Here is a 64,963-nt window from a genome sequence, read left to right as displayed (position 1 = left end):
GCGGTTATTCTGTAATCCACGCTATGGCTTGATTTCATCCATGCTCAATAGATGGCGCCACTACTTTTTCATGATATTTTTTTTTTGCTTTATTTTTAAAAATGTCTTGTACCTTTTGAAGTTTTAACCATGGATAGCTTATCATCCGGCTTTACTTATTCAAATATTAATATTACAAACGATCAAAACGGAAATTTAACTTACAGAGTAAAAGAAATCACTGATGAAAATGCTGCAAATGTAAGTTTAAAAAATTTTTTTTCTTAATTTAATTGCGGATATTCCCGAAAAAAAAAGATATTCTTAAAGGGACAGAACAGCCGATTTAAATTATTGGAATTTAAAAAAAATGTGGAAATTCATGTGCCTAAAGGTTTAACGTTGTAATTAATAATTTAATCAACGGTCTAATTGATACAACTATATCAATTAGATAACATTATATGCAGTATTCGGGGGGGGGGGGGGGGGGAGTACATGTATATAGTGTGAAATGTAAGTCAGAACAGCTCTTTTACAAAAGTACTCCAATAGGCTTTCTAGTTTTTTATTTATTATTATTATTATTATTATTATTATTTGAAAAACACAAAGACACACATATATATTTACATGTATGCCAATGATTTTTTTTTGGTGGTGGCGGGGGGGGGGGGTGTTCGCTTCCTTTTGGGGGGGGGGGACACATTCACCCTTAGTTTTATTTACCCATATTTTGTAGCATTTTTTAAAATTAATTTTCTGTTTAGTTTGTTCTTTAAGTTTTGTTGTTTTTTCCACCAGTACTTACATGTTCTTAACTTAATTGATATGTTGGGCCTTTTTTGGTTAAAGATTTTTTAGATTGTATTTGTGTTTTAATAAAAATTGAATTAACTTCTCTTTTGATTGGCTTATACAGATTTAACCTTAAATATGCTTGTTAATTTTATACACGGAACTGGTTACAGCAACACAGTGAAGATACAAAAAGTACTTGGCGTGTTGCAACAACATATCCGAAATCAGGGGGATTTAATAAATACAAAATCAGCTATCGCTGTGTGCATGACAGACAGAATAGTTTCTGGGGATGGTCCTTCAAAGCATACGGGATGCACTGCTAAATTGACAATCACAATACAAAGGCAAGTTACTTTCTATTAAATGTATATATAACAGGGTTTGAAATAAGGTTCAATTTCTAGAAGGGGAATGTCCCCCGTTACTTCAGATTCCAGGGGGGATTTTTTGAGTTTCGGGGAGAATTTTTATAAGTTCTGAAAATTTGTTTACTATTTTTTTTTATAATTTATTTTTATTTCATTTTTCTATTTATTCATTTTTAAATTATAATTTTTTTGGTGTAATGTCAGTCCCATTTTCAAATAATTATTCCTTAATTTTGCAATTTTATTTTATTATTTCATTTTCAATAAAATATTTTACAACTAAGTAACATCACATACACTCAATTATTTTTTTCAATAGAACATTTTCTGGTTCTAATTATCCGAATGGGGTTCAGTCCCGATTATTTAGAAAAAAATTTCTACTGAACAAAGACTTTTTTTCTGGCGATCAAAAAGTTCAAGTAAAAAATTGCCTATAATTTTCCAAAACGGACTGTCGTTTCCAGCAGTTTTCGGATCGCATTTCGACCGGCGGATCGGAATTAGTTGATATTGGCGGATCGGAATCGGTTGATGTAACCAGTTCTGTGTATAAAATTAACAAGCATATTTAAGTTAAATCTGTATAAGCCATTCAAAAGAGAAATTAATTCAATTTTTATTGAAACACAAATACAATCTAAAAAATCTTTAACCAAAAAAGGCCCAACATAGCAATTAAGTAAAGAACATGTAAGTACTGGTGGAAAAAACAACAAAAGTTAAAGAACAAACTAAACAGAAAATTAATTTTAAAAAATGCTACAAAACATGGGTAAATAAAACTAAGGGTGAATGTGTCCCCCCCCCCCCCGAAAAAAAATTAAGCGATCACACCCCCCCCCCACCAAAAAAAAATCATTGGCATATATTATATATGTGTGTCTTTGTGTTTTTCAAAAATAAATAAATAAATAAAAAACTAGAAAGCCTATTGGAGTACTTTTGTAAAAGAGCTGTTCTGACTTACATTTCACACTATATATATGTACTCCCCCCCCCCCCGAATACTGCATATAATGTTATCTAATTGATATAGTTGTATCAATTAGACCGTTGATTAAATTATTAATTACAACGTTAAACCTTTAGGCACATGTATTTTCACATTTTTTCTTAAATTCCAATAATTTAAATCGGCTGTTCTGTCCCTTTAATAACATTTTTTTTCCGGGATTATCCGCAATTAAATTAAGAAAAAAAATTTTAAAACTTACATTTGCAGCATTTTCATCATTGATTTCTTTTACTCTGTAAGTTAAATTTTCGTTTTGATCGTAATACATTTTTGAAAAGAAAGCAAAAAAAAAAAAAAATTCATGAAAAAGTAGTGGCGCCATCTATCGAGCATAGAAAAAACAAGCCATAGCGTTGATTACAGAATTACCGCTTGGGATCGGTCGATATGCGCCGGCAGCCGAGTCTCGGCCGCTGCACATGGTAAATGCTTTTGTCCGAATATCGGAGATACTTTCCTTAAAATTTTATTGTTGCCTTCATTTCTTAAATGATATTTTATCATTCTCATCAGTGAATTTTTTAACTATGTCTAATCCACTCTAAAATTTCAAAAAGAGAAAGAGAAAAGCGTTATTGGAGCAACTCAATAGAAAGCTTTCCTTTGCAGTGATGAACTTTGTCTTCCAAAATAAAAGTAATGAAATAAGGCAAAAATTTTTTGAAGAAATATTAAATGCTGAATAAAATTCTGGGTAGATATCTAACATTAAAGAAATTGCTGAAACGATGTGAAACAGTGAAAATTTTGGATCGACATTGTGTTGTCCAAACTCGAAATCATAATCGAACAGTGACATTCTAAATTGTGTCGAACATTGAGAATTGTGAACTAACATTTGAAACTGGAGTAAATTCTGGATCGATATTTGACTTTGAAAACACTGGATCAATATATGATGAAGATTCCAGGAGTTTTATTTTCATGATTCTACACATTGTGGATGTGGCAGGAACTCTAAAAAAAAAAATCTGGGAAAAAGTGAGAATGTATCATAAGAAAAACTTTACGTGAAAATTCAAATTTCTACTGGAAAACTGCATTCCTTTTCACAATGCTCTATAACACCTAATTTTATTGACAATAACCAAGTAAACTTTTAGAAGTCTGAATGCAAAATCTGAAAGAAGGTTTTACGGACTAGTTTTATGCTACCAAGTTCATTTATCATCACTGACTTGCGTTTTGATGATCATAAGACTTTTGACTCATTACGGAATGAGAATTAAGTTCCATGGTCTATTTTCAGCTGAGCATGTACGATTAAATGGCAGTAAAGGTAGTGTAAACTATTTAGCGTCAACCATTGTTACGGAAGTAATTGAAGTTCTATCTGATAAAGTACAAGAAATGTATCCAAAGTCGAATAAAACCAAGATGCTTTGATTAACTATGATTTTACACCAGTGTTGAATTTTTTGTGCCAAACCCTTATTTTTGACGTGACATGTCAAGAATCTCTTGAATGTATGTTCAACACCATGACGTTTTTCATATTTCAAGTTAGAACTTTTTTCTAGAAATTTCGTAGGTTTTTTAATTGTTTCTACATGCATAAGTATTGAGCAAATAAAAAAAAAATGGCTCTGTTTATCTAGAAAATCTGAACTTTTATTGATAAATGTTGTGCAAATTCTAGGTCCAACACTGTGGAATTGTCCATTTGCTTTAAAAATAAATCTATTTATACCGTTGCCTGTATCAAACTGTTCTAGTGAATGTTCCTTTTCAACCTTAAAACAAATTATAAATTGTTCCACATCATCTCTTTTGCACAAAAAAGTTAAGTGTTCATACTCTTTCGTCTATTAAAAGTGATATCAAATAGATTAAAATTTAATAATGTTGAAGAATTTGGAAATTTAAAGGTGAGGGAAAAACATGTAAAGTAAGCCATAAGTTCTTTTGCATTATGTTTGGAATATTTATTTGTTTATAAATAAAAATAAATGTTTTTATTTTTTATAAAAACTAAGACAATACAGAGCTAAAAAGTGATGTCAAAAGTTAAGCCAAAATGCAAAGGGTTTAATAATCATTTTCAACTTTTTAAATTTTCCTTTCATTATGGTAAGTGGAAGTATTTTTTATGTGTTTTAGTTTTCAAACATATGTACTAGACAGCTAACTGCTTGTCCATTATTTCATTGCAATAAGTGCAACCTACATTTGCATCAACAATAAATGATTTTCAGATTATTCTTTGTTCATTGTCACCTACATTACATCCATTTTAAAAAAGAAAAACTTAACAACTTTATTTGCAGTACACTCAAACCTGTTTCTGTGGGATCCTTTTTCTTTGTGGTACATGAAAATTTCAATCAAATTGTGACTCAATTGACTAACTTGTCTATAAAACAAGTGCTCGGTAGTATTTTAAGTGATGAATCGTTCTCTGATGTATATTTTAAAAGCGGATTTAAATGGTTGGCAAGATTCAAAGTCGTTGCAAAAGCAGAGCTGTCTTCAGGGTCCCATCTAACTGGTTAATAGGGTGGAGCTTATTTGCACTGAAAAAATAGTTTTAATTTTTGTAGGTCTTACCCTCTTATTTTGTTCCTTTTGATGAAAAGCCACTAAATATGAAGTTTGAATGAAAAATTTTGATATTTAGAGGTAGCTCAATGAACTTGAAGTTTGTTAACTAGAAAAATTTTCGACAAAGTGATAGTTACACATTTATTTATATAGCACTTGCAAATCAATTGAAACATGAAAGAAGGTGGTTTCTGGGTTATAAAATGCACCTGGCATTGTTCTGGAAACAAGTTATTGTTTTGAAACAGTCCCAGATAAATTCACTTTCCTGCTGTCAGGGTATATTCTGCGGTGTTCCTCGATGACTTGCAGCAGAAACTGCAACTGCGTTTCATCATATGTTATCAGTCAACTGAACTCCTGAATGAGAGCCAGTCCACGTTCAGCATGATCATTCACTACATTTAAAGCTTGAATAATTTTTTTGGCTTCTTTGTAGTCATCTCTTGTTTCCCACGATGCTGGATCAACAGAAAGATAATCTACGGGCAGGTCTAATGCCTGAAACAGTGACATAGACTTTGCTGTCACAAATCACCTAAATTTTTGTTCTCAGATGTTTGAAGATCAATCTTCCTCTGTTTAGAATTGTTTTTAGCTGGTTTTTTTCATAGCACTGACCATTTTTATCTTGGTAGATGCACTGACATGACTATCAAAAAAAGCCAACGAAACTAGTTCCTCTGTTAAATACCATAAATGGTTGGAAAACTTATTTGCAGCTGCTTTCGAGATATTTGTATGAATAGCCGAATATTCAATCAAAGACTTCATTAGTAACAGGTCATTATATGGAGCACTTGCAGCTTCTGGTGCTGATATCTATGCTTTCATGTATACACGTGCAATGAAAATGCATACAGCTGTTAATCCCTTCTCTTCTTTAGATGTAAGCTTGAATTGCAATCTAAACATCCAGATTTTGAGACTATAAATACATTTCGACATCCAACGGGCGTGATGCATGGCTCCAGGGGACATAAATTTAATACCTCTAACAGGGGCATTTCTAAGGAAAATGAGCACAAGTTCAACTAATTCTTTATAATCACCTCTTAGTTGGTTATGTGACTCTTTCATGTATTTTTTTGCATAAGCAATTGTATCTTCTTTTATATCCTTTATCAGTTCATCAACTACATCAATTGAAATTCCAGTTGCGTACTGGTTGGTGTCAATGAAGCTCCAAAATTCCTTGAAACGTTTGAATGATGGAATTTCAGGAGAAGATGTGGCTCCCATGCACACTTGAAACACTGAACCTATAATCAGTTCCAACACATGATGCCTGCACGCTAGGGACAAAAGTTCCTTTTCAAGCTTTTGTTCTAAAAGAACACATGCACCCGAGTTACTGCCAATGTTTGAACTGGTTGTGTCAAAACACATAGCACGTATGTTGTTTGATATTCCCCAGCTTTCAATAGCTTTAAATACTGCTGTAGCCTGTGCCTCACCTGTCCCAGAAGGAAGCTTGGTAACTGCAAGTAGCTGGTGAATTCCTTTCCCAGTTACTAGTACAGGCAGGCGATCCACTTTATCTTTTACAACTAAATCAGGAATTAATTTGCTGTCCCAATGAATAACTAGAGGGACGTTAGGTTGAAACTTAGCCTTTATGTCTGCATATTTCTGAGCTCTTTCCTTCCTTCTTTGACGGCGAATTGAGTCCTTATTTAAAGAAAATTCATCGATATTGAATCCTAAGCCTTTCGCAGTTTCTGCTATGACATAGAAAGCCTTTCGGTCTGACATTTTTGTTCTGTCCAAAGCTGCAGCAAGTTGGGGAGTAACTATAATTTTTCTCCCTCGCTTCCTTTTCTGTCTTTTTGATGCTTGTTCTGTGATATCCATTTTCTTATCTTCTTCCGTTGAGCTTAAGTTGAGGCTATCAGTTTCAGTATCAGTCGATGATTCAAGTTCCACTATAGAATCTTTTAATTCTTTAATTTTCTGTTGCTGTATTCGGGCATTTGCTTTTGTTTCTCATTCAAGAGCTTTTTTCTCTTTTATATCAAGCTTTTTATCAACTCCTAACATTGATCCACACCTACCTTTCTTCCTTTGTGCTATTAAAATGTCTTTGTCTTCTTGTAAGACTGCTTTACCGGTTAAAACATCAGCATGAGCAACATCAAAAAGATCTTCTAGTTTAGAGAGAAAAGTTGATTCCTTAGCTTGCTGTGTTGATGAACATAGAGCTTTATTTTTCTTCAAAAGCTGTCACTCTTTATACAACTTTTCAAGCTTCATTTGACAATTTTGGTTGTCTCGCATAGGAATGCTAGCTTTTTGCCAAAACTAGGCAATTTCTGTGATGATCAGAGTTGAAGCTTGTCTTACGGTTTTCTTCAATTCAAGATGATGATGCAAAAAATGTCCCAGAGCCATACGCAAGGATGGCAATTTTCCACCTTTTAATTCTGGAACTGACCCACCAAGAAGATACAAGTCACTTTGAGATCTTGTGGCTTTTGCAGTCATTTTGCTTTCAAAACTGAAGCAAAAGTAAAATACTGAAAACAAACTAAGTGCTAAAATAACCAAATGTGTTTTGTGCAGCTAAAGAGGTTACATCCTAAAACAAAATGGCTAAATCAGAGCTAGCATGGTTTTTAAGTATTTGTGATCTGCCTAGTCGTGCCATCTAGTAAGTTATATGTGAAGTTAAAATAAGTCCAAGGTATATATATATTTATAAAATAATGGAAAAGTAAGCAATCTTTGCTTTTCGAAAAAAAAAATCCCGCAATGTTAAAAATTTCACAGTAGTTGAGCTACCTCTAAATAATCTTTAAATGTGCTAATATTTGGCCTAAATTTTTTTTTCATACAAAGGAACAAAATGAGAGGTTAAGAGGTTAATATTTTCATAGTTTAAAAATAAGCTCCACCCTACTGGTTAAGCCACAAAAAGTGGTAGGTACGGGGAGCTCTGAAGTGAAAAATGTCTTGAATTTGTTTAAAGAAGAAATTCCTACAGTTGTTAGTTTTGGGTTATTTTCAAGTGAGATTGTGTTACGAAAGCATTTTTTTGTAGCTAATAGTGAAGTTTTGAGTGAATTTTTTTATGCGGTCCCTATCCACCACACAAAACTAGGTTTGAGTGTAGTTTGTTTCCACATTTATTATAATGAATGCCAATTTTGTGAAATAGATCTTATTATTTTTCTTTGAAAATAATTGTTAGTTCATTATTGAATACTTTTTGTTTATGTGAAAATATTAGACATATGCTGGAGTATTTGATAAAGAAATTTTAAAGATCTACTTACTTTATTTACATAAACATGGTCAAATATCTTACTGAAGGGTTAATTCTTGCAAAATTAAGTTGCTATTTCTGAACTATCCGGGTCAAAGAAAAAGGTACTTAAAAATGATGTTCATATTTAATTTTTTTAAATAGGAATAAAAATTCCTACCATTAATTGTTCAATATTGCAAAATAACTTTACTAATCAGTTATTTCAAATTTAAAAGTTTATTATTAATTTGAATGACAATGAAAACGATCAAGCAAAGATTTTGAGCAACTTTTGCACTGTACTTCAATTACATTTACTTTCTGTGCAACCGTAGAATTGCAATGAAACCAAATGTGTACAAATTTTCTATTTGTTCGTCGAGGGAGAATTAACTCTAATCTGAATTCTGCTCAGGAACTTTTGTAACTAATATTTAGCAATGTTAGTAAGTTTTTAGCAGAATTCGGAAATATCCGATATTTTCAATTAGCACAAATTAAAGTCTTTAAAATAGTAAATGCTTCCTCAAATCACTCTTCATTTTCTTATGTTATTATTACAATATGTAGAATTAAAATTAAGTTTTCTTTTTATTATATTTCTTTTTACATTTTCATCAATTTTTATGGAGTTAGCATTGACTGTTTCATTTTTCTTCTGTTAGCTACTTTTACGGTTATATGATTCAAAAATAAAATATACATTAATTGGTGCACAGTCATAAGAAATTCTCTTTTTTTCTGACCAACATTTAATAACTAGGCACTTTTAGTATGAATTAAATTGATGATGTTGTGAGATTTTGGGCTGTTCTGCTGTGGTCTGAGTGTTGTTACCACAAACGTTTCAACTTCATCTGCGGCAGTCATCTTCAGTGTTTACGTGGTCGAAGCTTCCAGGAAAGCAACTTTTTATTCCTTCTTCCTTTTCATTGAAATTGTTGGAATCCTAACAATTTTAGTCCTGGTTAAACTGTAGCAGCTACCTACGCTGCTAGCCACACGAAATGCAACACCAAGAAGGATAGTAGTCAGAGTGAAATGAAATTTTATACACGTGATGGCAACCTTACTATCAGAAAGTGATTACAAAATGAGAACAAATTGATCATTTATTACTGGAAAAATCCCAAATGAATGGAGGTTTAAGTCTCCTGTCGAGCTACCTATTGCGTGAATGTACGAGGTAATACAGTCAAACATTGAAGCATATCAGTCTTGTAGGATATCCTACTACACAGGTACTAGAAATGTGCACCTAATTCCATCAAGCTCATAGCCTATGCAATTTACCATCTCAAGTGATCCCAGATATGCTCAATTTGTGACAAAGCAGGGTGATGCACTGGACATAGAAAGTGGAAAAAGAAGTCCCCTCACACCCTTGCTGTGTGTGATCAAGCAGTGTCTTCCTGGGAGCCCCGCCATGAGTGCCAACACATGTGACTGAATAATGATATTAATGCAGTTTGGTGTCATGGGGACCGCAGGGTGACCTGTCGTACTGCTGTGGATCAATATTAGAAGTGACTATGTTTTGTACATGATTGCAACCCATAAAGGCATCCCAGCTGTGGGTGGGGTATGCCGCTGAAAAGCAAAAGCATTATTTGGTAGTTCACAACGTGTTCTCCATAACCTTACAAAAATGTTATTTTTGCGAAATTCGATCTGGATTCATCGCTGTGAGAGCAATCAGGAACCATTCGGTTGCTAGCAAATCGATTTGAACTCGAACCTACTCCAAGTGTATGCGACCCTAATAAAGCCTGCTTTTTAGGAGCACACCACATCAACAGCTGTAGTGATGCTAAGGGGTGCTATATTGTGTGTGGGACAGGATCACCTCTAACATTGACTCGCTGCACTGTCACAACCTAATGGTATATTTTTGTCATGTGTTGAGACTCGTGTTCAATAGGGCAATGCACCGTCACACACAGCAGGGAGGGGGGGTTCCTCTCCCACATTATCACCTTTTCTAACCTGCGTGATGTCATGATTTGTCACAAATTGAGCATATCTGGAATGACTTGGCGGTAAATTGAACAATCTATGAGTTTGATTGAATTAGTAGTGCTTTACATTAACTGATAGGAATTGACCTATTACATCATATGAGACTAGTATACCTCAATGTTCGACTGTATAGTGTTGTACATTCAAGCTAGAGTTGATTCAACAGGGTACTTAAACCTCCATTCATTTGGGATTTTTCCAGTAATAAATGTTCATTTTATTTTCATTTTGTAATCAATGTTGCCATCAAGTGTAAAATTTTGTATCATTCTGACTGCACCTTCTTGATGTCGCATTTTATGTAGACAGCAGTATATATAACAATAACAATAATGGAAGCCACTATTTAACCAATATTGGCTTAAAATCGGCATGCAATAATGGCTCAAGAGCGTGATTGCAATATTGGCCAATATTGTCAAAATGTATCCCCTCCGTGCTTCAGCCAATATTGTGAGCCACTATTTAGCCAACGTAATGCCAATATTGGCCTTAGATCGGCATGCAATAATGGCTCAAGATTGCAATAGCAATATTGGCCGATATTGTCAAAATGTATCCCTTCCGTGCTTCAGCCAATATTGTGAGCCACTATTTAGCCAACGTAATGCCAATATTGGCATTAGATCGTCATGCAATAATGGCTCAAGATTGCAATAGCAATATTGGCCGATATTGTTAAAATGTATCCCCTACGAGCTTCAGCCAATATTGGGTGTAAACCGTACGCCAACATTCAGTCAACCAAGTACAATATTGCGCCAAGATTCAATGCTACTTGGAGTTTTTTCTGATTTCATTCATTAAGAACGGTTGATTCAATTGTCTACTGTTTCAAAATGTTGAAAATTTGGTGCGGCTACTCTTGGTGTGCCGCCCTTCGTCGTGTGAAGTTGAAAGAAGCTTCAGTGCGCTGAGAAAGTTGAAATGGTATCTAAGGTCGACTATGACACAAAAGCGGTTGAATCATGTTGCTTTATGCTACATTCACAAAAACATCTTGAACGAAATTGATCACAAAAAAATAGCACGGATATTCATATCCCATGTGCAGTCTAGAAAAAATGTATTTCTTGGTATTTAATTTTTTCTTATTGTGTAATTATGTGAATCAAGATGTACCCGTTTAAAATATTGTATTAAATGTAAACCCATTATATATATATATATATATATATATATATATATATATATATATATATATATATATATATATATATATATATATATATACATACACGAGTTTTTCTTAATGCAACTTGAAAATGATAGTCAGAATGGTCCCCCCCAATAAATTTCAGCTGACGACGCCAATGATTGTGCATAAAGTAAAATTAGCATATTGGGAGGGAGGACCGGCGACAAAACTTGCACGCCTTGTGTCTCGGCCCGACCTGGTTATAAAAAATCTTGCTTCATGGTTCTTCAGTTAAAAAAAAAATAGATAAATAAATAGGATGGCTTCAAGGGGTCACCGAAACATTCCATATGTAATTTTTTTGATGAAAAATGTTGTCCTGAAAGTCGTTTGTAAGTGGAGAAAAATGCATCGGTCGCCGAAATATATTTGAAACAGAGAGAAGGGGGAAAAAACAGTTTAATGCTAAGAGAGATTCAAAATATTGTGATGACTGATGAATACGCCAGAAGTTCTAAATGTTTGAACGTAAAAATCGTAAATAAATCAAAGCTTGATCAACAGATGCAGGAGACACATTTAAAATAAAATGAAGTGGTATAAATAAGACCTAAGGTATCACAGAAAATTACCACATCCGATCAAAATGTTAAAAGTTCTTTTTCTGGGACCGCAGACGCTTGTATTTCAAGAAAACAAAAATATTAGGCTGAAAATTGAGAATTTTACTATGGGAAATCCAAGCAAATAAACGTGTTTGGCAAAGGAAAGTTGGAAGAAAATATTAGCACAATGTTTATCGATAATTAAAATTTAAAAGGAAGATAGGGACGTAGCCAATCTGAGGGTAGAGTTGAGAACTCCAAATCCTTTTTTTTACGTCCTCAAGTTAGCCTGGAAATGAGTTGTTAAAACTTCGGATTTGAAAAAAAAAAAAAAATCCGAGAAAACGTTTTCAAACCCCATCCCTTGCTTTTTCGTCATTAAAGATGGCCTACACATGAGTATTTAGGACTGCACTTTCGAAAAACCATAAAAGTGCTCCTAACGTAACACCTGAGAAACGCCCTCTCAATTAATCATTCACGGTCGAATAAATTTCGTCTTTAGACTTTGATTTTAAAAAACTCCCTGGGAGGTCTCTCGAACCTGTCCTCCTCCTATAATATTACCGAAGGTCCTCAAAAGTTTAATTGTTAAGGCTTCAATTCAGAAAATTTTTCGCGGGAGATCTCCGAAACCCCCTACCCTTCTAAGAGTATTGAAAATCTCCTACGATTGCGTGAATGGAATTTCAATTTTGAAAATTTACCAGGGGAGGATTCCGCAAAAACTGCGTTTTCTACAAATCGAAAATTTTTCGAGAGAATGCCCCCTCTCTCCCTCTCACTTACCAGGCTGATAAGCATGTTGGCATTTAGAAAGAGGGTTGGCTTTCAGAACACCCTCCCTGATGTACCTATCAACTACTTTCTCCAGGGTTTTGAAGGCCAAAGAAGTTAGATTGATAGGCTTGGAGTCTCATTCATCACCCTAATAGTGCCTTTGCTTTTCAACACTGCACCCACAGAGGTAATGCTGTCACATACAAAACAAGGTAACACAATATTCATTCACAACACTATGACATCTTTGGTACGTTTGTGACATTCAACAATGCATGTGATGATACTCATAGCGGAGAAAACCACTTCCATTTTTTGACACAACATGAGTGTCAAGGGACGTCTTCCATATTATCAACTTCCAACGCCTGTTCAATCCTCTGAATTGTTACATGCAAGTTGAACAGCTTGCGAGAAAGATCGAATTAATGGGGCGTTTACAGCAGTTGTGGTACAAATAATGTAGGACATCATAGGAGACTGTTATGCTTCAATATTCAAGCTAAGAGTGGCTCAACAGTGAACTAAAACCTTCATTCATTTGCGATTTTTTAGTAATAAATGATTATTCTGCTTTCATTTTATAATCACTTTCTCACACGAATGCTGTCCTGGCGTATACAAAATTCCGTTTCATTCTGATAATTCCTTTTTGGAGCTTCGACTTTTTTTGTTATAGTGTGTACAATGCAGCATTTTGTAAAAGAAAATGAAAAAAGAATATACATATTATTTTCAAAGAACCTAGTTCTACTTTTTATTTAATGAAATAACATTAAACATGAATTTAATTAAAAACAAAAATTTTATACCAAATAATTACTTTTTTCTTTTGGCAGATTTTTTTTTTTCTGAAATGTAGGGCGACATATTTATCTAACACTTTATGAGACTGACTCTATTCTGTGGTGAGAATGTAGTTTAAAGTAATACTAATAAAGAGCTCAACTTCATCAAGAGAATATTCTTTATTATTATTATATTATTGTCAATTTTACATAAATGAGACAAAAATGATAAGGACTCCTGGTGTTGAAAGGATGAATGCTGGAAGCTCTTCATATTGCACATTCCCATAGGAGGCCACGTAATTCACTTAAGGTTCCTTTTCTGTGAAAAAAAAAAAGAGCATTTTTAATTTAAACTATAATACATTAGCAGAAGGATAGGTATCAGGATTTGAGATGAATTGGTGGAGCAGAATTGATCAGGAAGTTCATACTGATCCAGATAGGTTAGGGTGTTGGTGAGCAAATGAAAAAGTTTGGGAACTCCTGCTCTAAGTGCTTTTAGACTTTTAATGTTTGTACAATTAATATTTTTCACTATACATAAATGTATGTTTCTATGCATACAGTAGATCTCTCTTAATATGATCATGTTTCATACAAAATCACGGCTAAAACGAACATTTTGTTTGTCAAGTTTGGCTTGCTATCTAATTACATTAGAAATTTCAAGTAGAATACGTACAATAAATTGAAAGTCTAGGCTAAGAAGAACAAAAATTGCTGACCTCTTTACTTGAAATGTTCGTGGTTGAATACTGTAATTTTCTTTTTTGGAAATTATTCATTATTTTGTCAGGTAGTAGAAGTAACATTGTGTATTGGGAAGAAAATATTAAATATTTTGGATAGAAAATAAAGACCGTAACCGTACATTTGTTTACCCGTGGACATTTTAATTTACTCGGAGATAAAACTGTTCATATTCCTTTTTCAATATTTTCCAAAAACATTCATTGAAAGAAATAAGTATTTTTTCCTGAATGTACTAATAGAATACAATATGTGTTTTAGTAGTAATATTTTCTAAATACATAGGGAGGTTTTTACAGTATTACTCATTCACGGCTGTTACGAATAAATTCGTGGATTTTTGACATTTCGTATTAACCAAGTTCAACTGTATATATATATGTATATATATATATATATATATATATATATATATATATGTACGTAATTTTAGAAGTTAAAAAAAAATCCTATTTTCAAAATATGATTGCAATTTAAAACTTTTTTTTCCACCCAATTATTAATGCTGCGCTTTTAATATGTTTTGCTTTGTACATGGTATCTGCTACATTTCAAGTTTTGAAATCCAAGACTATCCCTGACTTCTGCTCATAACTTTCCATGACTCACAGCATGGAATTTTCTCAGAAAAAAAAAATCACAAGAATATCTAAATTACTGTTTAGTGAAAATTTAATTGCAACCACCTGATCTATGCAACAATGATGAGTGATACACATCAATAATTATACAATTTTAACTCGTTTTTTTTTGCTACCAAGGATGTACATTAAATCTAAAAGTTTTGAAAATATTTCTTGGATTCCAATAAAGCACAGAATTATTATACATGTAAACAAATTTATATTTTTTTCTCTGAGAAATACGATATGATACGCAATAATTTCATAATAAAAGAAGCTTCAAACATGCAGCAATAAAATTGAAGCCTCATATGTATTTCTTTTGATTTTTTTAAAAATAAATATTTCATTTTATAAACAAACAAGGAATCTAAAACTTTATTTTTAAGCTAGTAGTTTTCTAAACAATGTATGACTAGCAATAATCTATAAATTATTAAAAATACGTTTACAATAAATAATAAAAAAATTAATAAAATATTAAATTAAAGTACCTAATTAACTTTCCACACATTATATTACTGCCAAAGTATTAAGATAGGTTATAAATACAGTCAGACCTCAATATAAGGTCACTTTTCTAAAGTCCCAGAGCATTGAATAAGACTTCTATGAAATGTATTATTGGTTATTGGATATGTGGTCAAAAGGTTGTAATAGAGTAATCGCTTATAAGGTCACTTTGCCTGATTTTCTCTAAATGATTTCAATGCCTAATAGATTTACTTCCAAAGAATTTTCCGCTATATACAATCCTTAAAAAGTGAAGTCATTTCTCCTACTAACGTAGCACAAAGTGCAGTAGAAAGTGATAAGAATGAAGCAGTAACACAAGCACTTAAGAGTAATGTCATGAGAAGTTTTTTTTTACTAGCCATAAGAGAGCTAAAGGAAATTTACAGAAAATATAGAAACCAATGCGCTTAAAGAAAAATTGCAATAGTTCTATATTAGATATATTTTAAGTAAGGTTAGTTAATCATCAGTAGTTTGCTTGGGCATAATTGTATGCAGCTTTATTCTAAATGAAATTTTTTCGAAGTCGTTTAAAAAAATTATTCCAAAATTGTAATGTATTTAAATTGATTAAATTACTATAACCTAATTAACTGAAATATTTGAATGTATTAAATATGCACAGAATTTATGCATATACATGCTTATTCATTATATGATAATCACGTTATTCAAGTTGTAAGGTCGGTTTCACTAAGTCCTGGGGGGTGACCTCACATCAAAATCAGACTGTATTGAAAAAAATTCCAAATTTGTGAATTTTGCAACATTTCCATACTTTTTAAAAATTTTACCCTTGAAAATTCCATGATTTCTGTATTTATTGATGTCCTAAACGTCCTTAAACAATTCATTAGACTACTTTCATTTTCTAAAATCTTCATTAACTTAAGACACTGCTGGAAACCAATTCTAAGAAAGTTCTTCTGCCTTTATATAGGAGTTTAGTAAGATCTCATTTGGAGTATCCCTACTAGCAAAATTTCTTGCATCAACCTTGACAGATCTTGATATTATACTGACGGCATCAATATTGATGTGTTTCATACTGCATAAAGTTTGCATAAAGATTAAAAAGCAATATTACAATAACAACACGTATGCAACATTGCATTCATCTTAAAATATCAATATTGATATTACCTTACAATAACAACATTGCATACATGTTGTCGCCGTCAAGATGATATTGATTTCATGCTGTCGCCGTCAAGGTAATTAGTACACAATAGAACAGGTGGACCTTCGTTGATACTTGCGCATGCGCACAGTTCTTTCTACCCAACATCCCTCGCATTGCTGGCACATTCTTCCTGCTTCGACCTCAATCGGTTCAGAGGTGCTGCACGTGGCGTTGCATTCTTTTAGGCTTCGTTAAGTTGGTTGCTTAGTTATTAGTCTGGAATAGTATTCTTTTAGGAAAAACTTATGAATGACTGATAACTATATTTGTTTATTAATATAGTACTAAACAAGTCATATCGCAGTCGATGTGCGATCAATGTTAGAAATGGCGAAAATAACTTTTTTCGTCCCTAGACTTTGAAACAAAGGACATGAAGCCCAGAATTTCGTATTATCACTTCAATCTCACGTAAGATTAATTTTATTCAATGGTATTTATGTTATTCTTTAAGATAAATTCATATGTTTTGTTCATGGGATATTTTCAATGCTGACATCCATTTGAAAATGTACTTATTTATTGTATTTATTTATTTATTTATTATTTTGCTACCTTTAGTGCTATAAAAACTTCCGCAATTATTCCTAACTAAGCATTTTATGTCTTTATAATACAATTAGAAGCATGAATTTAAAAAATAAGTCAAGTATTACGCAAAACGAAGAAACTTTCATTTTTTAAATTAAATCGCGAGTACTATTAATATCTTTATATGAATTTCCGATCAGATGTCAGCTTTAAGAAAATATTCGCAGGCTAGAAAACTATCTTGAAGAATAACAGAAATAAATAAAGAATGAAATTTAATTCTCGAGTTTGAAGTGAAAATAATACAAATAAATAAATGGATAAAACACCTTGCAAACATGCTGATTTCATACTGTCATGTCAATGTATCCTGACATTTTCCTGTCATATCAATACGTATGCAATATTACAAAAGCAAGATCATCTTGCCTAGACCTTGATTTCATGCTGTCATGACAACATCTTGATATTATCCTGTCATATCAATACGTATGCAAGATTACAAAAGCAAGATCATCTTGCCTAGACCTTGATTTTATGCTGTCATGACAACATCTTGATATTATCCTGTCATATCAATACGTATGCAATGTTACAAAAGCAGCCTACCTTGATATTTTCCTGATATTATGCTGCATACACCTTGTCAGTCAATATTGTGGCAGCCTGCTGACAGCATAAAGGGAGTAACATAACAACATTGAGGCAGTATTAATGCAAGATGATTTTTCTTGCATGTCAACCTTTATGCAATACTGAGGCAAGATATTTTGCTTACTGGGATGCTGTTCAGTTTTGGTCGCCTTATCTGAAGAAAGATATTTTCGTATTGGAAAGGGTTCAAAGAAGGGTAACTAAATTAGTAAGGGGACTCTCAGATTTAAATTATGATACCAGACTTAATAGGCTTAACATGTATAGCCTGGAGCAAAGGAGAGTCAGAGGGGACATGATTCAGTTATTTAAATTTATCAAAATGAAAGATGTAAATGGATTAAATTTTTGCGGGGAAAGCAGGACAAGGGGTCATTGTTTTAAGCTATTTTAATTTCAGGCTAACTTGGAAATCAGGAAAAACTACTACTTTAGCAGGGTCGTGGGCACTTGGAATAGCTTACCGGAAGAGGCGGTAATGAGCAAGGGAGTGGATAGCTTTAAGAGGGCCATTGATCTTCATTGGGGACTAATTAATTGACTAGGACCAGCCTAGCTGGGCCCAGAGCCTGTTGCTGGTCGTCACATTTGTATTTGTATTGTATATTGTATATAATTTGTATGAGTTACTTGAATCAACATGGATGCAAATGACTTAAAATTTTCGAGTTGAATGAGAGCGGTAAAATTAAAAACCTACAAGCCATCAACTATACATATATGGAAGGCTAAAACTAATTCTAAACACATAATTATAAATGTCCAAACAGTTGAACCACACAGTAAAGAAAAACGAGTGAGTATTATAGAAACAGCTGCAACCGGATTTCGTACTGACATGTAAAAGCGTAAGAACAGGTTAGATGCATAAATTTTGCACCTAATCTGTAACAATACGATGATGCATGTTCTTGAACTCAAAATCCAAAACCAGTTGTCAGTTTCCATGATTTTTGAGCATTTTTTGCTGAAACCATTTTTAAGCACATTCAAAATCCATGAATTTTTCCCACTTTCTAGGTGCATGGACACCCTGTTTGTATATCGTACAAACTATTTGTTTGAAAAGTGGTTAAGCCCATTTAGTAGGCAGTTCATAACAGATTTCGCCGAGATATATCTGATATCTATTCTATGATATTTTGGACATTTATTTTTTCAACTGCAGTATTTTCAATATAAAAATCATATTAGTCACAGTAATATTCTTTATTTATTATTGAAAATAATCAAAAAGTTATATACTATATTTTCATGATGTATTAATACATCATTAATATAAAAAAAAGTAATGTAATTTTAGAAATATAACAAATTTAATTCATACTAAAAGTGCCCAATTAAATATTAACCGTTGGTCGGGAAAAAAATTGTTCTATGATTGTGCACCGACTAATAATTATTTTTAATTTTTGAATCATATAACTGTGTAAAAGTAGCTGACAGAAGAAAAATTAGCAAAATATCTAATGCTAAATTAACTTCATTAAAATAGATAAAAGTATAAAATAGAATATTAGATATAAATAATGAAAGAAACCTTAATTTTAAGTCTACATATTGCAATAATAACATAAGAAAACAAAGAGTGATTTGAGGATGTATTTAGTAGTTTGAAGACTTTAGTTTACGCTGATTGAAAATATCGGAGATATAGCAAAATATCTGATATATATCAAATTATTGGATATTTTCGAAAATATCATGATATTTTCAAACCCTGGTTCATATACATATATATACAGGTCATTCTTATAGAAACGTTGCTAGTAAAAAATATTTCTTAGCAAACAAATAAGTTTCTTTTTTCTCGGTTTTATTTCAAAGTATTGACTAATTTAAGTAAAAAAATTTTTTTTTTAAATTTCATTTTGATTAAAAACACAATGTTTTATAAATCTGTCCCCAGCATTTGGTTACCCTCACAATGGTCAATTTCCTTCACAGAATCGCAATGAAATATTTTTTTTAGCGAAAAGTGTAGTAATTTACAGTTGCAGGACTCATAGTAAGTGGAAAAAAAATATATAGGAATTTAAAAGGAAAAAAATATATAGGAGTTTTTGATAGCAAAACCTATAGGAGTTTGATACAACATATATAGGAGTTAGGTAGAAAATATGTAGGAATTTCGAAAAAGTATAGGATCTAGCAGTTATGTTATCAAAAAAAAAAAAAAAAAAAAAGCACACTATCAATACAATTCTATATCATACATCAGTCACCGATGCGAGAGCAAATGAATTTTTTTACCCACGGCCGCTTATGAATCTTGTTTGTTTCAGACAATTTTAATTCAATTTAGCAAAATTGTTTGTGGGTGATTTTCTATACCCGTCGACTCCATGTCTCTCTCGTCTCACGGGTTTTGTTGGACATATCAGGAGAAAATCATTACAAAAAGTGCACAACACTCTGCCTCCCCTTCCTTTAACTATTTACAGAAGAAAAAAAAAACTAATTTTACTAAACAAAGGCAAAGAAAAAAAGACTGTTCTAATGCATCAAGATTTGTGGGAAATGGTCAGCTTCATATGCTTGATTAAAATATTCAGCAATTTCTTAATGTTAAAACTGGATTTCGTTTCATTTTTGAGGAATTGATTCATTAAAGTGGCTGATTCAATTACCCGGCGCTCACTGTAACGGCATTATCCATAATGTGTGTATTATTATGTTAGTTAATGTGTGTATATATGTACACGCCATGTATAAAGAGCGAATTTGACTTAATCTGCCAAAAGTAAGGCGGCGTTGAAAGAATTGAAGTACTGAAACTTTTATATGTTTAATTGGGGTCATTCGTAATATCAGGGTGTGAAATTTTTTTCACTTATCTTATCTGAAAGCTGAAATAAGCAACTGCATAAAAACAGCCATAATTAGAAAGTGTACACTTTCTATTCAGCATTCCATGACTTATTACACACTAAATAATTTGAAATTTTAAGGAACTGAGTAATAGGTGTTTGACAATTTCCTTGATAATTTACTCGAAATAGTTCCCTTTCAACTCTATGGAGAGATAAAAAATATTGTGTCATTTGTAGCCTGCTGCAGGAGATAATGAATTTACCGTTTTCAGGCCATGTAAAGCATTAGAAAAAGTAAGTATTAATGGGAGTTTCATTTTCTCTTTCTGCATCATAATCACTATTCATCGGTTACCCCCTTGCCCGTCAAAAATTTGAATCCAAAGAGTCTTTTTCTACTTTTGGACAAGATGGATGTATCATTTTGAAAACAATCCAGTAATTCCAAACTGAAATTAACAAGAATTTTTTTTTTTTTTTTGGTGTTAAAATCATTTGTTAATTCGGGGTTTATTATTCGTCAAACAGAGGTTTTTGCCTTCATTTTATTCTGGAGAAAAAATATCGCAAATGTTAAATAGCATTTCGTTAAATTGGTGTCCGACTGTATGTACCTTACCATATGAACCTTTCCTGCACAAAAATGCCTTCTCAATGTATCATTTCAATGCAAAAATGCCTGAGAGAATAGTGAACTGGAGCATTTTATACACAAGATCATCATTCATATGCTTACCTGTAGATGACAGCAAATAAGAGTATTTTTTTCTTTTGTGGCAGAAGGGCAAATTGATATTAGAACCATCAGATTAATAATTTGGTTTCACCTGCTGCTGCTGCTGACAAAGAAGCTGTAGGAAGAGTTCCTAGAAAAAGAAAATAATTACATTTTAAAACTAGTGAAATCTTATTATCTAATTTAGTTAATTCTAAAATTGACTAATTTTATATTTTAAAACATTAGGGATGTGTCCATGAACGAACGGGTCTAAAAGAACCAGGGTTTAAACTGGGTTCTTTAGCATAAACGCAAAAACTAAGGGAAAATGCTGAAATATTATTATCATATATTTATATACATATGCCTCAGTCTGTTTCATCTCCAGTTGAAAATAAAATTCATATTCCACGTGTGACATGTTTGAAGAAATAAGTACAGCAGCTATCATACATTTTTCCCTTTTTATAACATCAGTTTTTTATTTCAGCAAAAAAGGGAAAATACATTGTTGTATTTCCGCAATTGAATGTGCCGTTATGCTAGTGTAAAAAATGCGACCGTAGCGGAAACTCTGAAAGAACGAATCCTAAAAATGAACGAGTCAGAATGAACTCCTAAAAAATTAACGACCATTCTTTTGAAAATTGTATTGATGCACTTGTGATAAAATCTTTTTTTTTTTTAATTACAATCATCTTCAATTTTTTAACTCTCAATTAATTGCAATTTTTTTTTCTACAGGTAGTATAACCATTTAGAACCATTTTTGTTTTCAGCTTAATTCACTATTTTTCTTTAACCATTACAGTTCATTTGCATTCTTTCAATGTGTCGATTAGTCATGTTTGGTGTAACTTGTTTTGGCTGTAGATTAGAAATAGGAAATTGATTTTTCTGAAAAATGGGGTGGATACCCCATTCGGCAGCTGTTCAGAAGGGTTGGGGGGACCTTGAAGGGAACTGTTTTAACATTGTCTATGGGCTAAAAAAATTAAAGCGAAATTTGGCTGTTAAGAGGGGTGGCCGCTCGAAAGGGTTTTACTGTACAGTATAGACCCTCCTTTTAGACAGTTTAAGATTTGACAACTTTATTTTATTTTACGCAGATGCGGCAATGCAAACAGATAAAATGTTCCCTCTCTTTCAAAATCCAAGCTCCTAAAGATTGCAGATGACACATAATCAATCTGCATATTGGCATGCTAATGATTGAGCATGGGCCACATTTTATGCAATTGGTTCCAGAGCTCTTTCCAGAAGTCATTAAACTCACAGGAAGAAGAGCTTTTAGGAGTGACAAAAGAGGCCAAAACCGACGTCGGTGACGCACAACCAAAAACATTCATGTTGAAAATTTTGAGCCATTCCTAGACAATAGAAATGATCTTTCTAACTTGTTAGTGAAGGAATATTTTATCATGGAAATGATGCGAGTGATCATAGGTGCGGTAATGCTCCAAAGAATTAGAGAAATTTGTTTTAATGACTGCCAAAACAACTACCACAGCCAGTTCCTCTTTAAAAACAGAACATGAAATTTATGGTTTTGTTATGCATGTTGTGCATAAAAGTCGATATAAGTACACATTAAACTTATGCAATTAGTCATCACTAGAATGAAGTTTTTTTTTTTAATCTACGGAACCTAACCCCTATTTTAACACTAATACTAGGTCTCAATTTAAGCGGCATTCCTGTCGAACGTAACCCCAGCGCAAAACGAGGGTCTACTGTATTCTATATTCGCCAAGATATTGTATTTAGAGCAGCATACATTTTCTGAAGGCTTTGATCAATAAAACACTGAGTCTTGCAACTTACAACAAATTGAAAATATGTACTAGAAAACATTCTAAGCATAAATTAGAAATTACACATAAATAAAGTACTTATACACATTAAACATCAGATCTTAAAAGTATTAACTTCCAGGTGCCGTAAGTTAAATTTAGTTTGGAGGTACAGAACAAGAATATCCGACATAGTATTTAATGTTTAATCTGTTGCTTAGAAAATTTACACATAAAGCTCATCCACTTTCCATATCACAATCAATATTGATTTTTGAATCATCACAGTTTAAATTTTATACATTAACATAAAGTTACAAGATTGCCAATGGCAATGTTCTTTTGAAATACTATACTTCCACACCATACTTTGCACAGGTTTATTTAATATATTTCTGGTAAAATTGTATTAATACATTTTTCATTAACTGAATTTTTAGCACTGAACTTACAAATTGAGCAATAGGTTGCTTTGTATGTTTAATGGTTTGAGCACAAAACAAAATAAATTTGTATGGGAAAAAAAAGAACTGGAACGCTAATGTAAATGTACCAAAAAATTATTGTTTGTTTTATAGCTAATAAATAAAAGTTTTATCGTACAAAACGTTAGACAACACCAGGCCATGGCACATTATATGATTTAACGGTTCTGGCTCAAGATGAAGATAAATCTCGAAAAAAAATCTGATCTGGAAGCATTAATGCACATTTGACAATGAAATTCTTACCTGTTTATTCAAGTACAACGGTATTCATCAATCCACGATGGCATCTAACGGTTTTCCCAGCAGGAAACGGAAAGAACCCCATCTGAAAAGACAGAAAAAAGATCCTGAGTAAAATTGACTATGAAATGATTACCAGTTTTTTTAGCAAAACATGAAATTTATATCGTACACAGCAGTGGCGTAGCTAGACTCGACTTTCGGGGGAGGTTACTTCTTTTATATATATATATATATATATATATATATATATATATATATATATATATATATATATATATATTAAATATATATATATATATGTATATTTAATATATATATATATATATATATATGTATAATCGCTTGGAATTTTTTCCTTTTCTTCTTTTTTTTTCTTTCTCTTCTCTCTTCTTTTTCTCTTTTTTTTTGAGACTAACTTTTCGGGGGGGGGGGGGGTTTGTCCCCAAAACCCCCCCCTTAGCTACGCCCCTGGTACACAGTTTGAGAAAGAACGGCTGTGAAATAAATTGTTAACGTACCTTTCCAGCATAAAAATACCTAATAATGCATAAATGAGTGAATTAATCATATTTTACACATCAACATTAAAATGCAAACCTGCTGCTTACAGCAAACTCAATAGTGGATAAAGATTCGACATGCAAAAAGAAATTTGTTAACATACCTGAAAAATATTTCGTGTTTTCAAAGCCAACGGTCCAACGGACAACCTTTCATTTTGCCGCGCAGAAATGCCCAGTGAGGAGACATGGCGTGCTTTGCTTGGAACTTGGCGAAATAGGTTATCGCCAATATATTTGGCATTCTGAAGGAAATGGTAGCAACCATCAAAAAGTGCCTAGTGAACTTTAATGCCTACCGAAGCAGACGGAGAAAGCCTTGGCCTGCACCAGGCTGTTGTGCTGATGAAGAAGAAGTAAGATTGCATATGTGTAGCATTACGAAAAATTAACAATGAAACACTGCAAAATGTATCTTATAGATGTGTGTCACATTACGAAAGGTACACACGTCGAACAATTGTAAGTGAAAAAAAACTTTCACAGTTTAAATTTTTATGTATCATTTATAGTGCTAAGTGTAATAGCTTATGAAAGATAAATTTTTAAAACTGGGATATTCTTTTATGCTAACCCTGTATTTTTGTCTCCCACTCAATTACAGAATGCAATCATGGTGGCTTTATTTTTGTGGGCCACATCTTATTGGTTTTGTAGCATAATTTCATAATTCTTTAGGGATAATTGTACAGTTTATCTCAAATACCGAGCAAGTGCCAAGCTCTAAAATGTCAAAAAAGCATTTTCAGGATCATAATAAAACTTTTTGATACAGTTTAAACTAAAAGAAATACACATTTTACCGTTTGACCACTGATGATATGGAAAGCCAAACATCCGGTTTATAGGCGAAAATGGATGCATCTATTATTCTAAAGGGGTGGTAGTTTGTTCGTTACAGATGTGCGCTTTTGCCTCTTAATTATTTAGATGCACCTTAGCAAAAATGGCAATTTGTTCACAGCAATAATGTTTTAAATCTAAACTACTCTCGATCTATCTTCTTACTACAAAAATCAATTGATTTATTTTTTTACAACATAGTTTTGAGCTTACCATTTTGCTTTTACATTTTAGAACAAAATAAAATCATTTTCTTTTCTTTTTGTTATTTCCATAGAGACTCTTTTTGTTTCACCTCATTTTCAACATTGATAATGCAATTAATTAACAAGACCCAGTGACATTATAAAAAGCTTGCATCAAAATCCCATCAATATTTTCCTTTCTCCTCAACTAGATTTATTCAGCTGGAACCGTCCTAACTTGGCAGCTTGCCAGATTACACTCCTGCTGTAGTCAGACTGAAGGTATATTTCTTTCAGTAACTGTTCCTATAGAGCAATTTAACATGGTATTGTGTCTTGAAATTCGAAAACGTGACAAGACAGGTTTCTGAATTAAACCATTTGATTAATATGGCACAAAAGAAACCTAATTTTGAATTGTAAAACCAAAACCTAAATTATACAATATTAAGACAAACAGTATATCAAACAAAATTTTCTAGACAAGATAATAAATTAAATACATAAGTGAGAAGGAAAAAAAACTTAGATGTTAGTTTTTTATTTAAATCTTGCATTCTATAATAATTTGAAAAATTCAAGAAGGGGTTTTTTTTTTTTTTTTTGAAATTTTTGTATGAGTTTTGAAGACTGTACTGCCGTTAGCAATATCTGCAGAAATGAGTTTACAAGGTATTTGAAGAAATGTGTGTTAGATTCAATACTAACAATAGGGAAATATTGGAGTTAGAAGTTTTTTTTTGCACTTTTTTTCATGACTATTCAATTTACTTTGATACATTCTTTTTCAGAAATTAAGCTTTGTAGCCCAATTTTTTCAATGATAAACAATATTAAATGCTTGCAAATTTCTCAATACTTATCTGTAACTTTTTAATTTGATACCTTCATCGTTGTGGGCAAGATATCTTGTTAGACCTTCTTCGCGGCGCGCTAAAAATGAGATAAATTATCCTCTACAAATGATTTTGTTTGTGTCTAGTTTGCACTATGATCAGATCTTATTAGGACATTCTAGTCCATATGCCCGCACAAAATTTCTACAAGATGGAACAAAGGCCTGCCTTTGTCATGATGAATGTTAAGTACAAGTAATAACTTAATAAGATGCATTTAATAACATTGTTCTGCAAAAAAAACCCCTTCAAAATGCTTTTGACATTTCGTCAGCTGATTCTTTTGTAAAATGACCCCGGAGTCCGAACATGACCTCAGTTTTCCCTCTATAGGTACCAATTTTTTTAAAGGTCCCCCCCTTAAGTTTTTTTCAATTTTTTTTTTTTTTGGTTTCAGAGTTTTTTTTTTTTTTTTTTTGGAGGTTAAAGGAGCTTTATATTAACTGCTAACATAGTTTTTGTGGGCAAGAGATGCTCAAAGTTCAAGATCATGACTTGGAGATACAGGGTCCATTATGAAAGTAATGAGCATTTACTGGCAAAATATATTTATTGATCGTAATTTGTACAAATGTTCAATATTCTTCAAAATACATTCCTCCTGCATCAATACACTTGCAGAGACGTGTTTGCTACACCTGAAAGGCACCCTGAAACTCTTCCTAAGGAATGCCTCTCAGGAACGTTGTAACATGGTGTTGGATGTTTCCCAAGGTTCCCCAATGTTTTCCTTTCTTCTCTCTCTCTCTTTTGAGTCGCGGAAGCAAAAAGAAGTCACATGAAGATAAGTAGGGACTGTAAGGTGGTGAGGGATCACCGGGGGGGGGGGGACATCCATAACGGGGTTTGTCGGCGACCTCCTCCTGGCTCTCTTTGAAAGCCTTGTGCCACTTCCCAGACTGTGATCTTGGAATGCAATCTTCCTTGAAGGCTTCTTGCAGCATCTGGAATGTTTCGGTTGCATTTTTTCCAAACCTCACGCAAAACTTTATGGCGTATCATTGTTCAAGCGAACGCTCCATTGCATTATGTTACAAAAGTTGAAAACATACTTCAAGCGGAGGTACTTATCTCCGCTCACACTGCTCGAAAGCAACTGACGACTGGATGCATTGAAAGGTCATATCCCGCACCACATTTCCCAGCCGGTTTTACCGTGCTGCCATCTATCGTCGCGTCACAATAACATTATGCTCATTACCTTCATAATGGACCCTGTACAAACAACTTCAACAAGATAGCAAAAGGGGGGACTTGGGGGGTATACCCCACAAAATATTAGAAAAATCATGAAAAATGATCTTTTTTTTCTGCTTTTTTAAAAAAGATGTTTTTTAAAAAAAATTTCAGTGCAGACTGAGAGTATAAGATTCATTTCTATGACTCCCATGTCCGAAAAAATTTCGCGACGTAAAAAAAAAATGTTTTGTGAATGTGGGATGTTGCATACAAGTTGAATCGCAGGTTTTCATCCAAAAAGACATTCTTCTGGCAGATTCTTATGCAAAATGACCCCTTGTTTCCAAATATGACCACCGTTCCCTCCATCACGCCCTTCTTTTTAGAATCTCCCCCCTCCTCTGATTCAGAGCCATTTTTTACTTTCTTCTATATCTAACCCTACTAGCAAAATTTCTTGCATCAACCTTGACAGATCTTGATATTATACTGACGGCGTCAATATATTGACGTGTTTCATACTGCATAAAGCTTGCATAAAGATTAAAAAGCAATATTACTATAACAACACGTATGCAACATTGCATTCATCTTAAAATATCAATATTGATATTACCTTAAAATAACAACATTGCATACATGTTGATGCCGTCAAGATGATATTGATTTCATACTGTCGCCGTCAAGGTAATTAGTACACAATAGAGCAGGTGGACCTTCGTTGATACTTGCGCATGCGCACAGTTCTTTCTACCCAGCGTCCCTCGCATTGCTGGCACATTGATTCAGTCGGTTCAGAGGAGTTGCACGTGGCTTTGCATTTTTTTAGGCTTCGTTAAGTTGGTTGCTTAGTTATTAGTGTGAAATAGTATTGTTTTAGGAATAACTTATGAATAACTGATATTTGCATTTGTTTATTAATATAGTACTAAACAAGTCATATCGCAGACGATGTGCGATCAATGTTAGAAATGGCCGAAAATAACAAAGGACATGAAGTCCAGAATTTCGTATTATCACTTCAATCTCACAAGTAAGATTAATTTTATTCAATGGTTATTTATGTTATTCTTTGAGATAAATTCATATGTTTTGTCCATGGGATATTTTCAATGCTGACATCCATTTGAAAATGTACTTTATTGTATTTATTTATTATTTTGCTACCTTTACTCTTAAATGTACTATAAAAACTTCCGCAATTATTTCTAAATAGGCATTTTATGTCTTTATAATACAATTAGAAGCAAGAATTCAAAAAATAAGTCAAGTATTACGCAAAACGAAGAAACTTTCATTTTTTAAAATTAAATTGCGAGTACTATTAATATCTTTATATGAATTTCCGATCAGATGTCAGCTTTAAGAAAATATTCTCAGACTAGAAAACTATCTTGAAGAATAACAGAAATAATTAAAGAATGAAATTTAATTCTCGAGTTTGAAGTGAAAATAATACAAATAAATAAATGGATAAAACACCTTGCAAACGTGCTGATTTCATACTGTCATGTCAATGTATCCTGATATTTTCCTGTCATACCAATACGTATGCAATATTACAAAAGCAAGATCATCTTGCCTAGACCTTGATTTCATGCTGTCATGACAACATCTTGATATTATCCTGTCATATCAATACGTATGCAAGATTACAAAAGCAAGATCATCTTGCCTAGACCTTGATTTCATGCTGTCATGACAACATCTTGATATTATCCTGTCATATCAATACGTATGCAATGTTACAAAAGCAGCCTACCTTGATATTTTCCTGATATTATGCTGCATACACCTTGTCAGTCAATATTGTGGCAGCCTGTTGACAGCATAAAGGGAGTAACATAACAACATTGAGGCAGTATTAATGCAAGATGATTTTTCTTGCATGTCAACCTTTATGCAATACTGAGGCAAGATATTTTGCTTACTGGGAATATATAGAAGAAAGTATTGGATTCGTGCAAATTTTCGAATTTCGACGGATTCGAACGTTTTGAGGTGTGCTGAGTCCATTTCGACCATTTTTGGAAAATGTCTGTCTGTCTGTGTGTGTGTGTGTGTATGTGTGTGTGTGTGTATGTATGTATGTGTGTGTGTGTGTATGTATGTGTGTCACGTCTGTGTGTGACCAGTTTTTTGTGGCCGCTCTACAACAAAAACTACCACATGAAATCGAACGAAATTTAGTACACATATGTGCCCCTATGTGAACTTGTGCCCATTAGTTTTTGGCGCGAATTCCTCCAAGGGGGGTGGAGCAATGGGACGTGTTTCGAGTTACGCGTGCTTGCTATTCCTCAGGAAGTAACTGGCAGAATCAAACAAAATTTGGTCCATATGTTGGTATTAACAGGAACAGGTGCTGATTCAATTTTGGTGTCAATAACTCAAACGGGGGTTGAGCTATAGAACGTTTTTTGTCGTCAATTGTGACTGCTGTATCTCAAGAAATAATGAACGGAATGAAAGAAAAATTTATCGGCAAGTAACCCTTAGTGGGTATAAGAACTGATTTTATTTTTGTGTCAACAGCTAAAAAGGGGGTAGCGCAATCACCCGTTCTTTTTTTCCATTTTGAGTACCCTATCTCAAGAAGTAATGCTACGTTCTGGTTGAAATTTGGAATATATGTGAATCCATATGTAAACAGGCTTTGGTTCGATTTTGACGCCGATCGCTCCAACAGGTGTTGATTTTTTTTTTGCGAATAAAAATATTTTTATTAATGCAACAATAAGAAAGATAAATCGTAATAGATTGTCGTCTGCGTATTTCTCGTGATTTTAATTGTATGGAAATGTAGGAAATATTATCTCAATGATTTAAAATTTTTAACTGTTGCCATCTTATGTTTGTTAATAAATAAAATATTTGTAATTAATTCAAGTTAAGCTTTTAAAGTAACTTTCAATTTTCGCTCTTTGTTTTGTTTTTACAATAATTCAGACATTGGGATGGTCGTCAAGTTTTTGCATGTGTAATTTTGTTTTTGTTAGGAATATTGCTTCCTCGTCAAGCATGGGGAGGGATCAGAAAAAGGAAAAATATAGAAGAAAGTTTCGTGATGGCCACAACATACTAGTTTAAATTTGAAGTGAGAAAAGAGCATTACAATAACCGCAAACATTATTCTGAATGACTAGAGGTGTGCAAAGCTCAAAATCTTGTGCATATTTTGCAAAAAACAAAACTTGCTCTCCAAATTAAAAAAAGGGAGGAGTGCTTTTCTACAAAAATAGGTATGTGTAGGTGAAAAAGAAGATTATATTCGGATTCAAGGGGTCAATTTGCAGAAGAATCAGCCGAATAGCCTCAGAAGCATTTGAGAGTTTTTTTGCTGACACAGTGTGTTTCGAGGAGGGAGTGCCTCCCATGTTTTCCTTTTTGCTACATATGCACAAGATTTTTAGCTTTGCACATCTGTAGTCATTCATAATAATGTTTACCGTTATTGTAATGCTCTTTTCCCCCTCCAAATTAAAAAAAAGGGATCTGAATCAGAGGAGGGGGGAGGTTCTAAAAAAGGGGACGTGATGGGGGGAAAGGTCGTCGTGTTTGGAAACAAGGGGTCATTTTACATAAGAATCATCCAGAAGAATGTCTTTTTGAATGAAAACCTGTGATTCAACTCGTATACAAGGTGCGACATTCACAAGACGGTTTTTTTTTTTGAGCAATTACGATTGCTTATTGTTCTCACTTGACTATCCTTGGCGTTGTGGTTCCTTTTCCAGCTTGGGCCACTGGCCTCTGCAGCTCCACCGCCAACCATTCTCTGCAGGCGCGGCTCCTCTGGTCCTGAGCACTTTCACCCGGAACCCGCTTCTCATGGTCGGTGGCGTCCATATCCTACACACACACGCCTTCACGTACATACACACATGCTTTCACGCACATACACACGTCTACGCACACACACAACTATACACACGTAACTACTCAAGAGGAGGGGCAGGCATCGGCGCACAGGAGTCGTTTCTAAAAATAATAACTGCAATTAGTAGGGTCCTGTCGCAACAACTTGTGATTGCGAAACACATAATATGAATTCAAAGTTGCAGAATTCAAATTAATGTCTTTTTTAATTTTTAAAAAATTTTTTTAGTCATAGAAAGAAGTCTTATGCTCTCACTCTGCACCAAATTTTAAAAAAAAAAAACATCTTTTTTAGAAAAGCAGAATAAAAAGATCGTTTTTCATGTATTTTCCAATATTTGGGGGGGGGGGGGTATACCCCAGCCCCAAGTTACCCCTTTTGCTATTGGTGTCCATGATCTTAGCTCCTTTCACCTCGAAAAAAAAAGTAATTGCTCTGAAACTAAAGAAAATTGAAAAACTTGGGGGCCTCTTAAAAAAAAAAGGTACGTATAGAGGTGAAACGGAAGTCATATTCGGATTCAGAGGGTCATTTTACATAAGAATCAGCCGACGAAATGTCAGAAACATTTTGAAGGGTTTTTTTTTTTTTTTTGCCACACAGGGTAATCAATCCAATTAGGAAAAGCAAATCAAGTTCATCTGTTGTCTTCTTTTGTGTGAAAGTCAGTTTTATGACAGATTTCATTTTTAAAATGAAAAATAATTATAATATAACAGTTAGGAAAGCTGTACTCAGGCACTGATAAAAAGAGTTTTGGCTTGGATCCACTCATTTTTGCTTGGGTTGAAAAAGGAGAAATCCCTAGATTGGCACAACCCCATCTACAGATGCGTATTTGGATATAAAGCGGCTCTGGACTTTTGAAACTGACTGCCCTCTAGGGATGTTGAATTACGGAGTTGGAAAACAAATCACATTTTTTTAAAAAACATTAAACTGAATTTTTTTGAAATTTAAATCAGCTTTTTTTTAAACTCGTTTTTTAAAAAAGGATTCTGTTCAAAATCAACAGAATCATGAACAGAAATGCTAAAAAATGAGCAGGGTTAAAGCTTTCTCATAGAGTTTGGAGATCTAGTCCATTTGTCTTTAGTTAAAAAACAAATGGATTACCTACATCAGATTCTATGGTTTTTCACTACACAACAGCATCAGATTATCATAAATAGTACTGTTTGGTGGCAGTAGGTTTAATGGGCTGAAAACTTATTACAAAAAATTAAACTACCCTTTGCATTACAGCCCCATAGCAATATGATGAAACAATGTGGTCACTCCTATAGCTCTAAGACTAATGAAAAAGTTTTTACTTATTTTGACATGGGAAAAAGGCCCTTGCCCCCCAATTATGCCGTCCTGGGCTATAGCCCAGTAAGCCCGTGTAAATACGGCACTTTCCAACTATCAGTATCGGTAACTCTTCTTCCCTATTTTAACGAATAGAATAGTTTAAGTCTCAACCGAATAGAAGTCTTTTTATCAGAGTCTGACTGTACAGTATTCAGTAAAACATTAAAATGATATATTAGCTCAAATATGTATGCTTTTATTGCACTCGACTCTTTGTTATGCATTATACCTGTCATTTAAAATGTGTTACTATACTATTTTACAACCAAAACACATTATTTATAATATTAAAAAAAATAATTTGTATCATAAAAAATAAAGTGTTCCATGGAATCAGAATTTTCCAATTTTGATTTTCGAGAAGATTATTCATTTTTTCTTCTTTAAAAATTTTGATTTAAAATAGCATATTTCAGCTTGTCTTCAACAGTTAAAAAATAAAACTCACATTATGTTTTAATGTAGCTATTTCACTATTTTGACTTGGCACACATTATATCAATTAGTACTAAAAAAAAGTTCTGTAACTTAGCTGCAATCGTCCAATTAAATATAAAATAGCTAATCTGGTAACTTTATACACTAAAAATAATAAATTTAAGTAGTAGGAAAATTACTTACTAGAAATTGTAGATGTCTCTTTGATAAATACAGAAATTTTTATTGGATAACTATTTTCTGCATTTTCTACATTTTTAATAGCTGATACACTACACACACACACAGAGGCAGGGCAGGTACATAAACTACTAGAAAATAATCAGATCTAACATTCCAGATCCACTTTTCTGTACACATATAGGATGCATCTATTTATAGTGGTAATTAAACGCTTTCTTATGAACAAAGAAGGATATCCATAATTTATTTTAAGGGTACTTGATGCTTGACATCGATCTTGCATAGATAGAAGTTTGCATAATTTTGATGCAATTGAGATTCAATTTTTTATTTCTTAAATTATCACATACTAATTTTATTTTTAAAAAATGCACCTTTTTCCTGCAGCAGTAAAACTAGTTTTAAAAAGCACCAACTGCTCCACCAAAATGAAGATTTAAAAAATCCTATGAAAATAAATACATTCTACAAAAATAATTGTAGGAAAAACAGGGCAGCCGAGAGCTAAGGTAAGCTACCATGCCAGTTTCATCGCCATCTGTAACCTTATACTCTACAGTCTAAACCAGCGGTCGGTAACTGGCAAACTGAAATCCTGGCCCAAAACCGTGGAAGGTCAAAAACTGTATTTACAAAGATGTTTTGGAAGTATAAATTTACATTAAATAAAATTATTTTAAAATATTTTTATGTTAACAACAACATTTTTAGGCGACATTTTTATAATTTTTTTTCTAGTCTTTTTGAAGTAATTGAGTGACTGATTTCAAGTTTTTAATGGTTAGTGTAAAATAAGGATCTAAAAAATTTTTCCAGAAGTGTCTGGACCTCATTCAAAACTACTTGCTGACCCCTGGTCTAGACAATCCGAGCCCAGAACCAGACCCCCTCCACGGCTGGGTGGGCCGAGACCCACATGATAACAGGCCAGACAACTCCCCCCCCCCCCCCCGCTTCGTTACGCCACCAGTAGTCGATCTTTGAACTTGGCGCGAAACTTTGAAAGCAGTGCAGTCTACCAGTTAAACAATAGTGCTTCTTGGTCTGGTTGAAATAGATGAAATAGGAAATATTAACTTCGGCTAAACATTTTTGAATACAATACTGTTGGATTTATCTCATCCTTTCCACGTACCGGAATGCAGAGGCAATTAAAATATATATATATAATATAAGTGTCTGCTGAGTGAATTTGAGTCAGCGATTTCCGCTTCCGAACAACCTGCATGTGAAGAAAAAAGCTGGGCGTCTCATGGAATAAATTTTAAAGTTCGGAGGTAAGTACTTTTCTCAGATAAACAAATTTTTATTTTATGCAGTTAAGATTATTTAAGTTTTCCTCCATTACACGAACAATTGTCAGTTTCCTTTCTGATATCTTTGTCTGTAATTTGTAATTTTAGTATACTGCTTTAATATTTGAAACTGTTAACTTGCAACTTTTTATTTCTTTATTTTTTCAACTTTGTACACGCATTTATTCGAAATGGATTTTCCAAGCTGACAATATACATATGTCAAAATTTTCTGCAGATATACTTGTTGCTATCAGAAGCAACGTAACTTGGTGTTGATATTCAGTTAATATGTAAGCAAGTTTATTGAAACAGGGTTTTAACTGAACTAATCTTATATTTGCCGTTTCGATTAAATTGTTTCATACGCTAGCATCAGGGGCGGCATTTCACCATTTCATTTGGGGGGTCGAGTTTCTTAAATATGTATAACCCCAAAGCGAAACCAAACACATTAGTTAACAAGAAGTTGTCGTAAGATCGGTTTAGTATGAATAAAATTAGTGTTTAGAAACAATTAAAATTTTGATTCATTGACTAAAAAGTTATCATACAAAACACCTCGCTACTAAAGTTTTTATACCTTTCGGAAAAGTTATAATGCATGATTTTTGGAATTCGGAAGAGCAGGGGAATCGTGTTACTAATCTATCAGTGCCCAATGTCGTGCTGTTTTGCCAGTTCAGCTAAATGAAAAAGTCCCCCCCCCTCCCCTTTGTGCTTCGAAAATATTTCTCTAACCTCCTGAGACATTAAAAAAAAATCTTTCTCTACTAGCTAAGCTGATTGTAATAGTTAAAAAATAATTGAAGTAACACAAAGTTATGTATGAAAACACTTTTTATATATTGCTCTTCAAAATCACCCTGGCTACTTCAAAAACTGTGAGGGGCTTAAACTTTTCATCATTGAATAATCTAGTCATGTCGGTGCTCTCAGCTTCAATGAGACATCATTTGCCTCCAGCTCTGTTATTCACTATTCCAGACCTATGAGTCCATAACAAGGACAAAGCTGCAGTCTCTGGATGTGAAAACCATTCTGTCGGTATATTGCTTGTAACTTTTCTTGCCTCATGCTAAAAATTTTACTCACACAGTTGAAACATTTTATTTTTCGTTTTCAAAATCCAATCCTTTTTTTTTTTCGCGCCTCTTTAAAATTGGCTTGGAGGAAGAATTTTTTTGAAATATTTCACGATTGATTGAAATATACATTTATAAAAAATCTATTTTCAGTTTCAATTGTAGATTGAACTGTGGTAGTAGGGTGCACAGATTAATTGTAGATTGAACTGTGGTTTGAATAGTCGAGTAGCGGATTGAAGGTATAGATTTTGATAGAGTAAAGCATTTTTCAAAAACCTTTTTCCGATGCAAACAAATTGGATAACAATTCAAATGAAGTCATACATGCTAAAGGGCATGAGCTTTTTCACCATTGAAAGAATCGTTTTGCAATAATTTTCCAGTCGTCAAATCACTGCTTTAAAGTTATAGAGAAATGTTTTTACCGTTTTAACTCTTGAAGATTATCTTGTGTCATTCCGCGATTGCATAATTATAGAGCCCCATGAGAGGTATTTGGTTGATATGTCTTTTTTTATTCAATAATCACATGAATTTTTAAGAAGTTTCTATGAAACCATCATAATGTACTGAGCAGCTGAAACGTGTTTCTAGCAGAAGAAAGCGATGAACACTCATTAAATAAATATACACTTAAAAAATGAGCGTAAACGTGAATGTAAAATATCAAGGAATTTTCTTGTGAAAACCATGCTGCCACACCACTTTTCACGAGCCTCTCCTATTGTTACACTGGACACACAAGTGTGAAATATTTAGCCTATATGAGACAGTGTCTTTTTTAGTTAAAATTAACCATGGTTCTCTACCAGTTTTCTATGTTCTGAAAAAGTCAAAAATACTTCATGAATTCCAAAGTCAGCTTCATGAATTTCTAAGTCAATCAACCAAATAACGAAAAACACTTTTTCTAGTCTGATAGTGTGTCGAGTTTCATCAAATAGTTGCTGAGAACCAGCGAGATTTCCTTTAATGAATACTGATTTCCGACTTACATAAATTGAAATCACCCATTTTCCATCATTCTGCTCAAAAAATTTGGGGGTGCGACCGCCCCCTCTTGACCCCCCTATTTGCCGCCCCTGGCTAGCATGTGTTATTTTGATCAAAAAACATTCCTTGATGGGCTTCCGTAGTTCTGAGATAGAAGATTAGATTTCAACGCCGGAGGTCGTGGGTCCGATACTCAAACATTTCCCCCCAACTACGCCCCTGCAATGTTATTCAAACAAGCTGGTTCTGTGCGTAAGTTTAAAAAATATATACGTTTTTTTTTCACTGTTGTCTTTAAGTTTTATGATATTTATGCACACATTGTGGTTAAGTTAACGGTATTCATAATTTCTGGGCTTGCGAAAGATTAGTTTTGAGCAGTGGATACACAATGTGTTTTTGCCAAATGCTCTGTGCTTGTTTGTTTATGCTTAAAAGGGCAAAATATCTTGAACTACATATTTTTTGAACTCCTTGGGTTTTCTATTAATAAGCTTTCAGGAACTCTGAAACTGTAACATAAATTGAATTAAGGGGCTGTCTATAAAGTATTATGCAAACTTTTGAACAAATTCCCCCCCCCCCCCTCCTCCTTGTTACATGTAACGCTGTTCAACATGAGTATATTGTTATAAACAATGCGTGATGTCACACTTCTTGTTACCCCCCTGCCTTCCCCCTGTCACAAAACTGTCACATTGATTTCCTAAAAGAGCATACTCAGCAAAATGTTGATCTAAATTTAACATATATGAGGTTTTAAGTATTAAAGAAAGTTGCTAAAATGGTCATTCTATGAAAAGCTTTTTGAAAAAGGTTACTTTGTCATCAATTAATGCTTTTTAAAATAATTTTTCAAAAGCCTAAAATGATGAACTATTAACCCCCCCCCCCCCCACACACACAAGAATCATTAGCAGCAGAAAAAGCTGAAAATGGAAAAGTAGCCGAATTCCAAAAAAAAAAAAAAAGGCTGTTTAGATATTGAATACATTTTTTGGATGTACAACATACAGTATTCATGATGTTGTATTATACATTCTTTAATTAACGTTTTTCAAGTTGAATTCCTGTGTAATTTTTCGAGAGTGCCCACCGAAGGGGGCGGGGGGTCGGAATCATAGTCTCATAGTAATGATAGCTTTTCAACGGCTATAGTTATAAATAACTGTGCCCTTGAAATTTTAAGGGAGATGGAGATGTTTTGGGGTTTGTTTTTTTTTTGAAGTTTTCATAATTGAAGGGGGTAGGGCACCGTCTACTTTGGGGGATGGCACCCAAGCATTCACGTCTTTTGAAAAGCATAAATTTGCTCAGCTAAGTTAACATTAATAATATGGTATTATGTACTTTAATATTGCAGTCATGTTTCCCGTTTTCTTAAGTAAAAATGTTTATTTATTTTTTAAAATTTCATTTAATTCTTATTCAAATACAATAGTAATGTTATTTTTTGTTTTGATGTAATTGTAAAATGAAAGTTCATTTATTTATTTGAATACTTCTTAAGACTTAATGTTTCAATACAATATACGAGTAGTTAAAATGCGATTAGTTAAAAAACAATTTCCAATGAAAAATAAAACTGTGTTTATTTATCACTTTGTTTTAACATGATTGTAAAATAAAATCGTGTTTAGTTATTTGAATACTTTGTAATACTTATAAATGCTTTTATGTCAAATACTATGAATTAAGCTCAGTGTATTTTTTAATGTATGATTATCGGTTCCTTTTTATGTTTCCAAATGAAAAAGTAGAACTTGTAATGCTACTAAAATAACAGAAGTCAATAATAAATAAACCAAATAGTTTTATTTAACCAAAATATTAATCGAAGTGCTCACTTCCCAATATCATTGTGGATCGACAAACGATGACGTCATTTGCTGGTTGGATGGCCTTCCTATCTCGAAGGCCTCGGGTGGGCTATCAGTTTCCGACTTGGCAGACATACCCTCTCAGTGGCCCTGAACAATGAAACAAGATATAGTTTGTGTACAAAAAAACTTTTGTGCAGTGAAGTTTTTTTTTAGTATTATAAAACTTTAATGCAAAGTCAGCTTGAAGCCATTAAATGTATGTGCATATATTTCATTAGAATGTTTAACATAACAATTAACATTTAAAATTTACATAGTACGAAATTATTTCTAATGTTGGCACATGTTGAATACATATTGCTATAAATACCAATAGAATGAAAAAGTATAAAAATGTCCTAATATTTTTAGTTTTAATTTTTTGTAGTAAACTAAAGAATTTAAATGGTTGCACTCATATACACATCTGTATGCACATAAACATATGGCTGGTACAGAGCATTTCGATAATAATTTACAATGTAACACTTTTTACAAGATTAGGAATGACATTAACCAATCAAGCAATTCATTGTGCTGTGTTATTTAAGCTCTTCTTTCTTGTAAAATTTGCAAAGCTTCTTGGCAACCTCTATCCGCAAGTAATCTGTATTGCTCTATTTCATTCAGGACCTATAAAATTTGAAAATTGGAATCATTCAAAATATAAAGCCAGAAATCAAGTTTTGCACAAAACTTTTTTTTATTTTCTCAGTCTTCATTTTTCTAGTTTTTGAATAAGATCTCGTGTTTTTTAAAGATTTTTGACACAAATGTAATCATTATAGTATTTTTTAAAAGATCAAAATTTGTTAATTAAGTTAGCAAAAGGAAGTTTTAACTCAACCAAGATTTTTTTTCTTTTTAAGTGACAACATTAATGCAACTAATTTGAAACAAAGCAAGTAAAAATTTGACAAAGTACAATTTTCTGAAATTAAATTGTTCTAAGAAATAGAAAGCTGATACCGCAACAAAGCAAATTTTTTTTTAAGTCATAAATGTTACAGATGAATGGATTTTGAATTTTATTTGTTTGCAATCATTTTAGAAATTTTGTTTTCATTGTAATATTAAATCTATATTTCTTGCTAGTAACTTTTTTAACATTTAACATGTCTGTTATATAGAGAATTTTTTTTTAGTAATTCTTCTTCTAAGTATACTGAATTTTGATAATTGAACATCTTACAATGTTAACATAAATTATTAACATAGAATTAAAAATAAAGTATTAAAATAGATTCTTTATTATTAAAACAGTCATAACTATTTTAACTACCTTTTGTTATAAACTTTCTTCACTACTCATTTATGAATTTTTCTTTAAAGTAGGATTTAAACAAAATAAAATAGCTTCAGAATAATTTATTAGCACATAGAAAAGTACTTAAATACTTTATTACCACCTGAAGTTTGAATATGTGAGAGCAAATTCATAAAAGTTAACTCGATAAATTCATATATAATTGGATGTATGAAGTCAGAATGGGGAATATATATGTCTTGCTCAGTCAATGTGTCAACTGGCTGGAGTGTATATATAACACCTTCCGAAAGAAATACTAGCATTTGCACTGCGCTGGTAAAATTATTCCCAAAGGTTTAGAAAGCAATATGTCGTATATTCCCTTTTTCTCTTATTCTTTATTTTGTTAAAGTAACGTTTTTTGCCAGCAAAACTTGCGCTTATTTTCTTCCCAATAAATCCAGTGCTGGATCTGATTTTTCCGAACTGGGGCAAGTCTTGAAACTGCCTTCCTTACACATTTTGCTTAAAATTCTTATATCAAGTTTCAACCCCCCCCCCCCACACACAGAAATAGGGTGAATTTGCTGCTTCCCAGCAGTTGTCAGCCAGGACAAGGGCCCTGGCTTGCTCCCCACTAGATCTGGCACTGAATACATCACATGTAAAAACAGTTCTACTGGGGAGTGAATGCGGATGCCCTAATGAAGGATAGCAAATCACTATGATCTCCAAAAAAAAAAAATCCTTACTCATCAAATTTTGTTTATTTGTAGACTGTATATTGCAAACTGCAATTTTTTTTTCTGATTTTTCAGTTTTAATGAGGTATGTTGTCTCTTTTCATAAGAAATATGTGCACAAGCTTATATTTTATCAGTTGCTAAAATTCAGAGTTTCATTTGGCTAATTGAGAATTTCCCCCATCTCAAACTAATAAGTTCAGCGCTCTCTTGGGAGTGGATCTTGTACATTTTCCTTGGCAGGAAAGTGGTCAGACATCGCGTCAGCACTTCAGACTAAAATGTACACACATTCTACTTTTGCACTAGAGATTAATTTCTCCTACTAGAGATAGAAGATGAAAAAGTTACTCGATCTCAGGGCATCAAATGGTTCCAAAAGTTAAGGAATTGGAAAAAAAAAAAGATGGGAATTGAGAGAAAAGCTTACCCCATTTTTGTATTTTTCATCTTTGATGCCTTCAGCATTTATGGTAACATTGTAATAAGCACCAAGGACACCAGTTTCCAAACAACGAATTCCAACCTTAAGACACAGCAACAATTAAAAATGCACGCATGCAAATTATAAACTAAATTGGCAATTCATAACTAATATAATGTATAAATATTTATTTATTATTCATTACTCATTGCCTCCAGTTCTTAATCAAGGGTTTCAAAAATTCACTGAAAAGGCTACTTCAAAATATCTGCTTGAATATAATTATGTATATCTGGCAGGATGGACAAAATATTGTTAGACTACCAGAATTCTTCATTTAAGACAGTTGCAAATAATGAAAGCAAAACATTTGATCATTAACAAATTAACTCAATCAGAGCTACAGGTGCAAAACAAAAAGCAAATTTCATTTCAACTAAGTTTTGATTTTGATATGAGCAGTTGCTGATATGTCCGATACGTCCAATACTGTTTTAATTTTTAATAAAGCAAGATACTAGTTTAAGTTAAAAAAAGAGAAAATTTGGGTCTACTAAAAGTAGCTATTTTGAATTACTTCAGGGACAACTTTTTAATTTTATGAATTAAAATTATAAATATCTTATAATACTTTGTGAAATGATGTTATTTGTTAAATATTTCTTTTTATCAATGATTTTTTTTAAATTAATCATCTGATTTAAATCAGTTTTTAATCACTTGATTTAAATTGTGTTCATCCTGAACAATTGCACTTAAGATGATTAACTATGTCTGTTATTTACGTGCGCTAGGAGGGGCAGTTGCACCCCCCCCCCATCCTTGCTTTCAAAATTTATTCTAGTTCCATACAGGTGGGTGTTCTTTTTTTTATTTTATTTATTTTTTTTCTGATTTGATAAGCACCCTTTGCTCTGCTCCTCCAGAAAATTTCAAAACAGCATGCCTATGTTTAAGATATTCATGATTTGTAATTGCACATACAGTCAAAAATGTAATTTTAAAATACTTTAACCTATTAGAAATTACAAAAATGTGAGCAATTAAAATTTTATCTTTCATTTAAGACTATACAACCTGCAAATCAGACTTTGTGCCAAAATTTCCAACAGCAGCAAGTTCTTTGAGAGGTTCCCACAACTTGCTAACATATTTTGCTAAAGACATGGGTACAGTTATTGCTTTCTTCAGTCCTGCCTCCATTGCAGTTCCTCTCCTACAACATCAAATGCATCCTATTTTTTAAAATACATAAATATACTTGCAAAAAAACACTTAACCTAAACATTTACCATAACTGTTTAAGACAAAAATTAAATGAGACTTCAGGAAGAGGATAAGTCAACAGAATATTTTCAAATGCAAGGTATTATTTCAGCAAAATTATATTATGTTTGCCACAAAAAAACAAATGTAATATCAATATCAGAAAAGTCAGAATTTCAAAAAAGTTATGATGGTTTAAAGCAGTGATTCTCAACCAACCCTCACTCAATTCTCTCTGCCGCCCCCTTTAGGAGTAAAATTGCTTTCAATACCCTCTTTGTGAATGAGGGAAAAGGTAGGGGGAGTAATGCTCTTCAATAGTTTTACACTGAACTTTTTAATTCTATTTTTTTTTTTTTTTGCCCTGAAGAGTTTGCAAAATGACTAATGTAAAAAAAAAAAAAAACACTTATGCTTAAAACATTTTTTACTCTGAAACTTAAAAAAAAAAAAGCAGGCAAATCTTTTTCTCACTAAATAAATTGTGTGAAATAAACTATCAATTATCTATGTGACTGCAAGGCCATGGCTGGTGTTTTACAGCCAGTTCTTAAAGTTAAGTTTGATATTTTTAGCGAGATGAAAAGACAAATCCACTTTTCTCGTTGTCTCTCCCCCCCCCCTCTCCTTTTTGATGCTATATAGATCTGTCACAAAACTGAATCCTTTTTCAACATGGTTGTAAAAGAGAAAGGCCGTTAAAACAATTTTCGAAGATAGTCTACAGTTTAGAGTAGAGGTGACTAGTATTTCATTGCAGCTAAACTGAAATGATCAGCATCCTGGATGTTGTTGTCAAAACTTCGTTGGTTGGAAGTTTAATCAATTTCCTCTGATTCTGAACCTATGCTGTTTCAACAAACGATTAACAAACCAATGAAGAGCTTTCTGAAATAAAATATTCTTAAATGCTTAGAGAAGTTCTTATGAAAATGTATTGAGAGTAAACTTGTATATCATCCGAAAAAGTTTTAGTTTATGAAGGCTCTTGTGCCATTAAACCCAGTAGAACCAAACCAAACTTAACTTTCTTATGTAAATTTGACATGATTGTCAACTGGCTGAATCCATTCGACCAAAATTCTGCTTCAAAAAATGAGTTTTTTAAGAGCAAAAAAACAAGGATTGGAAGAGTTCAGGAAGTGAAGGAAGGAATTCAGTTGTGATCAGTCAGTCGGAAAGAACAAGAAAGGAATTCAGTTGTGATCAAATTGAGTTTGTCATCTTAAAGCTGTTGATTAATTCTATCAAACTAGCAAAGAAATCAGCCCTGAGAGTGCAGCCTCGAGCTTAGGTAGTAGAAACTTTTCTCCCAGTGATCTTTTTGATCAACTCAAGTATGGTGTCAAAATGAGTTCAGAACTCTTTCAGGCAGGAACCTTTGGAGACTCAGTTAACCTTGGGGTGAACTAACACCAAGCGATATGAATTCTCCAAGCGATATAAATTCTTCCCCTCACACGCTGTCCTAATAATCTATAGTTGAGAGAATTACTGCATATTTTGTTTACAGCAGAGGTAACAAATTGCAATACCTGATGCAAACAAGATTTCTCACAACTAAATAATGTCTGTGACCAGGGTTCGCTGATATATATCAGTCAATATATATCATGATATATATCCGATATTTATTTTGAAAATATTATAATATTTTGATATTTTCGATATTTATTTTTTCAACTGCGGTATCTTCAATATAAAAAATATATTAATCATAGTAATATTGTCCATTTATTATTAAAAATTACCAAAACATTATGTGCTATATTTTTATGATGTATTAATACATCATTAACATATCAAATTAATATAATATTCCTTCTTTATTTGTATTTTATATTCATAAAATTATTAGTAATGTAATACTTTTAATTCATATCAAAAGTACATAATTAATTAAACATTGTTCAGAAAAAAAGAAAATGTCTTATGACTGCGCACCGACAAATGCATATTTTTTATTTCTGAATCATAAATGTGTAAAAGTAGCTAACAGAAGAAAAATAAATAAAACAGCTGATGTTAAATTAACTCAATTAAAATTGATAAAAATGTAAAATGAACTATTAGACATAAATAATGAAAGAAACACTAATTTTAAGTCTATGCATTGTAATAATAATAATGTAATAAAACTGATTTGAAAATGCATTTACTATTTCGAAGACTTTAGTTTGTGCTGACTGAAAATATTGGATCAAAATATCCGATATCTATCAAAATATCAGATATTTTCGAACCCTGTCTGCGACCAATGCAATGGGCAGCTAAAATATCTGGTATCTTGATTTGCAGAAGAGCAGTGACAATAGCCAACAGTAAAGATTCATTATTCAATAAGGTTGGTTCATCATTTCCAAGGCAAAATTTGGTAAATGCTTAAAAGTTTGCTCAAAGAGTCCACATTTTAGCCATTTTATTAATCTATCCCCCTACTATATAGCTGCTTAATGAAACATTGATTACCTCGGACAAGTTGGATAGTGTAAAACGGTTTTCAAAACTTCCTTGGCAGTCGCAATTATCATTTCTCCTCCATTTTGATGAGCTTTTCCTCATTTTGCCATTAATTTTGAGGAGTTACAAGAAGCTTTGAAACCAGCATTATGTTTTTGCATTGAGATATTTAGTAAGCAAGAAACCAATACTGCTTTCATAAACTTGTACTTGATGTTAGAGAAAAATGACAAATCCTTATTTTGTTGAGGGGCATTGAGTCACATAAAAATTTTATACAACTTTTTTGATGCTCTAAATTTATTTCAGGAATAATACATGCATCAATAACAAAAATACTTTTATAAGTTTAAAAGTTACACAGAAAATGTCAGAGAAGTACTATGCATCTGAAAAAATGATTTAATTGTTATGTCCAAAACAGGAATGCATACATTTTCATTATTAATATGACAACAATACTTACATAGCTAGATCTTCAGGCGTTTCTTTTGGCAATTTTAAAGCAGCCTTATAAAGATAAATGAGTTTCAGTTAGTTCATGAGACTAAATCTCATAAAGAATAAAGAAAAAAAAAAAAAAACAATAAATTGTGAAGGTATTTTAGCTCAATGTAAAAGCTTGTAAAGTAAACATGATAAAAACAATCAAACAGAACAGGCAAAGGTGTTCAAGCTAATTAGTAGCAACAATTATTATTATAATGAAATAATATCTCATTAAAGAACCATTAAGCAATTAAGGCTCTAGAGCCAGATTATATTTATTCAGAAGTTTTACTAGAATGTGCAGAGAAATTAGTGAATGCTTTCTTCAATATTTACAACTTTTCTCATAACTTGGGAGGAAATGTCCTTGAACTGGAAGCTGGTTAATGTAATGCCCCTTTTTGGAAAAGGGTCTAAAGGTAACTAGTCTAATTTTGAAACTCCAATCCAAATTAAGACTACTCATTTTCTGTAGAATGGCTTACAGTTTGGTTTTAGGGTTCATCACTTCTTTTTTCATATGACAAATTTGTCACATCCATAGATAACAAAAGGTGTTTATATTATCTTTCAAAATGCTTTCAATAAAGAACTCTTTAAGTCGCTCTTTGCAGCAAACTTGCTTACGTTGAAATGGAAGGAAGAATAACTTATGTAATAGAAATGTGACCTAAATGAGAGGAAACAGAGAGCAGTAGTTACGAATAACAATCTCAGTGGATATATGTTGTAAGCATTGTTTTACAAGGTCCTGTTAAAGAGCCCTGTTGTTTGTTATATTTATTGATTATGTTCGTGCGGTTTTCTGGGATCATTAATATTTTTTCTGTTAATGGCAAAGTTATAGGCACTGTTGAAAATGAAGGTTAAGTGAAACAATGCCAAGAGGCTTAAGGTCAGATTTCTAAATGGGTAATAGAGTGGGGACCTGCCAAATGCAGGAATATCATTTGAAATTTTTTCAAAGGGGCTCAAAAGTTATAAACTCTTTGAAAATCATATATATATATATATATATATATATATATATATATATATATATATATATATATATATATATATATATATATATATATATATATATATATATATATATATATATATATAAACAACAAAAACTACATCTATTAGTGTGTAAATGCATTGATTTCTCAAAGCCAGGGGTTGGGCAATTGTCCCTCCTAACACTCCTCAGTGAAGTGCTTGGTCATGTGCTACACTTAGGTCACGGGGGAAAAAAAAACATGCAAGCTATTATATTCCATGACATATAGGAAGGTCCTTATATTGCAATCATAAACACAGATAATCTACTACAAACAAACTTCAAAAACCTAAAAAATATCTTACCATGTAATCATTAAAAGCTGATGTATCTGCATCAATCAAATTCATCAATTCTTTCATTGTGTCATACATAATAGGAATGATTCTCCTCATCTGAGAATCATATCGTTCCCATTGACGTTTGCCGTAAGTCATTTGGCCAACCATACATGATAATGCAGATCCCTAAATAAATGAAAAGTTTATAGAAAAAAGAATTTAGAATAGCAGCAGATACAAACATTTTGTTGAAACAAAACATGAAACATGATTATAGGATGGTCAAAATCTTAGCTAGTTGGAGTTTGCCTAGCTTTGTATTAAAAATGTGTTTCTTTTATTCTAGGATCAACAAAACATTCCAAAAATATACCTACCAAAAATAGTTATCAACGAAAGTAAGTAAAGATAGAACTCATTATTGAAAAAAAGAAATGCATTGTAGTGACAGAAAAAAGTATTAGAAAGAAACAAAAACTCAATTATAAGGTTATAGAAGATTCAGAGCCCAAGAAAAAAAGATTTTCTTGAACACAGACAAGATAGACAGTTGAAAAAAAGCCAAAGCTTACTAATACTAGTATTATTTACTTCTGCAACACATTGGAATCATTTAAAATTCTATTCTGTTTAAATATTTATGAGGGCAGCACAATCAGCTCCTTTCAGTTTGAAGCACGGTAAGACAATAAGTTCAACATTATAGTTCTTACAATAGTATTTTACCCAAGAAAAAGATAGCATACTGGCGCCATCTTTGGTAAATAATTTAAGTATGATTCAGCCCAGCATTTCTCAACCTTTTTTTAATATGCAGACCAGCATATGCTTCTAAAAAAAAAAAATTCATGGACTGGTGATGTTTTTTTCTTTATTTTTTATTTGTTTTGTTATTTATTTATTTTGTGCAAAAAAAAGAGCAAGAAAAACTTGCATTTGAGGTCCATTAAAAACGTGTGAATTTTTTTTTTCAACAAATAGAAGATTGTTTAAAAAAAAAAAAAACTTTGGACTCAGAATTTGTTAAACATTTTGCGAACAGCTGAGGTTTCTTGATAAAAATGTGCTGATAACTTTTTTTGCATAGTTTTATGAAAATAGTCTTTTTTTACCTCATATGAAAGAAAAAAAATTACTGATATAAGGAAGTTTTTTTATTACTGTGATGTCATTAGTTTCATGGAATTATCCATAATAAATATCCCATACATTTAGAAAAAATGTATACTTGCGTTATAATGCATAGATAAGATGTGATTTTGTTTTATGCTTTGCTTAAAGGCAAGGTTTCCACCATCATGTACGTTTTTAGTGTAAAATAATATGTTGAACACTTTCTCTTGTTAACAACAGAGGCTCCCAAAAGTGTTCATACACTTTGAAATTTTTTAGTAAAACCAAAATAACACAAATTTGTATTCAAATATAAGTCCATAAATTTTTCACATCATTCCTACGTCATTCTAAATGCCACCCAGTAGTTTTTTTCAAAATATTGATAAATCTTCTTTTTAAAATGGTGCAAAAAACGAAGATACAGAGAAATAACAAGCCACAAAAATCATTCTACACTCAAATATTTTCGAACAAATTCATGATTAAAAAAAGCATAAGTCGGTTTTTTAAACTTATTTTTGCGTTGTGTTGACCCGTAAAAGTCATTTGGCTTTCATTTTTTTAAAAATATTTATTCCTTAATATTGTGCTTATTATTACTTTACAATGGCTGGTATTCGTAAAAAACAAAACACCATTCGAAATTTGAATTTTCTCCTCACAGTAACTGTAAATTGGTTTGAAATGTATCTAAATTAGTTAATTTATTCCATTCTATAGTAAAGTACTTGATAAAATGCTTTAAAGAAAAAAATTGGGCCGAAAATAAGGTAAGAAAGGGTCACCCGGCAAAGTTGACAAAGCGTGATAATCGTCATTGTGCTTCTTATAGGACACTCTTTATAGGAAAAGTGCAAATATTTTAAAAAATCATCTAACATAAGAATTTCATTTCTTCACTTACTAGAACTGAAATTATTGTTACCTTTGTTTGAAATTATTCTACGTACAAGGTACATAGAATCATAATCAATCAAGAGAAAAAGCAAGACCTATGGGTAGGGTTCAGACCACTGGGACCCCTCTCTTATGTGCGCCACTAGTTTTATTCATTATTTTTCTTTAACCATTGAAATTCATTTGCATTTTTTCAATGTGTTATTAATCATATTTGGTGTAACTTGTTTAGGCTGTAGATTAGAAACAGGAAATGTATAGACTTTTCTGAACAATGGGGTGGATGCACCCACTTGGCCAGCCGTTCAGAAATGTTGGGTGGCCTTGGAACTGTTTTAACATGTCTATGGATTAAAAAAACTGCAGCAAAAAAGGCTCTTAAGAGGGATGGCCACTCAAAGAGGTTTTACTGTATCCATTATTTGGCAAAATATTACATTGAAAGCAGCATAAATTATCTAAAGCCTTTAATCAATAAAACATTGAGAGTCACATAGAACAGGTAAACACAAATTGAAGTTACATATGAATAAAGTGAATAAAGTACTTATACACATGAAACATGAGATCTTAAAACATTAACTTCTCATAAAAGAAAAATCATACTGTTATGGGTACGGAACAAGAATATCGTACATAGTATTTTATATTTAGTCTGTTTCTTAGAAAATTTACAGATTAAGCTTTCATACCACAATCAACTTTCTATAACACAATCAATATTGATTTTTCAATCATCATAGCTTAAATTTTATATAGGAACAAAATTGACAATGACAATGTTTGCTTGAAACATCTTACTTCCACACCATACTCTGCACAATTATGTTAAATATCCGAAATCTCAGCACAGGATTATTTAATTTGTTTCTTGGCCACATCTATCTTTATGTATTAATACATTTTTCATTAACAGCATTACTAGCATTGAAATTACAAATTCAGCAAAATATTGAATACTGCTTTTGTAAAATTGGTTATAAAAATGATCATAGATACTAAATAGTAGATTGGATATAAAGGATCATTTTTTTATATTAATGATGAATTAAATATCTTAAAGCGTTGTGTAAGAATAAATGCAAAAAACCCACATATTCAGGTATAGTGGAAAATTATCAATCAACAATAAATTCATAAAAAAAAAAACAATTCAATTTTGTGAAAATTTACCATCATTCTTTTTATTTTACTTTGATATCATATTGTTATAAAATACTAAACCAAATCACCAATAACAAAAAATATATATAAATCAATATTATATATAGATATATATATATATATATTCAATTTGATCTATGCTTAGATAATATGTGAAATTGGATAATTCATTATGTAATTATTTGATATTTTGGATAGCATCGAAATGCGACAATTTCTCTGCTCATTTGATTTGAATTATAAATTTCAACGACTATTTCCTTTGTTTTTTATCGAATGAAACGGCTATGTACTGCTTTATCACTATTGAGACGTTTTGAAGATCACATGCTTGAAGAAACTATCGTTAGTCCACTGGAGTTCACGACAGGATTAAGTAGTACAGTTCACAGGCTATGTAGTTTAGTGGTCAATAAATTTCTTGGAATGTTGATGAATCGGCAGGTTCCATGGCTTCTGGAGCTACATCAAATGGGTATTAAAACTTGATAAATTTGCGACTATAAGTAGAAATTGGCGTCTTGAAAAAAAGCACTTGAAGATATTTTGCAGTTAATAAAATTCTTGGAATATTAATGAATCGGCAGGTTCCATGGTTTCTGGAGCAACTTTTTTTTAAAGGAGTATTAAAATTTGATGGATTTTCAACAAAGACAAAAAATTAACTCTTGATAAAAATATTCTTGGTTAGCATAATTGAAATTTCATTAAAAATAACATATTGTCCAGATCATACTCAGGATGCTTGTAGATTTGGAAGAAACTTGTATCGCTTTTTTTTACGAGGCTGGAACAACACACAAAGATCGCGACAAGCGTCTAGGGGCAGGACAAATCTCTATGTTAAAGACTTAGTCGTTTCTCCTCATCGCCGGGTAGGGAAAACTGATTTTTGGCTCTTGGTAGAAAAGGGAAAAGAAGGGAAAAGCTTCATGATGTGCAGAACAAGTTCTGCCACTGCGTGTTGGGAACGATACTGACTGGGGGGGCTGGTTTTGATGAGAGTGCGCGCTTTCGTTTCATTAAATGGGCAATAATGCGACATTGCGATATGCGTTAATTATAAGACGTCTAACTGGCTTGATTGGTCGTTAGGCCTCTCATTTTTTGTTGGGTTTTTCTCTCTCATATTTTATCACTTTTTAAGTCTTCAAAAACAAAACGAACATATTAATATATAGTGGTGCCGCTACGGTGAAAGGGGGAGGGGGTAATCTAACTGCTTCATTTCAAAAAGGTTCCCCAAAAGTTGAAAATTACAAAAACTCTGTTAAACGCAGTTTACATAAACACGAGAGAGAGAGAGAGAGGGGGGTGCGTTTGGGCTGGGAGACCACCCTCTGAAGGTGGGCTGGTACCAAATTGGATTTAAGAGTTTATGAAAAATATAGATTCTTTAGTTCTAAAAAATGTCTCCATCATTTTAAATTATATTCAATTTCTCAAACACGGCAGGGGGGGGGGGCATTTGTGCTAGCTGACACCCTGCTGGAGAGTGACACCCAAAATGTATTTTTGAGTTTCTGAAAAATATAAACGCTGAAATCCAACAATTCCATTTTCCTCCTCACTTTGCTGCCATCGGCCCTACACACGTCTAAGGCGAGTTAGATAAAAAGCTTACAAAACTTTTATTTGTTTTTTGTGCATTAGCCAAACTTAAAATTTCGTAAAACACAAATGTAGTTGTTTCTGAAAATTTTATAAATTCCATGATCACATAGAACATTGAAACCTTTTTTTTTCTGCGTTTGCAGGGGAGGGTTATTTCATAAATTACCGCCCCTGTGGTCACAAATGCTAGGTACGCCACTGGTGTACATATGTAAAATACGGGCGATGCCCATACCCCCCCCCATGGTATTATACCCACTTTCCTAAAAAGAAAATAATATCCCTTCAAATACTCGCTAAGCAAGTTGATGGCACAATCTGCACCATTGACCTCCCCTCTCTCCAATAGGCGGCTCGTATCAAGGAGGAGGGCATCTGTTCCCACACTTTTCAAAGTTAAAAATTAATGACTAATTGAAAATTAGATCTCATACTGGGTCGATTGAGGTTTTTTTTCAATTGATAATTCAAAATAAATGGACTTTTTCAAATGTCATTCATGTGAATTGAACTTTGAATTTTTTGAGGGTCTAGAGGTGCCTACTACAACGACCTCACCAGAAGAATGAGAGCGAGAGCTCCCCCCCCCCAAAAAAACTCCTAAAAGCACCCCCTAAAAATTTTAATGGTAGTCTGCTCCATGCCCCCCCCCCCCCCGGATGGGCACCCCTGAGAGTGTCTACGATCGCCATGCGTCCCAATTTTTGAGGTCAATTAATCAGTAATGTTGAAATCTTATTATGTCTCCAAATTTTTTTTTAATGGGGGCGCTCCCCTATACTCCCACATTTTTTGTTCCCCTATTGTGACCATCTCTAATAATATCCATGATGATATATTTTCAATCTTAGATAAAGATGCTTCACAAAACTATTTCCAGTGATTAGCATAAAACCCCAAAATACGCATACATTGTGTTATAGTAACTTAAGGCCACCCGAGTTTTGTCGAATCACTTTTCATCAAACAAAATGAACCACGTGTCGACAATTTTTAGCATATTTATATTTTTGACATTGTTTATATTTTTTAATGGCAAAGATTTTAAAACAAAATGCGCAAGTTTTTTGCTGAGCAGGCCCGTTATAATGGAGAGTGGTGAGAGGAGGGGGGGAGGGAGGGCAAGCGTTGGAACGTTGTAGTACATGCAATCAGGATCGTCATTCCAGCTTCTTTCTTGGGGGGAAGGGGGGGGGACAAAGGATGTGCACTCAATGCGACAAGGCGAATTTTATCGGATAACAGCAAAAACCACTCCCACTTTTAGTACATCATTTTAACTTTTCAAAGCCACAGAGCGGAGGGACAATTGACCCCCCTAAATAACGGGCCTGGATACAATGATGAAAGTTACGGTTTTAAATAAATGTCTCACAAAGGTATTAGCCTTTTTTTTTTTTGCATGAAACCCACTGATAGATGTAAGTCAAAGTTAGGTTTTGAAGATTCACTCACCCTCTTCTTTCTCTCCCCCCCCCCAAAAAAAAGTGCGGGTTTTTTTTTTTGGGGGGGGGGAGTGTTTGTGAAGTTTCAATCTTATTTGATGCGAAAATAATGTTTGTTGTCGACTGGTTTTGTTTCGTAATATAGCAAAACTTACATTTCATTTAATCAGTGGCGCACACAAGGGAAGGGTCCAGGGGGTTCAAACCCCTCCCACGGCCCTTGAATTTCTTTAATCGACTATAATCCTATGTACGTAAAATAATTCCAAGCAAGGGAAACAACAATATTTCAGACATACATGGAAATTAGCAAAATTTATTCTCTCTTTCTTCCCCTACAAAATCGAACTGTATGTGAACATAATTTTTTCTAGAATAATGATTTTGCTTCGCTGTTTTTATTTTTAACTGTGAGAGAAGTAAATGCATATATGGACTTTATAAGCAATGCTTCAATCTGTAAATATTGTGACTTAAAACTATTTTTAACAACAGATAAATTTGCAAATATTTTACGGTACTTTTTATGACTTTAGCTTTGTGGATAACATTTATCTTATCAAACAATATGTTTTGAATTAAGATTAAAAATGTTTATGCTGGTAATGATAATTATTTGCTATGACATAGGTTCTTCAACAATCTAAATAAAATTATGTTAAATATTTCATGATTTAACTACAGTACACTCGTATGAATTCAGTCACGTATTACATATATGTGTTTCTTATACATATATGTTTCATTTAAGAAAATAGAGTCAGTTCATTCATTTCTTCAAATAATACTTTAAAAAAACTTTTATTTTGAAATAAGTATTGAATAATTTCCACTGCCTTTGTCTTGAATTAAAAATTATATGATAGTAAATGTTGCATTTCAATGTAAATTCTTTGGTCTCAGTTTAAAAAGTGGATTCATGTTTACTATTTAAGTCGGAAAAATTTCGTTTTTTTATCAATATGTTTTGAAAGCTGTGTATTAGTGTGTTGCCTCTAGTTGTTTAATGCTAAAAACAAAAGCTCTTCTATTAATAATAATGATTTTATTTACTCGACATTTAAGCACTGCAGCAAGTTGTTCTGAATTGACTATTACTTTTTATTTGAATATAGTTATCGGTTTATTAAGTTTGTTTTGATGAGAATAATTAAAAACTGATTTACTCAAATGTTTTTTAAAAAAATGCTCAAAAGGCTGTATGTATGTGAATGTATGATTAAAAATTTAGACATTGATTTCCTTTTATGATTTAGTTAAAGAGTCATGAATGTTGGAGTTATTCATTATCTTTAAAAAAAAAAGGATATAGGTAATGTATTGAAAATAATTGTAACTTATATGTGAAGTTGTGAGGAGCTGAAATAACTGATAGAAATGTGCAAAGGAATTCTTCATAAAAAATTTGAAAATAAAGTTTCAATTTTCAAAAAAAAACAAAAAAAAACAGTAACTTATTGTAATAATACTTATCAGCCATCCATAACTTTATTGAAGATCAACTACAATAAAAATTAAATCAAAAATGATCAGAGGTGCTTTGTAGTAAAAAAAAAGATTAAAATGAAAAACAGTGAAATAAAGCACGCAATTTTCAAATCCATCATGACAAACATCAATTCTTTGACAATTTGTGATTCATTAACGTTGTTTTTAATTTTAATCATATAAAAGAAATTGCTATGGAATAGTATGCCTTACTGCCGCCCCCCTTCCCCCCACACACAAAAGTTGTAGTTAGATATAGTTAAAATGTGTGTTTTAACGTAATGTTATTTACTTGGTTGAAAAAAAAGAAAGAAACGATAAGGAAAACTAAGAAATGTTAGTTGACAAAAGTTTTTCCAACTTATTCAGGTCATTAATTGATTATATCTTTTAACTTGAATGAAAGGATATGATTAAAATTTGCATAGTTGCTGAGGTTGAATTTTCTTCAATTTAGTAATATCAATAGTTTGTCCTTTCTAATGCAATACAATTTTTTAGAAGGACATTGTGGTGACCAAGAAAGATTGTTTTATGAAAAAAGAAATTTAAAATTGCCTTACTTTATGAACTGGAAAAAATCATATCAATACATCTCATATGACTTTTAAATTTAATTTTTTTTTTCAACCATTGCCAACAATATGTAATTAGAAATTAAAAAATTGCAAAAATAACTGTGACTTTATAGGTAGGTACAAAAATAAAATGAGCTAAACCTTTAGAAAAACCTTTTTGCTAATATATCGACACCTCAGAGCAACAGTAAGATATCTTAGTGTTGTTTCTGGGATTAGATATCTTACTGTTGCTCTGAGGTGACAATATAATTGTTTATCATCAGTAACATGTTCACAGGTGTATCTTCCTGTGCATTTAAAAATTTTCATCATTTCGAATAAACAAATTAATTAAAATGTGCCAAAAAAAAAAAAAAACAAAGGGTCTAGTGACATAGACTTCTCAACAAAAACTATTTTATGGATATTTTTGGCTCAAGGAAAAAAAAAAAGCTTAAAAGAGTGCTCTTTCAGACCATACAGCTAATAACGGGCTCCCCCCCCCCCCATTTTGACAAACATAAAATACTTAATCTTTATCAAACATGCGTGTTTTTTGACATAAAATATCTTATTATTTGATCTATTTTTGCAGAATACTTATTCAATATTAATAAGAAAGTTAAATTAGATTAAAACTTTACCAATATTTAAAATAGGGTGGAGGGGGGCGCAAGGACATGCACTCCAAAATATCGGTGACTGAAATTATTATTTTTTTTATATGTAACAAAGTCTATGAATTGCTGCATAATAGCACATAAATTAATTTTCATTCATTTTAACAAACAAAATTAAAGACGTAAAATGTCTAAATTCATATAGGTTTCTAAAATATATCCAATCATGTGGTTAAAGAATGTTATAACTTCGTTTTCACCTCAAATTTACATTTAGTAACTTGAATTAACATTTATTGCTCAGTGTTTTTTTTTCTTTTTTTTTTTTGATAAAAAAATACTTTAAACTAATTATACATACTGTTAAAACATTTTAAGATTTTTTTTTTTTTGGAAAGTACATAAAAAGCTAAAATCATCAGCCTTACTTGAATGTAAACAATCATTATATTATTTGCTACACGGAACTGACCTTAATTTTGAGCGAAATGAGATTTGTTGATATTTGAGTGAGTAATTGATTTATCTAGTGAAGCTCAAACCAGTTTATGAACGTTTCTGTTATTAAATTAGTGAAACAAACATTTAAATTTGTTCTACAAGCGTGCACGAACAGTGAGGCAGTGAGTTGACTTCGTCGTACCATAAAGAAGGAAGGCTTCATTTCCAGTGTTGCGCGCAGACACAAAACAATCCCTTTTCCCTTACGGAAGAGAGTGACTACCGTAGATTTTCCCTACCCGCTGAAGTCGAGAAATGGCGAAGTTTTTAACATTAAGGATTTGTCCTGCCCCTAGACGCTTGTAAGATCGCGCACCCACATCATGCTGCTTCTCCACGAGTACTGCACTGAACTTTTTTTAAGATAAATCAGAATCACAAAAACGAAATGGCACACAGACCCTATGTCTCAATATCCAATCACATTGTTGCATTTAAAAAGTGACAGCATATGACTCCACCCTTATTTTTTCAAATTTAGGTGAGCAATTTTGGCTCGTGTTGGTGCTGCCCTCTATCTGTACAAAATAACAATATTGTAAAATCCCAAAAATAAAAATGTTAAAGTCTGATTCTTTAACAGCTTTGTTATTTGCTATGTATGACAAAGCAAAATGAATTTGTATGGAAAAAAAAGAAAAAACGCAATGATTATATTGATTGAACTAAAAATGATTGTTTCATAGCTAATAGTTAAATTTGTATAGTAGAAAAAGCAAGACTACACCAGACCATGGCACATTATGATTTACAGTTCCAGCTCAAAGTGAATTGATCTCAAAAGAAATGCACATTTAACACTGAAATTCTTACTTGATGATTAAGTATATATTGGTATTCATCAATCCACGATGGCGCCATACTGTTTCCGCTCATAGCCATAGCTCCACATTTCCATCCATGAAAAGAAAGAATAAGATCCTGAGTAAAATTGAATATGAAATTTTTACCTGTTTTTTTTAAAGACTCATAAAGTCTATATCAAATACAGTCTGAGAAATTGTTAATGTACCTTTCCAACATAAAAATGCCTAGTGCATAAGTGAGTGAATTAGATCATATTACACAAATCAGCATTAAAATGCAAACCTGTTGCTTACAGCAATCTCAATAGTGGATTAAGATTCAACATGCAAAAAAAAAATCGTTAACATACCTGAAAAATATTTCGTGTTTTCAACGCCAAGCTGACAGACCACCAACCACCACCTTTCACTTTCCCGCATAAAAATTCCCAGTGAGGAGACCTGGCCAGCTTTGTTTGGCACTTAGCGGCAACCATCGAAAAGTGCCTAGTGAGCTTGAATGCCTACCTTTTTACGAGATCACGATCAATGTTTATATACAAGCACACCAGGAATAGTTGGACCACTTAATGCAAAGTTACCATTATAATGCTTATCTTAAGGTTAACATATGGAAAATAAATCACATACAAATATGTACCTTACCATATGAACCTTTCCCGCTCAAAAATACATTCTCAACATATCATTCCAGTGCAAAAATGCCTGAGAGTAGTGAACTGGAGCATTTTATACATTTATATGCTTACCTATAGGTGACAGCAAACAAGACTTTTTTATTCCATTAAAATCAGGAGAAATTTCTTTCATCGCAGAAGGGCAGAGATCAAAAGCTAGGGAGCTGGTATGTCTGCAACAGGCAAACGGTGATATTAAAAATTGGGCTTCACCTGGAAAAGCACTTCAAAAGAGAGCCAACTTTTAAAAAAAACGGGCAATCTTTGAAGCTACTTCACCGGGCACCCCAAACTGATGTTGCTGACAAAGAAGCTTCTGTTAAGAGTTCCTGGAAAAAGAAAATAATTATATTTTAAAACTTGTGAAATCTTATAATCTAATTTAGTATATTCATAGCTGCCAACATATCAACTTTAAAAATCTTACAATAACATGCCATAGGTGTATTTGTACACTTTTTTAACCAACACACAACAAACCGTTAAAACTAAAAACATTATATTTTCAAATCTTTATTTGTAATTAATCAGCACAGAAAAAAACTAAAAAAAAACTGGATTTGCAAAAGAGAAACTTAGGATTACAACAAGCAGTTAGTTTCAAAAAGGCAGGCCTGTGCATTTAAAAATTTAAGAATACAAGTGTACATTTTTGAAATATTGTTTAATATTTTTCTGTAAGAGTCATCATTTAATATTAATCTTTAAAAATATTCTTTTGGAAGAAACTAATAACGTGCTGTATTATCTTACTTTTTCTTTCGTAAATTAATGCAGTCAGCTGCTTTTGCTGAAACTACTTTTACTGGAACTTAAGCTTTCTTAAGTTGCTGACTTAAGAAACATTCAAAAATTTGATTTCAATAACTTATTCAAAACGAAAGTTTTTTTTTTTGTAAATTCTTAATGATTAAAATGTTATCCAGGTTATTATCAGACAGAACTGCACAGCTCTGTCCTCGCCTTTCTGACACTACTGAATATTCTTTTACACACACTCTGCATTGCTGTGAGGTATGGCTAGAATGGAAAGTATAGAAAAGGAGAGCCTTTCATACTTCAATGAACCATTGACATCAACTAATTTCTTCAAAGTAGCCTATTTTTTATCAATCCTCTACCTTTTTAGCACAACATCAGGCAAATTATCTATTTGTACAGAGCGAAATTCACTTTGGAGCTTATCTTAGGCTCTTCATCTGCAGTTTCTCTATTCTTCTGAAGTAACATAACAGGAAACTCATAAAAAAAAAGCAATACCCAGAGATCTAAAACCTAATTATCTTACAATTATACCATAAGATCTTACAAACTTACAATACCTCCAAAAATCTTACAACATAAGGCTAAATCTTACAAGTTGGCAGCTATGTATATTCTAAATTAACTAATTTTTATTTTAAAACATTAGGGATGTGTTTATGAACGAACAGGTCTTAAAGAACCGGGGTTTAAGCTGGGTACTTTAGCATAAAAGCTAAAACTGAGTGAAAATGCTGAAATATTACATTCTCATATATTTACATATGCCTCAGTGTGTTTCATCTACAGTTTTGAAAATAAATTACATATTTTACCTGTGACATCTTTGAAGTAAGTACAGCAGCTGTCATACATTTTTTCTCTTTTAAAAAAAATTAATATTTTCGTTCAGCAAAAGAGCGAAAATACATAGTTGTATTTCCGCAATTGAGTTAGTGTTTTCACATTTATGTGTTACGTACATTCGTGCAAAAAATGTGACCGCATAGGAAACCCTGAAAAGAACGAATCCTAAAAATGAAAGTCAGAATGATCTCCTAAAAAATTAACGACCATTTTTTTGAAAATTGTATTGATGCACTTGTGATAAAATCTTTTTTATTTTAAATTACTATTAACAACCATCTACAATTTTTTAGCTCTGAATTAATTGCAAATTTTTCTCTCTTGATGCAGTATAATCATTTCAAAACGTTTTTACTTTCAGCTATATTCATTATTTTTCTTTAACTATTGTAGGTCATTTGCGTTTTTTCGATGTGTCGATTAGTCATATTTGGTGTAACTTGTTTAGGCTGTAGATTAGAAACAGGAAATGAATAAATTTTTCTGAAAAATGGGATGGATGCACCCACTTAGCAGCCGTTCAAAAGGTTTGGGAGGGGGGGGGGCTAGAAAGGAATCGTTTCAACATTATGTCATATGAGCTAAAAAAAACTGCAGCAAAAAAATTGGTTGTTAAGAAGGGTGGCCACTCAAAAGGGTTTTACTGCATTCAATATTTGAAAAGATATTGTATTCAAAGCAGCGTACATTTTCTGAAGGCTTTGATCAGTAAAACATTGAGAGTTTTGCAACTTGCAACACATGGGAAATATGTACTGGTAAACATACTAAGTATAAATTGGAAATTACATATGAATAAAGTATACTTATCAGGGCCCAATATAGGCTGATTTTGCTACTGTTTTTCGGTATCTTTACAAAAATCTTGTTTTGGGTGCAATAAAACCATAGTTGTTAAAGATTTGTTTCGTCAAAAACAAAAAAAAACTGCTTCGAGAGCATCCATTTATCATGTGAAAATATTAACACTTTCAGCTCCTGTTGTCATAAACTATGATACAAAGCAAATATTAAACTAGTTTTAGTCAGAGTCCAAAACAGGCTGATTTTGCTACCGTTTTTCGGTACCTTCACAAAAATCCCTGACTTTTCCCTGATTAATAAAGTTCCCTGACTTTTCCCTGATCTCCCTGATTTCCCTGATCTGTCGCCACCCTGTAAAATACAATGCCAGCTGAAAAATATCGTCGGTCATTCTATTTAATCTTGCTGTCTTCTTAAAATAAATATGAAACTTCCAGATGAGCAATTTCAATTTTTTAACGCATGTCCGCTAATGGTGAGCAACGGGAACAGCGAGCAAAGGAAGTTTTATTGAGTGGGATTTTATTAAAAAGTGGCGGGAATCGCGTAATCTGCGGACGATAAATTAAAACGAGCTGATGTGTGCATCACATGACTTCCTTTTACTCCAATTTAATGTCATTTCCCCATTATTCGCTATTTTAATGTGATTCAATATTTATTCTCTAAATATCACCAACAATGGCCAAATTGGAACCAAAAAAAAAAAAAAAAAAAACTCCGCCAAATTTGTCGCCAAGTTGGCGACAAAACTTGGCGACCAAAAGACTGGCGATATATCGCCAAGTGTCCGACAAATTATAACGCCACTTGAGTTTACATCGAAATTAACAATGATTTCCCCCCAAAAAGGTGCAAAAGACCCCCTTAGGAACATCCGAAAGCAACCAAAAGGGGAGGTGCACAACTAGACCCCACTACGAGTCTATGTACCAAATTTCAACTTTCTAGGACATACCATTTTTGAGTTATGCGAGATACATACGCACATACACACATACATACAGACGTCACGAGAAAAGTCGTTGTAATTACCTCGGTGATGGTCAAAATGGATATTTCGCGTGTCTATACATTCTTAGGCACTTTTCCGCATGTGGTCGAATCGAAAAAAAAACTCAACATTCATTTGGGGGTGAGCAAAATGGAAATTAAGGGCGATTTTTGAGTGAAAATTTTTTCGCGAATACAATACTTCCTTTTTTGTAAAAGGAAGTAAAAATGTGGTAATTGTATATTATTCCAGTTCGTTTTCTTTCTCGGTATTAATTTTTCTTTTGTAACAGATCGTCTGCGATCCAGGAGCGCAGACGATATTTTTCGTAGTTAGCTTGTTCGCGCCTTCGCGTGTTTAAGAGGACATTTTTTAGGCGCATCAAAGAATAAATTGATATTCTATTCGATTATAATTTGTGTGGGAGCGGATAATGGATAATTTTAGCGGATAATGGAGCGCTGGAGATAGCCGCAATAATCTCAGTTTGGAGAGATTGCTTGTTCGTTGAAAATTATTCTTCAAGAAATTAAAATATGAAACGAGGATGTCCTGCAACGGGAGGTACCTCCCGAAATTGTGCGTAGTATGTTAAAAAATTTCGCTCTTCGAACGTTCGGTCCCAAAATATTGTGAATTTCTTCAAGTCAGCAATTAACAACCCCGATAAAATCGCTACCACCACTTCACCATGCAGTAACGGTAACGGCTCGGGAAATGCGGTAAAAGATAGTACATCAAATGACAGTGAGGCAGTTCGCGAAAGTATAACGATTTTTGAGCAGAAAATACTGGAAGTGAATCTGGAGCAACTTCAATTGATGATGATATTGAGATTGAGCCATCAAATAATGATTCAAGCATTGTATTTGGGAGTACAAATGGAAATAAGAAGCATGCAATAAATAAAAAGTACATTGCAAATTATGAAAAGGTGTATAGCTGGCTTTACTATAGTTATTCAGCTAAGGGTTTTTTGTGCAAAATATGTTCATCTTTCATGAATGTTAGTGATTTGAACAAACTTTGAGTAAATATTGGAGTTGATATCAAGAAAAGCTGTCAACCTATAGAGTTTTAAAAAAACTTGAGTGCAGCAAAAATCACAGAGAGGCTGTCAATATACAAAAATCTAGTGCAAAAGAAGGAATTCTCAAAAAAATCTGAAAATGAAGAGATTGGAAATGAAGCAAAAAAAAACAGAAAATTGATTGGTAAGTTTATTCAAATTTTGTACTTATCATGAAGCAATGGGCCATTTTTTAGAATTTTGAATCTCTAGTTAGATTTTTGGGGGTAAATTTAGATGACAATGAAATGAAAAAACATTTGCTAACTTGTGGTAAGAATGCCACGTATTTATCCCACATTTTAGTTCAAAACATTTATCTTTGAAAATACCAAAATTCCGTTGTTTTCAGGAAAATCCTAAATTTTACTTTGATTACGAAATATATATTTAGTATTAATTTGTAATGAGTTTCGAAATCCAATTCTAAAATAACTTTACTAAAAATAAAATTGTTTTATATGCTGTTTTTATATTTTTATTTCTTTCGAAGATCTTGGTTTCCTTACATGCGCCATGGTAAATGAATTTTTCGCATTTTTGATGTTGACTGTACCTTGTTAAGTGGCAAACAAATAAAATTTCTTTATATATTTATTAACATCATTAAATTGCAAAGCTTTAAACGAAATACCTACTCTGTAAGAACGTCAAATGTCAAAAAATTAAACGCTGAATGCTGGTGCAGTATTATTTTGGGTTTTAATTACTTTTAAGTTTTTCAAACACATACATTCTTCTGTGTTAAGAAATATGTGATATCTTTAAGTCTGTTCATATTGTATTTATTGGGAGTTATCATTACGTTCAGCAGCATGTGCAATTTTCATTGATCTAAAAGTATTTGAGAGGGGCAAACAGTAAATCTGTTGTGAGACTTTCACCTTAAGAAAGTGTGCCTTGCATATGTATATTTGTAAAAAACAATAAATGTAATGTGTATCAAATTACAATTAAAATGTTAAGGGTCTTACTTCCCCTCCTCCCCCAGCGCATTTTCTCTAGACAGCTTTCAGGTATTCTTCAAAAACTTGCAATCACCCCCTGAAACCTGTCTAATGCTTTTCTATAACGATACGACAGCTAAAAATGCTTTTATATAATCTTTTCCAAGAAAAAAATCACAAGAAGTTCTTTTTTACAAAAATAAAGAAAATTCACAAAAATATTTTGCTTTTTCACAAAAATATTTTGCTTTTTCACAAAATGGGAACCCAAAAAATAAAACCTGGATCGACCCCTGTAAGCATAAATTGGAAATTACACATAAATAAAGTACTTATACACATTAAACATCAGATCTTAAAGGTATTAACTTCCAGGTGTTGTAAGGAAAATTTAGTTTGGAGGTACAGAACAAGAATATCTGACGTAGTATTTAATGTTTAATCTGTTGCTTGGAAAATTTACAGATAAAGCTAATTTACTTTCCATACCACAATCAATATTGATTTTTGAATCATCACAGTTTAATTTTTATACATTTACATAAAGTAACAAGATTGCCAACGGCAATGTTCTTTTGAAATACTATACTTCCACATCATACTCTGCACAGGTTTATTTGATATGTTTCTGGTTCACTTGCATTAATACATTTTTCATTATGTTTAATGGTTTCAGCACAAAGCAAAATGAATTTGTATGAAAAAAAAAAAGAACTGGAACGCTAATGTAAATTTAACTAAAAATTATTGTTTGTTCTATAGCTAATAATTAAAAGTTTTATTGTACAAAACGTTAGACAACACCAGGCCATGGCACATTATATGATTTAACGGTTCTGGCTCAAGATGAAGATAAATCTCGAAAAAAAAATCTGATCTGGAAGCATTAATGCACATTTGACAATGAAATTCTTACCTGTTTATTCAAGTACAACGGTATTCATCAATCCACGATGGCATCTAACGGTTTTCCCAGCAGGAAACGGAAAGAACCCCATCTGAAAAGACAGAAAAAAGATCCTGAGTAAAATTGACTATGAAATGATTACCAGTTTTTTTAGCGAAACATGAAATTTATATCGTACACAGTGTGAGAAAGAACGGCTGTGAAATAAATTGTTAACGTACCTTTCCAGCCTAAAAATACCTAATAATGCATAAATGAGTGAATTAATATTATTTTACACATCAACATTATAATGCAAACCTGCTGCAGGGGTAGAAGTGATCGACTTGTCACATATAGGACATTTTTCACATAAAATATAGGACAAATATAGGACACATTATATGAATAGTTTCGCTATGAAAAAAGATATAATACATATATATTATTTATTTATTCTCATCAATGATTTTATTTAAAAAAAACCCTCAAACAAAATTATAACTTACACCTGAAATGACTTTCCTGTAGTTGAAAGAATAATTTTTGAAAAAAGTGTACTTTGTAGACAAAAAAAAAAGAACAAAGTGAAATTTATTGATAATTAATACAGCAACTCACAATTTTTTCAGGGATAGAAGTGTCACAAACATAGCTTATATAAATAAATAAAAACCGTCTTTGTGTTGAGAACTAACAGGAAATAACCAATGCTTTGTAGCACAAATATAGATATTTTGTGCTATAAAATTTCACAAAAAGAAAAGACTGCAAAAAGACTATTAGAACATTCCGATCAGAAAATGCACTAAACACAAATATACATGCGAAAACAAAAACCGAAAATCACGCTGGAAAACAAAACAAACTGCTGTTGCCAAACGCAAAATTCTAAAACCAACTTCAGAATTCGTTCTCGAAACTCCACCCACTACAGTGACGTCATATTGCTGTAGCCAATGAGAGAAGATGCCTGTTGCAGGATTTAGTGAGTTGCGTTTTTTTAATTTGAAATTCGTTTGCACACGTACTTTCGACGAAAAATCCGAAGTCAGATAGTTTATTTACTGTTGTTTTAAAGAAATAAATTGGATAAAAAACAGGAATATAGGAAATATAGGACATTTTCAAAAATATAGGAAATATTGGACGATTTTCATGCTTTTTTTGAAAATATAGGATATATAGGACCACTTCGACCCCTGCTGCTGCTTACAGCAAACTCAATAGTGGTTAAAGATTCGACATGCAAAAAGAAATTTGTTAACGTACCTGAAAAATATTTCGTGTTTTCAAAGCCAACGGACAACCTTTTATTTTGCCGCGCAGAAATGCCCAGTGAGGAGACATGGCGTGCTTTGCTTGGAACTTGGCGAAATAGGCTATCGCCAATATATTTGGCATTCTGAAGGAAATGGTAGCAACCATCGAAAAGTGCCGAGTGAACTTTAAT

At 32.5% G+C, this 64,963-nt stretch overlaps 1 protein-coding gene and 1 long non-coding RNA gene across 5 annotated transcripts; both read right to left on the bottom strand.

The window, feature by feature from the left end:
• Nucleotides 1–13,516: 13,516 nt before the first annotated feature.
• On the bottom strand, nucleotides 13,517–23,730 carry LOC129232111 (uncharacterized). Its single transcript, XR_008581325.1, has 3 exons — nucleotides 23,603–23,730; nucleotides 21,097–21,226; nucleotides 13,517–13,609 (listed from the first exon to the last, which is right to left on the bottom strand). It is a non-coding gene; the product is annotated as an uncharacterized LOC129232111 (long non-coding RNA).
• A 14,607-nt stretch (nucleotides 23,731–38,337) lies between these two features.
• On the bottom strand, nucleotides 38,338–56,027 carry LOC129232112 (formimidoyltransferase-cyclodeaminase-like). 4 transcript variants are annotated; one of them, XM_054866349.1, is made up of 7 exons: nucleotides 55,862–56,027; nucleotides 46,339–46,500; nucleotides 44,966–45,009; nucleotides 41,851–41,989; nucleotides 40,780–40,875; nucleotides 38,875–38,990; nucleotides 38,338–38,465 (listed from the first exon to the last, which is right to left on the bottom strand). In XM_054866349.1, the coding sequence occupies exons 1-6, from the start codon at nucleotides 55,880–55,882 to the stop codon at nucleotides 38,904–38,906; spliced, it is 549 nt and encodes a 182-aa protein (XP_054722324.1). In that variant the 5' UTR covers nucleotides 55,883–56,027; the 3' UTR covers nucleotides 38,338–38,465; nucleotides 38,875–38,903. The 4 variants fall into 4 exon arrangements, with proteins under 4 accessions (XP_054722324.1, XP_054722323.1, XP_054722325.1 ...); XM_054866348.1 differs by having other exon boundaries at nucleotides 38,350–38,990; XM_054866350.1 differs by having other exon boundaries at nucleotides 38,350–38,990; nucleotides 55,691–55,967.
• Between the last annotated feature and the right edge of the window lie 8,936 nt (nucleotides 56,028–64,963).

Source organism: Uloborus diversus, unplaced genomic scaffold, assembly GCF_026930045.1.
Source record: "Uloborus diversus isolate 005 unplaced genomic scaffold, Udiv.v.3.1 scaffold_1091, whole genome shotgun sequence".
Taxonomy (NCBI): domain Eukaryota; kingdom Metazoa; phylum Arthropoda; class Arachnida; order Araneae; family Uloboridae; genus Uloborus; species Uloborus diversus.
Note: the sequence above shows the minus strand (reverse complement) of the source record. Positions and strands in the feature narration are given on the sequence as shown.

What these genes read in the sequence shown, in the direction of transcription:
- LOC129232112 (XM_054866349.1), bottom strand. Translation starts at nt 55,882, where the DNA reads ATGAAGCCTTCCTTCTTTATG. An exon ending in TGAAGCCTTCCTTCTTTATG is followed by an intron (nt 46,501 to 55,861) that starts GTACGACGAAGT and finishes TCATTTATTTAG; the next exon opens with GGATCTGCATTATCATGTAT. An exon ending in ATGAAAAATACAAAAATGGG is followed by an intron (nt 38,991 to 40,779) that starts GTAAGCTTTTCT and finishes CAAATTTTATAG; the next exon opens with GTCCTGAATGAAATAGAGCA.